Source organism: Scyliorhinus torazame, chromosome 1 (assembly GCF_047496885.1).
Source record: "Scyliorhinus torazame isolate Kashiwa2021f chromosome 1, sScyTor2.1, whole genome shotgun sequence".
NCBI classification, from domain to species: domain Eukaryota; kingdom Metazoa; phylum Chordata; class Chondrichthyes; order Carcharhiniformes; family Scyliorhinidae; genus Scyliorhinus; species Scyliorhinus torazame.
The window spans coordinates 131,056,150-131,117,097 of record NC_092707.1 but is presented as its reverse complement, the minus strand read 5'-3'; the positions used below and the strand labels follow the sequence as shown (position 1 = coordinate 131,117,097).

The window sequence follows — 60,948 nt, the reverse complement described above, 5'->3', positions numbered from 1 at the left end:
TGAACTGTACATGTTTCAATCGTGACTGGCAGGGTCATAAGCTTGATTTTTAGGCGCTGCTCTCTCAGAGGATCATAGTGAACTCCAAACACGATTTGGGCTCGGATCATGGAGTCAGCAATGTCACCAAAGTTGCAGGACAGCGCTAGCAGGCGGAGGTTAGTTAAGAAGGCATTGAAAGATTCATCTTTACCTTGAAGACCTCGTTTGAATATGTAGCGCTCGAAGATTTCATTGGTGTCCACTTCAGTGACTATCGAACTTGTCCAGGATGGTCTGAAACGTTGTCTTGTCCTGGCCTTCGGTGAAGTTAAACGAGTTGAAGAGTTCGATGGCTTGATTACCTGCTGTTGAGAGAAGTGTGCTCTTTCTTGCATCAGACTCCCCTCGAGGTCTGAGGCTGTGATGTACAGCAGAAACCTTTGCTTGAATATCCGCCAGTTGGCACTGAGATTGCCGGAGGTCCTGAGCTCGTGAGGAGCCTGAATCTTCTCCATGGTGCCGGGATACAGTTGCTGGTCGGCACGGAACGGACTGAGGTAAGCCACCTTACATTAGTTCCCTGGTATCGTGTCGTGTTAGGTACACTGGTACAACACTGGCTGTAACTGGATGCAGCTTAGATCAAAAAGATACTCCAGACCTTGAAGTTAGTTCAGTCAGGTTTATTGAACTAATAGCAGTTCTCTGTGAGTTTGACTCTCTGCTAACTTAAGTGTGGTTACTCTGTCTGACTGAACCAGACTAACTCTTAGCTACGTGGTGGAGGTGTGAGATTGTAACAACACCCTTGACTCTCTAGATGTTCATCAGTGGAAAGAGGCGGAGTGTGAGTGCCTCGGTCTTTTAGTCAGATCCCACCCGAGTGTCCTGCCTGCTTATTGGTCATGTCCTGTTCTCTGTGTCCATTAGCTGCTTGTCTGTGCTTGCCTGTATATCATTGTGTGTGTGTCTGCATATCATGACACAAGGAGGCTCATAAAATGAAGATTTTGGCATAAGGACACAGGCACATTTTTAAATCTTTTAAATATAATTTTTAATTTACTAAGAAAACATATAGTACACCAAACAACGAGCAAATTATTGTGTATTTTTTTTTTAAAAGTCACTTTCAGGTACTTAAAATCAGGTTAATCACAGGTGGTGGACTAGACACTGGTTTAAATATGCATACAGCTGAAAATAAGTTCATCACAAATGGAATGTTGCCACTCAAATATATCTAGGAATTTTTCAACCAAATTTTTACAAATGTTATAAAATGCTGCCTAATTTCACTGATTCACGGCAGATTTTATGTTTATCAATATGCAAATGATTGATTTGGGGCAAGTAAACACGTCTCAAAATTAGAACAATTTTGAATGCATTTGCACCCAGGTTGCCAATGGCAAACCAAAGCAGATACTCTATGCTGCTGCGCCTGTATAAAAAATTTTTTTTACAGTGTAAGTTGAAGTACTCTTAGGTTGCTAATAGTTCTTTCTGCCTTTTCTTCAGTTTAGTGACTTGCAAGAGACTAAATGATTGATGAGATAATGTCAGGTGGTGCTGATAAAAGCTCTGTGCAGTATAGCTGAACAGGGATTTTTGCACAGGGTTCTCACATTGGATAGGAGTTTCAAGGTTCCAACAATTTAGGCTTTTGAACAAATCAAACAAAATGTGTTTGTACAATTTAATTATGGACATTCTCAATTTACAGAAGCAGAACCAGCTTTAAAAATTATATGATATTGCACAGAAATGAGGACAGTTTCATTTGCCACAGTTTAACTATAACGAAGTACCACAGATTTCAAAATGGTATGTAAACCTTTAAAAATGCAAGCAAAGATTACGTTCTAATCAGAGTATTTTTATTAAAATTTAAAAAGGGACACTTAATGATCTCTTCAATCCTTTCAATGCTTCAATCTGCTTCAGTCTTATTCTTGCACGCTGTAGGTTTTAAGCAACACAAGCAGCTAGTATTGAAGCTAACTCACTTTTCAAATGAGGAATTTTATATGTTCTCAACTACAGGTATTGCAGTTAGAACAATTCAAATATGCAGTAATATAGAAACAGAAAATGTCCAGTCAGGATTTAAGTAGTGAACAGGAATTATTAAAACCTTGTAGCTATCCCATGCCTCAAAATGCAATGGTAAACACATAAAAGTCAAAAATATGATATTGAACATAGAATCATAGAATTTGCAGTGCAGAAGGAGGCCATTCAGCCCATCGAGTCTGCACCGGCTCCTGGAAAGAGCACCCTACCCAAGGTCAACACCTCCACCCTATCCCCATAACCCAGCAACCCCACCCAACACTAAGGGCATATAAAGTTTAGATATATTGTCCTTTCAAATGGAAATTAAAGAAATCAACTGTTTTTTTAAAGAAAGCTCTTAATGATTTGACTAAATTAATTTTGAGGGAAGGATTCCTGTTGTTTTTTTAGCTATGGCAAAATCAAAGATGTATAAACAGGTTTATGATTCCATTAGAAATTGTGCAAAGCATTTTTCTCCCTCTTCCACCAACCCCAATTATACATGAAAATAAATTACTCTGAAGCAATATTTAAACAAGTCGTCTAGAAGATGGCCCAATTTTAACTTGCTGATCTTTTGCTTGCAACAGAGTAAATATTTGGCAGCCAAAGTCTGGTTCAAAGATATGATGAGCTTTTACACTGCCAGTAAAGTATTATAATATAGTATTGCGTACAGTTCTGGTCACCGCATTATAGGAAGGACGTGGAGGCTTTGGAGCGGGTGCAGAGGAGATTTACCAGGATGTTGCCTGGTATGGAGGGAAAATCTTATGAGGAAAGGCTGATGGACTTGAGGTTGTTTTCGTTGGAGAGAAGAAGGTTAAGAGGAGACTTAATAGAGGCATACAAAATGATCAGGGGGTTGGATAGGGTGGACAGTGAGAGCCTTCTCCCGCGGATGGAAATGGCTGGCACAAGGGGACATAACTTTAAACTGAGGGGTAATAGATATAGGACAGAGGTCAGAGGTAGGTTCTTTACGCAAAGAGTAGTGAGGCCGTGGAATGCCCTACCTGCTACAGTAGTGGACTCGCCAACATTGAGGGCATTTAAAAGTTTATTGGATAAACATATGGATGATAATGGCATAATGTAGGTTAGATGGCTTTTGTTTCGGTGCAACATCGTGGGCCGAAGGGCCTGTACTGTGCTGTATTGTTCTATGTTAATACGTTAAGTGTGGCGTACATTCAGCAAATAAATTAGAATTGGTTTGATATGAACTACAAATCATAAGAGTGTCACTCGACAACCTGATAAATTGGTTCTGACCAATTGCATCTCCACTGGAATACCAATTGCTCGTTTCCGACCAGACAGAAATTCACGGAAGCTTGAATCTTCTATAGTCACACCCCAATAAATCACCCTCTGCTGATATATGCAACCATGTTGTGAGGAAGTCGAATCAACCTACACAATCTTTGACTGAAGGGTGACTGTATTGGAGATGAAAGCAGTGTGCGCCATTATATTAGAAAAGCTGTGATTTGTTGGTTAGGCCATGAAAAAACATTGTTAAAAGCCTCAAGGAATCTTGAATTAATTTGTAATGACATAGCATGTGCAATATCCAAGCAATTAGTAAGCAGTTTCAGAGTTAAGTATCATCTGATGACTGTCAAAAGTATTCTTTAATGTCAATAAAGCTCTTAAAATACAACTATCAGGTTAAGTAAAACATGATGGGAGATGACTTTTTAAGCTTGTAAATGCATTTATGAGGCACTGTAGTTTTGTGAAACAAAAGATTGTTATTTTCTGTTCAAAAATCTCAACTGAAAGTGTGTAGCTATCATCTATCTAAAATTCATTCCTTAAGACCAGTTGACGGGTTTTCAAAGGAGTTACTCTCATCAATCTAAAAATGTTGGGGTGGATTCGATAGTCAATGAACGGAAAATCTAATTATGCTGTACCTGAGTATTTCCAATATTTACGGTTTCTATTTCAGAAAATCTAGCCCATTATCTAATAGTTCAACGCAATACCCATCAACTTTACTAGAAAGTACCTGCAAATTATTAATTCCAATGCACAAGCATTGTCATCAATAGCTATCAGAACCAATATTAGATATTTAACATTTACTACAGATAATACCCATTTGAACCGGAAATACCCTCACTTTTGCAGGCACCGACTATATGATTTCCATTTTACACAAGCAACAGAAAAACTCCTCAAAAATCACAAGAGTAACAATTATATTTTTTAATATAAATTTAGAGTACCCAATTAATTTTTTTTCCAATTAAGGGGCAATTTAAAGTGACCAATCCACCTACCCTGCACATCTTTGAGTTGTGGGGGCGAAACCCACGCAAACACGGGGAGAATGTGCAAACTCCACACGGACAGTGACCCAGAGCCAGGAACGAACCTGGGACCTCGGCGCCGTGAGGTAGCAGTGCTAACCACTGCTCCACCATGCTGCCCACAAGAGTAACAACTATAAAATTAATTCATAGGACTGGCAAAAAAGTACAAGTAGAAGAATTCTTCTAAAACTCAGCAGGTTGTTTAATACAATACTGTATTCTAACATTTTGATAGATAGTGAACATAGACATGTTCACATTTGGTCACTGTAAATTATATTGGTATGTAGGATGGTGGAGACTCCTTGTGTGGCAATTCTTCTGGTGCCTTCTTTACAACTTCCTCATATAATGGTAGCTTCATAATGTCTTCATACGTTGGTGGCTTGATCTAGATGCAACATGAAGTGCTTCATTACACAATGATATCAATGAATACAGATCAAGTAAATCAAGAAGTGTTTCAATTTAGCTAAAGTGCATAAGGTGGTGAAAATTTGAAAACTGTTGTTAAAACAGTTCTCCAGCTCAAAGAAGAACAATCAGAAGGAATAATCGTTGAATCATATTCATGATACGGTTTGGTTTTAAAAGGACCATGAAGCAAATCAATCTCAAATAACACAAATCAAAAAGGTAAAGGGTGCACTAATAATTGTAACATTCTCACAATTCTTCTATCCTGGTTCACATTCAATCACCTGAGTTTTTCTTCTGTAAATGATTTAGAAAATTTGTAACTGTCTATACTAAATTATACTCACTATTGAGTTTTCGGTTTATCTTCAGGTGGAGGTTTGTCCTATTTGAAAAACCCAAAAACAAAAAAAAAAACAATTTAAATATTCAGGCAGAAGTTGATGTCATAAACTAAGGATTGTATTGGACCAGATTTGTTTATTGTTACGTGAAAAGTATTTTTCTGCATGCAGCTCAAACAGATCATTTATTACATGACAAGAAAATACGTAATAGGGCAACACAAGGTACACAATGTAAATATATAGACACCGACATTGGGTGAAGCATACAGGAGTGTAGTATTAATCATATCAGTCCATAAGAGGGTCATTTATAAGTCTGGTAAAAGTGAGGAAAAAGCTGTTTTTGAATCTGTTCATGCGTGTTCTGAGACTTTTGTATCTCCTTCCCGATGGAAGAAGTTGGATGAGTGAGTAAGCTGGGTGGGAGGGGTCTTTGATTATGCTGCTCGCTTTCCCAAGGTAGCGAGAGGTGTAGATAGGGTCAATGGATGAGAGGCGGGTTTGTGTGATGGATTGGGCGGTGTCCAGGACTCAATGAAGTTTCTTGTGGTCTTGGGCCGAGCAGTTGCAATTCCAGGCTGTGATGCAGCCAGATAGGATGCTCTTTTAGAAAATATTTTATTAAGGCATTTAAAAGTCAGATTTCCACAAGATCAAAACAATATAACCAACACACCCTAGTAACAAACCTCAGCCAACATGACTTACACAAACAGGACCAGATAGGATGCTTTCTATGGTCCACCTATAAAAGTTGGTACGAGTCAATGTAGACATGCTGAATTTCCTTAGTTTCCTGAGGAAGTATAGGCGCTGTTGTGTTTTCTTGGTCGAGCGTTAACATGGGTTTTTGGTGATGTGCACACCTAGGAATTTGAAGCTGTCAACCATCTCCACCTCGGTCCTGTTGATGCAGACAGGGGTGTGAACAGTACTTTGCTTCCTGAAGTCAATGGCATTGAGGGAGACATTGTTGTCGTTGCACCACTCCACTAGGTTTTCTATCCCCCTCCTGTATTCTGACTCATCGTTGTTAGAGATCCGACCCACTATGGTTGTGTCGTCAACAAACTTGTAGATGGAGTTGGAGCCAAATTTTGCTACGCAGTCATGTGTGTATAGGGAGCTAAGTACGCAGCCTTGTGGGACCCCGATATTGAGGACTAGCGTGGAGGTGTTGTTGTGTTTATTCTTACTGATTGTGGTCTATGGGTCAGAAAGTCAAGGATCCAGTTGCAGAGTGAGAAGCAAAGTCCTAGGTTTTGAAGCTTTGATATGAGCTTGACTGGGATTATGGCGTAGAAGGCAGAGCAGTCGTCAGTAAATAGGAGTCTGATGTAAGAGTCCTTGTTGTCGAGATGCTCCAGGGATGAGTGTAGGGCCAGGGAGATGGCGTCTGCTGTGGATCGGATGCGGCGGTATGCGAATTGCAGTGGATCTAGGCATTCTGGGAGTATAGAGTTGATGTGCCTCATGACCAACCTCTTGAAGTACTTCATTCCGATCAATGTCAGGGCCACGAGTTGGTAGTCATTGAGGCACGTTGCCTGGTTCTTCTTTGGCACCAGTATGATGGTGGTCTTCTTGAAGCAGGTGGGGACCTCGGAACAGAGTCGGGAGAGGTTGAAGATGTCCGGGAACATATTTGTCAGCTGGTCCATGCAGGATCTGAGTGCACGACCAGGGACCCCTTCCGGACCCGTTGCCTTCCGAGGGTTCACTTTCAGGAAGACCGATCGGACTTTGGAAGCTGTGACGGTGGGTATAGGGGTGCCCGGGGCTGCTGGGGCAGTTGACTGCGGTTTGATGGTTTCCTTCTCAAACTGAGCATAGAATGCATTGAGTTCATTGGGGAGGGGTGCGCTGCTGCTGGAGATTCTGCTCGGCTTTGCTTTGTAACCAGTTATGTTGTTTAGGCCTTGCCATAACCGACGAGAGTCTGCAACGCTAGTCTGTGACACTAGTTTGGTCTGATATTGTCTCTTGGCATCTCGGATGACTTTGCGGAGGTCATAAGGGGATTCGACTCTCATGTCCAGCTTTCACAAGCTATTCCTGGACCAAGTACACATTTTGACACCTCTATTTGTTCCCATCCAAATTCTTCGCCCTCATCTCAAGCTTCCTTTCTTTAGCTAATGAAATCAATACTATGAAGCAGACATGTTGATACATTAGTATTACTACAATTGCATGCTTGATGAATGCATTATCAAGTATTTTATCAAGCCATATAATCAGAAATGATACAGATTGATTGGCTAGTTGTGCTGAGCTGAATAAATGTAGCTAGGGCAACAGAAGGTAAAACTGCTAGGGGTACTGGGCGTTAAAAAGGAACGGTGGAGGATGTACAGCCATGACTTGCCGATCACTATGTTGCAATTCGTACTTCAAATTGAAAGTGTATTAGATCCGATTAAATGATCCTGATATTTAAATATCCTGCATATAATTTGCCATGACACATGGTCAGTTGGGCAAGTTACCAAGAAAGAACAGGTGTCAGTGAGGGGTGGCTGGGGGGGGGGGGGGGAGAGAAGAGATGACAGGTAGTCTTCTCCAGTGCCTGTAATAATCCACAAGAACATACCAATTTCTTAAATATGTCACATTAGCCTCCCCTATAAAATAATGTGTAATCTAGAGGCAGTCAATACTTGTGTTAAAAAGAATAATCTGCCTGTTATGCCAATCAAGTGTAGAATGCAGTTTTGATTATACAGGCTTTACTAGTCACATTACATTTAGCAGCTCACCCTTCTCCTAGTTTGTCTTTTGTACATGTGAAATCCTGATATTTTAGAAAATATAAACTGCACTGCTGAGACACAGAGCAAGATGTCAAGTAAAATGAGAAATGTTGAAGATTGGCACTGTAAACCTATAATAACCAACATGGTACTTTACCAATACATCAATTAGCACAAATGTACAATGAGCTTTAATTTTAAAATAATTACAGACAATCATAAAATATCCAGGCAATGCACTATCCCTGATCACAATTGTCCTAAAACATAAATGATTAATGATAGAAGTTAGTTAACAAGTCTGGGTGAAACCTCATTTGTGGTTTTGAGATATTCAAAACCATGCAACCAATGTTCAGTGTCAGTGTTACGGACATGGGTCCACAATCAACCGCCTAGGTGTTCAGCTCCCAATGGCAGAATTATTAGAAGTGTTTTAGGATGTACATCTACTGATCACACCCAAATGAAGGAAGACAACATTTTGAATGTTCAGGTCATGATAACCTTAACAGGGGCTTTTCACAGTAACTTCGTTGCAGTGTTATGTAAGCCGACTTGTGACAATAAAAGATTATTATAGCTCTTACCCGAGAACGAAGATTAAGAAGAGTGTCGACTAAGCTGCTTTCCTGTTCCAATTCTTTAATAAACTTGTAGCAATTCCATGTAGAGTAGATGAAAAAACACTGCAGACAAAAATCAGAAGATGACTTGGATCAAGGTACAAAATATTTTTAAAATGCTTTTCATAGTAGTCCAAGGTATCAAGTCAGGATTTCCACTATGATATGAAAAATGACTATTTTAATGGGATGAATGCCAAACTGTAAATAAAGGTTACACAAAGTTGGTAAGCTGCAATGTACTAAATCTTATTAAAGTTGTTGCTAGTTAGTTTACACTGATATTTACTCAGGCTGACAAGCAAAGAGTGGAACCTGTTGGTGTCTGTGATTGCTGTGTTTATTTTGATTTTTAATTCCCCATCGTTCTATTCTTTGACCAGGGTACAGCAGATAAACATCATTTTTGAGTTCTAAAGTAGCAATAATACTTGAAATAAATAGCTTGTGTTTTCACATGTTGCTGACTTGTTAAGTGTATCAGCAATTGGTGTGGAACATTCTAGTTATTTACTAAATAAATTTGGATACTTAGTTAAAGGAAGGATTTTATAGTGAAATTAGTAATGTTTATGTGCATTCTAACTCAGAATCATAATATGTTGGTTAATGATTTAAGCTCCCCAATATAAGAAAAACAGGTATTTTGGGTACAATAGTCACATTTATCATCAAGGGTAATGAAATTTCATCCTTTGCCTCGGTTAGAACCAGCATGTGGACTAGAGAAATTCAGACTTTTATTTCTGAATTAAGCATGCTACAAACATAAAATATCACCCAAGTCTCCACTTTAAAATGAATAGACTCAGCATTCTAAGTTTACAAAACTGCAGTTTTTAAGATTGGACTATACAACATTAAGTCAAGCAGTATCTCTAAAGAAAGGAACAGAGAAGAAAAGGTATCCTGAGCAATATTAGTATTCTAGTGCGCATGGAGTTCAGTTTGAAGCCCTTAATAAAATTATCAAAGATTTGAGAAGTAACAGCTTTGAAACACTCCATTTAACCCAACCGGTCTATGCCAGTGTTTATACACCACTCAGGCCACCTATCCCAAATAATCTTTCCCCATCAAATCTCCAGAACTTCTATTCATTTTACATACGTGTAAACTTTGCATTAACTATGTCAGTTACCTGCTTCAACTACTTCAGCAAACCATAATTTGAAAAGAAATACCTTCCAAATTATTTGGTCGATTGGCTTTGCTCGGATTGAAACAATTTCTCCATATCTACCCTATCAAACCCCTTCATAAAATTAAAATCACCATCAGGTTTCATCTCAAGTCTCTTTTTCCCCAGATAAAATAATCACACTGCTCAATCTTTCCTGATAATTGCATCCTCTCAATTTAGGCAAAATCCTTGTAAATATTTTTTACATTTTCTCCTTTGCTTTCACATCCTTTCTGTTGAGTGGAGAACAGAATTGCAAGCAGTACTTAAGTGTGATCTCACCCAAATGACCTAGACAAATTTAACATTACTTCTCTTTTGTATTCTATTTCTTTTAAAAACAACTTTAGTACTTTGTGTTTTTACATTCTCAGATCTCTTTATTCTTCTACCCTATTTCGTGCATCTTCAAAGGAATAAGTGACGGTCTTACTCCTCCTGACAATAAGTTGCCTCGCATTCCACTGCACTGAATTTTATTTAGTATTTAATGCCCCCTCCCCAAGCACATTAGGTGTCCCCTGTATTTTGGTGCAGTCCCCCATGTTACTAATTATAGACCCCAATTTAAGATCGTCTGAAAATGTTTAACTCCATACCTCCAATTCCGGAGTCCAAATCATTTATGTACATGATAAAGAATGGCTCACTGCAGATTCTTGCAACAAACCATTTACCATTTTCTGACAGTCTAAAAACTTAAATTAATGGATTAAATTATTCCTACAAAGCAGAAAACCTAGGATGCAAGTTAAAGTTTTTAGACTCAGGAAAGTAAATAAAATAATGCCTTGTATGCAGTGGTTGGGCAATAATTTACTAATCAATTAAAACTAGATAAATTTTGTTCAGCTTAACTGTACAACAGTTTAGACTGACAATATGTCTGCTTGGAGAAGTACATTATCAAATCCCTTCACCTTTTTCTTTTCAAGAAAAGAGAGCCCCAGACAGTTCAGCTTTTCCTGCCAAGTATCATTCTTGTAAATCTATTTTTCACCTTCACCAATGCGCCTGTTTTATAACATGGATAGCAGAACTGTAGTATTCCAAGAGAAATAGGAGGGGCTAAAGCTGGATTCTGGGTGGACTCCAACGGTAATGGTGCTCAAGTTGGAAGAGAAACTATTCAGATTTTCGGCGGGAGCAGTGGCCAGGGGTCTGTCGGGAAGGTAAGTTTAACCTTTAAAAACCTACCTTCAGAGCTGCAGAAAGTTGGCCGTGGGGATTTCTGGGAAGATTTGTTAGTACCTGTATATAAGCTGGGCGGTTGCTAAACCCGAGACACTACACTTGTAGTGTCCCCCACCGTTCCACCTCCTCTAACCTAAGGGGTTGAGTGAATATCAGGTATGCTCTTCCTTTCTTTTTATTGTTTTATCTAGAGGGGATGGCAGGGAAGGCAGTGCAATGTTTCTCCTGCAGAATGTTTGAGGTGAGGGATGCCGTCAGTGTCCCTGCTGATTTCACCTGTGGGAAGTGCACCCATCTCCAGCTCCTCAGAAACCGTGTTAGGGAACTGGAGCAACTTCGGATCATTCGGGAGGCAGAGGTGGTCATAGATAGAAGCTTCAGGGATGTAGTTACTCCGAAGAATAAAGATAGATGGGTGACGGTGAGAGGGGCTGGGAGGAAGCAGTCAGTACAGGGAGCCCCTGTGGTCGTTCCCCTTAGTAACAAGTATACCGCTTTGGATACTGTTGGGGGGGGGGGGCTTATGAGGGGTAAGCCATGGGGTACAGGTCTCTGTTGCTCAGAATGGAAGGGGGGAGAGGAATAGAGCTCATTGGAGATTCCATAATTAGGGGGATAGATAGGAGATTTTGTGGGAACGAGAGAGACTCGCGGTTGGTGTGTTGCCTCCCAGGTGCCAGGGTCTGCGATGTCTCGGATCGTGTTTTCGGGATCCTTAAGGGGGAGAGGGAGCAGCCCCAAGTTGTGGTCCACATAGGCACCAACGACATAGGTAGGAAAAGGGATAGGGATGTAAGGCAGGAATTCAGGGAGCTAGGGTGGAAACTTAGATCTAGAACAAACAGATTTATTATCTTTGGGTTGTTACCCATGCCAAGTGCTGGCGAGACGAGGAATAGGGAGAGAGAGCAGTTGAACACGTGGCTACAGGGATGGTGCAGGAGGGAGGGTTTCAGATGCCTGGGTAATTGGGGCTCATTCTGGGGTAGGTGGGACCTCTACAAACGGGATGGTCTACACCTGGACCAGAGGGGTACCAATATCCTGGGAGGGAAATTTGCTAATGCTCTTCGGGAGGGTTAAACTAGTTCAGCAGGGGGTTGGGAACCTGAATTGTAGCTCCAGTATACAGGAGGTTGAGAGTAGGGAGGTCATGAGTAAGGTTTCAAAGTTGCAGGAGTGTACCGGCAGGCAGGAAGGTGGTTTAAAGTGTGTCTACTTCAATGCCAGGAGCATCCGGAATAAGGTGGGTGAACTTGCGGCATGGGTTGGTACCTGGGACTTCGATGTTGTGGCCATTTCGGAGACATGGATAGAGCAGGGACAGGAATGGTTGTTGCAGGTTCCGGGGTTTAGATATTTCAGTAAGCTCAGGTAAGGTGGTAAAAGAGGGAGAGGGATGGCATTGTTAGTCAGGGACAGTATTACGGTGGCAGAAAGGACGTTTGATGAGGACTCGTCGACTGAAGTAGTATGGGCTGAGGTGAGAAACAGGAAAGGAGAGGTCACCCTGTTAGGGGTTTTCTATAGGCTTCCAAAAAGTTCCAGAGATGTAGAGGAAAGGATTGCAGAGATGATTCTGGATAGGAGCGAAAGTAACAGGGTAGTTGTTATGGGGGACTTTAACTTTCCAAATATTGACTCGAAACGCTATAGTTCGAGTACTTTAGATGGGTCCGTTTTTGTCCAATGTGTTCAGGAGGGTTTCCTGACACAGTATGTAGATAGGCCAACGAGAGGCGAGGCCATATTGGATTTGGTACTGGGTAATGAACCAGGACAGGTGTTAGATTTGGAGGTAGGTGAGCACTTTGGTGATAGTGACCACAATTCAATTGCATTTACTTTAGTGATGGAAAGGGATAGGTATATACCGTAGGGCAAGAGTTATATCTGGGGGAAAGGCAATTATGATGCAATGAGGCAAGACTTAGGATGCATCGGGAAACTGCAGGGGATGGGCACAATTGAAATGTGGAGCTTGTTCAAGGAACAGCTACTGCGTGTCCTTGATAAGTATGTACCTGTCAGACAGGGAGGAAGTGGTCGAGCGAGGGAACCATGGTTTACTAAAGTAGTTGAATCACTTGTCAAGAGGAAGAAGGAGGCTTATGTAAAGATGAGACGTGAAGGTTCAGTTAGGGCGCTCGAGAGTTACAAGTTAACTAGGAAGGACCTAAAGAGAGAACAAAGAAGAGCCATGAGGGGACATGAGAAGTCTTTGGCAGGTAGGATCAAGAATAACCCTGAAGATTTTTATAGATATGTCAGGAATAAAAGAATGACTAGGGTAAGAGTAGGGCCAGTCAAGGACAGTAGTGGGAAGTTGTGATTGCAGTCCGAGGAGATAGGAGAGGTGCTAAATGAGTATTTTTCGTCAGTATTCACACAGGACGAAGACAATGTTGTCGAGGAGGATACTGAGATACAGGCTACTAGACTAGAAGGGCTTGAGGTTCATAAGGTGTTGTTAGCAACTCTGGAAAGTGTGAAAATAGATAAGTCCCCTGAGCCGGATGGGATTTATTTTAGGATTCTCTGGGAATCTAGGGAGGAGATTGCTGAGCCTTTGGCTTTGATCTTTATGTCATCATTGTCTACAGGAATAGTGCCAGAAGACTGGAGGATAGCAAATGTTGTCCCCCTGTTCATGAAGGGGAGTAGGGATAAGAAATAGGATGTATAATCATCTGGAAATGAATAATTTGATTAGAGATAGTCAACACGGTTTTGTGAAGGGTAGGTCGTGCCTCACAAACCTTATTGAGTTCTTTGAGAAGGTGACCAAACAGGTGGACGAGGGTAAAGCAGTTGATGTGGTGTATATGGATTTCAGTAAAGCGTTTGATAAGGTTCCCCACGATAGGCTATTGCAGAAAATACGGAGGCATGGGATTCAGGGTGATTTAGCAGTTTGGATCAGAAATTGGCTAGCTGGAAGAAGACAAAGGGTGGTGGTTAATGGGAAATGTTCAGCCTGGAGTCCAGTTACTAGTGGTGTACCACAAGGATCTGTTTTGGGGCCACTGCTGTTTGTCATTTTTATAAATGACCTGGAGGAGGGCGTAGAAGGATGGGTGAGTAAATTTGCAGATGACACTAAAGTCGGTGGAGTTGTGGACAGTGCGGAAGGATGTTACAAGTTACAGAGGGACATAGATAAGCTGCAGAGCTGGGCTGAGAGGTGGCAAATGGAGTTTAATGCAGAAAAGTGTGAGGTGATTCATTTTGGAAGGAATAACAGGAAGAGAGTACTGGGCTAATGGTAAGATTCTTGGTAGTGTGGATGAGCAGAGAGATCTCGGTGTCCATGTACATAGATCTCTGACAGTTGCCACACAGGTTGAGAGGGTTGTTAAGAAGGCATACGGTGTGTTAGCTTTTATTGGTAGAGGGATTGAGTTTTGGAGCCATGAGGTCATGTTGCAGCTGTACAAAACTCTGGTGCGGCCGCATCTGGAGTATTGCGTACAATTCTGGTCGCCGCATTATAGGAAGGATGTGGAAGCATTGGAAAGGGTGCAGAGGAGATTTACCAGAATGTTGCCTGGTATGGAGGGAAGATCTTATGAGGAAAGGCTGAGGGACTTGAGGCTGTTTTCGTTAGAGAGAAGAAGGTTAAGAGGTGACTTAATTGAAGCATACAAGATGATCAGAGGATTAGATAGGGTGGACAGTGAGAGTCTTTTTCCTCGGATGGTGATGTCTAGCACGAGGGGACATAGCTTTAAATTGAGGTGAGATAGATATAGGACAGATGTCAGAGGTAGGTTCTTTATTCCGAGAGTAGTAAGGGCGTGGAATGCCCTGCCTGCAACAGTAGTGGACTCACCAACATTAAGGGCATTTAAATTAAGGGGCAGCACGGTAGCATTGTGGATAGCACAATTGCTTCACAGCTCCAGGGTCCCAGGTTCGATTCCGGCTTGGGTCACTGTCTGTGCGGAGTCTGCACATCCTCCCCGTGTGTGCGTGGGTTTCCTCCGGGTGCTCCGGTTTCCTCCCACAGTCCAAAGATGTGCAGGTTAGGTGGATTGGCCATGATAAATTGCCCTTAGTGTCCAAAATTGCCCTTAGTGTTGGGTGGGGTTACTGGGTTATGGGGATAGGGTGGAGCTGTTAACCTTGGGTAGGATGCTCTTTCCAAGAGCCAGTGCAGACTCGATGGGCCGAATGGCCTCCTTCTGCACTGTAAATTCTATGATAAATGGTCATTGGATAAACATATGGATGATAAGGGAATAGTGTAGATGGGTTTTAGAGTGGTTTCACAGGTCGGCGCAGCATCAAGGGCCGAAGGGCCTGTACTGTGCTGTAATGTTCTATGCTCTATATTACAGCTGATTGTCATGCTACAGTTTGATAGAAAAGAATGGATTCCACCCAGCTCGTTAACAGAAGAGCAGTGTTGAAGGGGTACGGTGTGGTCAAGGTTGCAGATAGGTCAAGAAACAAGGTGAAGGGATAGCTTACCATGGTCACAGTTACTTAGGATGACATTTGTCAAGTAGTGTAGATCATCACTAGTCAGCCCAAGAGATTCCAGGCCAGTATTATATCCTATCATACATACATTTTTTTAGGCAATATTTTCAACAATTTTTGTTTTTATTTAAAATTTACAGCATTCATAGTATTTTGCTTTTGTATTAGCAAAACATCTTCACTTTATGGCAAATCAGAATAAGTATGCATGTATTTAGGATTATCACTAGAACAAAAAGGGAAACTTGGGATAGCATTTAGGGTTGTTTGGATAAATATTTAGATCTGTAGAATATGAAATACAGGGAAAAGTAGATAAATAGATTATAGTACCTATTCTGGGGCAGCACGGTGGCACAGTGGTTAGCCCTGCTGTCTCACTGTGCCAGGGACCCAGGTTCAATTCTGCTCTTGGGTGACTGTCTGTGTGAAGTTTGCACATTCTCCCAGTGTCTGCGTGTGTTTCCTCCAGATGCTCTGGTTTGCTCCCACAGTCCAAAGATGTGCTGGTTAGATGGGGCAGCGGGGATAGGGCAGGGGAGTAGGCCTAGGTAGAGTGTCCTTTCAGAGGGTTGGTGCAGGCTCGATGGGCCAAACGGCCTCCTCTGCATTGTAGGAATTCTATGGTTCTATGATGCAAGATCAACTATTAATACAGAGCTAAATAACCTTTCTGTGCTGTCAGTGTAATGAATCTACAAAAAGTCACGCTAATATTGGCAATATCCAGTGGGTTCAGTGTGGACTCCAGATATTTCTGATTAAGTATTGGCTTTTAAACTAAGTATTAGGCCTTTAGTTATCATAATAGCCTACCAACAGGATACAGTTTATGTTGCTTATTTTAAGACACCAACATAAATTTAGCATTCAACAATATTTGAATTTCTTACCTTGAAAGCCAGAACACACAGAAACAGAACGGTGTACATTATAATGGTTTTAGTGGAGCCTGTCTCAATCACAACTTCTCTTTCTGGGAAAAAAAACTTGGCAGGAAAATGATCATTTACTTAGAAATATAAACCATGTAACATTAACTGAAAAACTGTAATAAAAAGAACAATCTAAACATCCATGACTCTTCGCATCAATAAGGGTGTTCCAGTACAGCAGCCTATTTTTCCTTTTAGATATGTTAAAAGAGGACTGGATGGTACATTAATTAATGATTAACATCTCAAAGCAGAGTTGAAATCAAGCCTAGACTGATGGGATGAAGATCCCACCTGTATGCTGGCTGCAACACAGGAAGAAGCAGTGGTGTAGTGGTATTGTCACTGGACTAGTAATCCAGAGACCGAGAGTAATGCTCTGGGGACCAGAGTTCGACTACCACACGACAGATGGTGAAAGTTGAATTTGATTTAAAAAAATCTGGAACCATCGTTGATTTTTGTGAAAACCTGTCTGGTTCACTTTAGCGAAGGAAATCTGCAATCCTTACCTGGGGTGGCATACATGTGACTCTAGACGCACAGCAATGTGGTTGACACTTATATGCCCTCTGAAATAACCTACCTCAATATCTGGATGACAAAACCCTACTGTTTTAGGCAAATAAGCAAGCTTTTACAATTAAGAGATAAAATTGACAATTACATCAAAGAATGACACCATATGGCTTGAGATCAGAATCCTTGCATTGTGTTGCAATGATGGACTCCAACTCAATTGATCAATTCTCTACTTTTGTTTAATCAAAAAAGCAAGTGATATTACACATCTTCAATCAAGTCTGAACAATTTATATTTATATACTGCCTTCAATGTAGAAAAATATTCCATTATCAAGCAAACGTTGACAGAGTTAAGGAAATATTAACAGGGCTGATTAAAAGGTTGAGTTTTGAAGAGATTATTAAGGGAGGAGAGGAGACAAGTTTAGGCAATTTTCAGGGCTTGGAACCTTGACAGTTAAAAGGCATAGCCAATGGTGGGAAAAGAAAGTGCAGAATGCACAGGAAGTCAGAGATGGAGCATAGAGATGGAGCATAGTAGGGCTGGAAGATAGTACAGCTGGAGGAAATTACAGAAATGGAAAGGTCAGAAGCTGTGGAGTGATTTGATCATGTGGTTGAGAGCTTTAAATTCAAGGGGCTGATACACCAGGAGCAGATCTAGGTCAGAAAGTAAAAGGATAATTACGGTATGGATTGCAACAGTTTGGATAAATGCAGGTTTATATGAGGTAGTAAAATCATGGAGGCACTGGGATAGTGGCATTGTCACTGGAGACACAGGGTCATGCTCTTGGGACCTGGGTTCGAATCCTGCCATGGCAGATGGCGAAATTTGAATTAAATAAAAATCTGGAATTAAAGTCTAATGATGACCATGAAACCATTGGCGATTCTCGTAAAAACCCACTTGGTTTACGTTCTTTAGGGAAGGAAACCTTTTGTCCTTATCTGGTCTGGCCTATATGTGATTCCAGATCCACGGCAATGTGGTTGGCTCTTAAATGCTCCCAGGGATAGGCAATAAAATAAATGCTGGCCCAGTCAGCAACACCCACATCCAATGAACAGATAAAAAAAGCAGGGCAATTGAGTTAGGGATGGAGGTGGGTGATAAAACATAAAAGTTGCCATAGTCCCAGATGACCATAGGCTGCTTTCCCCTTTGATTTAACCTGAGGATCACACCTCAGTTGAGGAGCAAGGTTGAGAAGTTGGGGCCTTCATGAATAATGGGTGGAATCCACCAAGATGGCGCCGGAGCGAGGCGACTCTGCGAGCTCTCCCAAACAGATCCACTTTTTACTTAACTTATACTTGTTCTAATCTTTTAAAAATTAATTCTAAAACTAACATTACTAACCTCTCTCTCTTATCTTCTCTTGCAGGCTTGAACATCCTCCGAGGCCCTTGGAGACCTTTTGACCCGACCTGACCTGATCTCCGTGACCTGGAAGAAGATCGGGCCCAAACCGGAAGTGAAACGCCGACCCGGACCGCAGAGCTCCCAACCCGGCCTAACTACCGACGCCAGCCCCCGGATCGCCCTGCCCAGTCCCCGGAGCTCCGGACCCGGCCCGACGCGACCCCAGAGAACCGCCCAGCGACCCGACCCGGATAGGCCCGCCCAACAACCCGACCTACCTGGTGATGGAAGAAAGAAAAAGCCACGTGGAGGCCCGACCGGGCCTACTTCAAGATCCGACCCCAGGAGCGCCCAGGAAGGGAACAGACCACGGGACCCAGCCCAACCTGCCTCAGGAAGCCCCTGCCCACAGCCCAGGACCCCCGAAACAGCGGAGACCCCGCGCGAGGACCCAAACGCGCTGCAAGGTATTCCCGTGCCCGCAGAACGGCGGGACCCATCCGGATCGCAAACAGGCCCCCCTAGCAACCCCTCTACCTCAACCAACTCCCAGGACCCTGCCAGACGCGACCCCAGATACGTAAACAGCGCCCTGGTCCCCGCCAGCGCCCTGGACCCCGCCAGACGCAACCACCTACCTTCCACAAGGGCTGACATCTGCCATCGGATCCCAGGATCATCCAGCAGCAGCCGCCGACCGAGGAAGTGAGGGAAACACGGCAGTCTGCAGGTTAGACTGAAGCAACACGGTTTCAAGACTCCTCTCCCCAGCATACTCCTGGCAAACGTCCAAGCGATCGAAAACAAGCTAGATGAACTTAACGCCAGACTTGCCTCTCAGAGGGAAGAAAGAGACTGCTGTGTGCTCTGTTTCACAGAGACATGGCTCACCCCCGCCTCACCGGACTGTGCCATACAACCTGAAGGCTTCTCAATTCACCGGGTGGACCGCAAGGCCAGGCAAAGCGAAGGGTGGATGGGTGTGTCTCCCCATCAACTCCTCCTGGTGCTTGGATGTGGCGACTCTGGCGACCTACTGCTCCCAGACCTGGAATACCTGACCGTGAAGTGCCGCCCATATTATCTTCCACATGAGTTCACTTCAGCCATTATCACAGCGGTCTACATCCCACCCCAGGCAGAAGTGAGGAAGGCGCTGGACAAACTATACACAGTAATAAACAACTACGAAACAAAACACCCGGAGGCCTTGTTCATCGTGGCCGGAGACCTCAACAAGGCCAACCTCAGAGTGTACTGCCAAAATTCCACCAGCACTTCTGTCCCACCAGGGGCGACAACACTCTTGACCACTGCTACTCAAAAATCAAGGACGCCTACCGTTCCATCCCCCGACCGCACTTTGGGAAATCAGACCATAAGGCGGTGCTCCTGCACCCGGCATACAAGCAGAAACTCAAGCGGGAAAATCCAGCTAAGAAGGTTGTGCAGTGCTGATCCGAGGAGACAGAAGAGCTCTTACGTGACTGCTTAGAGACAGTGGACTGGTCCATATTTAAGAACTCAGCGACCAACTTAAATGAGTATGCCACCACCGTCACAGACTTCATCAGCAAATGTGTGAACGACTGCATGCCAATGAAAGATCTGAGGCGTTCAAGGCAGACGACCCTGACCTATACAAGAAATCCAGGTACGACCTCCGCAAAGCCATCCGGAATACCAAGAGAGAATATCAAACCAAGCTAGAGTCACAGATAGACTCTCGGCGGTTGTGGCAAGGACTAAACAACATAACGGGCTACAAAGCGAAGCCGAACAGTATCTCTGTCAGCAGCACACCCCTCCCCGATGAACTCAATGCGTTCTATGCTCGGTTCGAGCAGGTAACCAACAATCCGCTGTCGAGTGCCCCAGCAGCCCATAATTCACCCATACCCACCATCACAGCTTCCGAAGTCAGATTGGCCTTCCTGAAAGTGAACCCTCGGCAGGCGACGGGCCCGGACGGGATCCCTGGTCGTGCACTCAGAGCCTGCGCGGACCAGCTGGCAGAGGTTTTCGCGGACATCTTTAACCTGTCCCTACTCCACTCCAAGAAGACCACCATCATACCGATACCAAAGAAGAACCAGGCAACGTGCCTCAATGACTACCGACCAGTGGCCCTGACTTCAGTCGTAATGAAGTGCTTCGAGAGATTGATCATGAAGCGCATCACCTCCATACTCCCAGAATGCCTTGATCCACTGCAATTCGCATACCACTGCAACCGGTCCACATCAGACACCATTTCCCTGGCCCTACACTCATCCCTAGAGCATCTCGAAAACAAAGACTCCTACATTAGACTCCAATTTATTGACTACAGCTCTGCCTTCAACATCATAATCCCAGCCAAGCTCATATCAAAGCTCCAAAACCTAGGACTTGGCTCCCCACTCTGCAACTGGATCCTCGATTTTTGACCAACAGACCACAATCAGTAAGAATGAACAACACCTCCGCCACAATACTCCTCAACACCGGTGCCCCGCAAGGCTGCGTACTTAGCCCCCTACTCTACTCCCTGTACACACACACACGACTGCGTGGCAAAACTTAGTTCCAACTCCATCTACAGGTTTGCTGACGATACGACCATAGTGGGCCAGATCTCGAATAACGACGAGTCCGAATACAGGAGGAAGATAGAGAACCTGGTGGAGTGGTGTAGCGACAACAATCTCTCCCTCAACGACAGCAAAACTAAAGAGCTGGTAATTGACTTCAGGAAGCAAAGTACTGTACACCCCCCTGTCAGCATCAACAGGGCCGAGGTGGAGATGGTTAGCAGTTTCAAATTCCTAGGGGTGCACATCTCCAAAATCTGTCCTGGTCCACCCACGTCGATGCTACCACCAAGAAAGCACAACAGCACCTATACTCCCTCAGGAAACTAAGGAAATTCGGCATGTCCACATTAACCCTTACCAACTTTTACAGATGTACCATAGAAAGCATCCTATCGGGCTGCATCACAGCCTGGTATGGCAACTGCTCGGCCCAGGATCGAAAGAAACTTCAGAGAGTCGTGAACACCACCCAGTCCATCACACAAACCTGCCTCCCATCCATTGACTCCATCTACACCTCCCGCTGCCTGGGGAAAGCGGGCAGCATAATCAAAGATCCCTCCCACCCGGCTTACTCACTCTTCCAACTTCTTCCATCGGGCAGGAGATACAGAAGTCTGAGAACAGACACGACAGACTCAAAAACAGCTTCTTCCCCACTGTCACCAGACTCCTAAATGACCCTCTTATGGACTGATTTCATTAACACTACACCCTGTATGCTTCATCCGATGCCGGTGCTTATGTAGTTACATTGTATATGTTGTGTTGCCCTATTATGTATTTTCTTTTATTCCCTTTTCTTCTCATGTACTTAATGATCTGTTGAGCTGCTCGCAGAAAAATACTTTTCACTGTACCTCGGTACACGTGACAATAAACAAATCCAATCCAATCCAATCATGCTGGTGAAAGGAGTCACCTTTATGATGGGAGAGCATATGGAATCAGAGGCTCAGCTCATGGTCAAACAGGAAGCAAAAGTTTCAAATAGTCTGGTTTAGCCCACAACAGTCGGTCAGAATCAGTGGCAAGGAAGTGGAGTTTGTGACACAGCCAAAGTCAATGGTTTCAATCTTTCAGTGCTCATTTGGTGTTACTTATACAGATCTAGGCATAAAGTCTGACAATGCAGAAGTAGATCAGAGACGGCTTGTAGAATCAGATATCAATGATGCTGCTGTGGGGCATGGCAAATGTGAAATGATAAGTGACCAAGGATAGCACCTGAGGGACTCTAATGTTAACGGCATGGGCTGGGACTAAGAGTCATTACAGGATATTTGCTGTTTACAATTGGAAGTTTAAGGGGAACCAGGCAGAGGCATTCCCATTAGTTGGGCAACATAATTTTTTAATAGAGGATGGCATGGCCAACCATACTCAAGGTTGCAATGTGCACCAGGCTCACATTCACAGATGATGCCATTTGGGATTTTGACGAGGGCTGCTTCAGTATCATGATAATTGCAGAAATCTAATTGGAGGTGTTCAAAACGAGCTGTAGAAAAATGGACATGGAATTAGGGGGCAACAATACATGGGGATAAGGTGGTAGTTAGGAAAGATAGTGAGGTGATGGTGTTTTTTGGGGGAGAAATTGATAACAGATTTCCAAAAGCAGTTGGGGACAGTTCCCAAGGTAAGGGAATTACAATTATCAATCTTATCTTCAGTCAAGAGCACAAATGCAAAGAAAAATTAAGTTTAAAAAAAAAGGAACACATACTATTCCCTTCCAAATAGAAAATTCAAGACCCCGAGAGATAAAACTTACCACATTTTGAACGTAATGCTTGGCATGCACATATTGTGGAAGTTCAACATAGATGCCAAGCACTTCTATGCAATAGATGATGATGTCACCTACCAGGTAACATACAAATGGAGTCAGAAAATGTGGAAAGTACTGGATCAAAAAAAAAAAAAGGGAAAAAGTCGTTAGAAGCACATGTTTCTCCATGTAGGTTTCTTGGATAACAGACTGAAAAGCTGAAATAATTACTTATTGAAAATGTCTTAATTTAATGTCATGGGAGCACATTTCCCCTGGGTACTGCTGGTATTTGTCTTTCCTCATACACATGATTACAAAGTTTCCTTCCCTTACTGACAGCTGCAAACCTTTCCTATCGGTCCTTGGCTGCCACATCCTACCACAGATTCCCCCCACCACGTGCCAGCCAATTAATAAATCTGGACAGGTGTCAGTCAGGACTCCGTAAACATTTATTTAAATGAGGTTCTGATGATGCCCCGAAAATATTAGGATTTGCTGTCCACTACTCGGCGTCCTTGCACCCTTACATCCCCGCGTAAAAATCAAGACCTGAGAATGAGCAAAAGATAGTAAATAAGTTGAATAAATACTTTCTCCAAGCATTCACATATGAAGTTATGGGCAAACACGTCTTTCCCAAGAAAATTCAAAAAATGCTATAAATGGGATAGAAATTTTAATCAGGTTCGAAACAAATAAATCCCTAAGGATAGGTGCTGTTTATCCAACATTGCTGGGAGAGATTAGAGAAGAGATCTGTGAAACGACTATTATTGAGGGGTTTGTTCGATACTGGGGAGTTATCAGAAGATTGCTCAATCAATCAATCAATATGGTGTCCATAATTAAATGGATGACATAACAGGTACAGGAAACTACAGACCCATTAACTTGGATTCTATTCCACAACTTAATTACCTTCATTTCAGAATGTAAATGCAAATTCACACCTGGACTCATCCTTTGAACCTCCTAACACCTTATTCAAACCCTTTATGTTCTATTCCCCATTATTACCAGCTGTTTGCAGTTGCTAGGCTCATCAACATATCAAAAGCACGAGTTCCATTAACACAACCAAATGGTCCCTGCCTTTAAGCAGCTTCCACTTTGCAATAGTTAAGAATATATAACCAGAGACATTCCAATTTATTTGATTTCCCTAATATTGTCATGTCATCACTATTTTTCCCTGACAAAACTAACCAATTCGCCCCGACCCCTGCACTTTCCCCATAGTGTATTTTTTTCTTCTTTCAAGTATTTGCCTAATTCTCTTTTGAACGTACGCTACTGAATGTTTCCATCAGGCAGTGCTTTCCAGAACATAACAATTGGCGGTGGAAAAAAAAAATCATGTTGCTGATGGTACTTTTACCAATCACCTTAAACTTGTGTCTTTTGGTTACTGACCCTTCTGCCACTGGAAACAGCTCCTCTTTAATAATTCTATCAAACTATTTCATAATTTTGAACACCTCACCAAATCTCCTCTTAACCTTCTCTGTTCAAAGGAGATCCACAGCTTCTCCTCCTCATAACTAAAGTTCGTCGTTCCTTATCCCAAAAGCCATTCTAGCAAATCTCTTCTGCACTTCTCTAAGGACTTGACATCCTTCCTAAATTATGATGTCCAGAATTGAACTCCATACTCCAGCTAATTAAAGCTTAACTAATTTTCTAAAGCAGAATTTCCATGTTTTTCTAGTCAGGGCAGCACGGTAGCACTATGGCTACACGGCGCCAGGGTCTCGGGTTCGATTCCCAGCTTAGGTCACTGTCTGTGCATAGGGCTGCATGTTCTCCCTGTGTATCTGCGTAGGGTACCTCCGGGTGCTCCGGTTTCCTCCCACAAGTCCCGCAAGGTGTGCTGTTAGGTTATTTGGATATTCTGAATTCTCCCTCCGTGTACCCGAACAGGTGCCGGAATGTGGTGACTAGGGTCTTTTCACAGTAACTTAATTGCAGTGTTAATGTAAGCCTACTTGTGACAATAAAGATTATATATTTCTCTATTAACAAAGCCACAGATCTCATGTGCTTTCTTAACAACCTTGTCAACTTCCATTTCTACCTTTAAAAATTTGTGTTTCTGTTTCTCATTTTTAGAAATGTACCATTTAGTTTAAAATCGCTTCTCATTCATCCTACAAAAATTTATTATTTCACACTACCTTGCATTAAAATTTAATCTGCCGTTTTATCAGCTGGTCTACGTCCTCCTAATTGTTCACTACATTTGAGTTTTGTATCATCTGCAAACATTGAATTACCCCTGGATGCCCAGGTCCATTCCATTCATAGAGTTCTAAAGGAACGGTTTTCGTAATATCAGTGCCTGAATAACACCAAGGCACACTCACTCTGGTCCAAAAAACAACTTCCACCATTACACAGATTCCTGTCCATTAGTCAATTTTGTATCCATGCTGCCATTGTCAGTTTAATTCTATGGGTTTGCATTCCACAAACGTGAAGATTATTTATATGGTAATAACCTCATATCCAGCATTTGACATGGATTCAGAAAGGGGGCAGATCAACAATTACATTTATATAGCATATTTAACAGAGTAAAGCAATCTAAGACACCTCACTGAAGCGTTACCAAACAAATGAGACATTGATACATTTGAGATAATAGGGCAGGTGGTCAAATGCTTGGTTATAGAGATAGGTTTTAATGGAGCGTCTTAAAGAAAGAGGTCGAAAGGCGGAGAGTTTAGGACATTGGCAGTTGAAAGCCTGGACAACAACGGTGGAACGATTATAAATTGTTAATGCCCAAGAGACCAGAACCGGAGGAGTGAAGGTAAGCTCAAGGGGTTGTTGAGCTGGAGGAGGTTACTGCGATAAAGAATGGCCATGGAAGGTTTTGAAAAAAAAAAATGAGCAGATAATGGCATAATGGTAATGTCATTGGACTAGTTATCCAGCAGCCCAGGATAATTTCTGGCGACACTGGTTCAAATTCCACCATGATAGCGAGTGGAGTTTAAATATAATTAATTTAAAACACCTGGAATTGAAAACTAGTATTAATAATGGTGACCATGAAATTACCAATTAATGTAAAAAGCATCTGATTCATTCATATGACCTTTTCTTTCTCCCTTTGAATCCACTTCTATTTCATTACTTCAAGTTATTCAAATTCAAATTAAACACTTTCACACCAGCTTTTCTTGTACACACCTGGAAAGGGACATAGGGCTTGGGTTTCTGGCCTCTGGCAAAATAGAATAGAGTGGGACCAGGACTTCAGCACACTTGTGCCTGGAATAGGAGGGAGGATGTATTTGGGCTACACTTTGGATTGTGGCTGTGCTCAGAGAGGAAGGAACAAAATTTTACAGGCAAACTTTTGTGGGCCTATTTGAAAAGAAAATTGGAGATAATGTTAGTCATAGTTTAATGCATCCCTGGAACTAGAGCAAAATAAACTGTGCATGCATAGGTATAATGGTTGCTGAAAGCCCAACTCTCTGCAGTCGTTATAAAAAAATACCACTGCTGTTCCATGTTAAAAGAAGCCAACCAATCCCACGTGAAAAACCACTATGACCTTTTCATTTTTGAAATTCAGAAAATAGGCTTTATACCAGATTCAGTTACAGACAAGATTCTGTGAAGCTCAATCTATTCAAGGTTGTGCCACATTGAGTGCACTCTCTATTTTGTACGAGTTTGAACTAATGCAATGTAAGTTTTACATTATCAAAGACTGGCACCTAATGTGATTTAAACAGATTTTTAATGCAAATAATAGTCTGCTAACTTTAAAAGAAAATTGGTCGATCCTTACCTTAATAACTCCATAAACTCCTAAGCCACTGATGGTAGACATTAAAATGTCAAAGATAAGAGATGTAAAAGTCTCCACTGAAACACATAAGACCATAAGACCATAAGACATAGGAGCGGAAGTAAGGCCATTCGGCCCATCGAGTCCACTCCACCATTCAATCGTGGCTGATTTCAACTCCATTTACCCGCGCTCTCTCCATAGCCCTTAATTCCTCGAGAAATCAAGAATTTACCAACTTCTGTCATTTCCAAGCATTAGTGGAAAATGGCTGTGAATAGTAGAATTAGACTGGGACAATTAATCAAGTGAGTTAGGATACTGCCTTAACAATGATGAATGTCAGAAGCACTGCATCTTTAGTGCTTTTGGGGGCCAGTTTAGCTCAGTTGGCTGGACAGCTAGTTTGTGAGGCAGAACAAAGCCAATAGTGCACGTTTAATTGTCGCATCGGCTGAGGTTATTCAAGAAGGCTCGCCTTTCTCAATCTTGCCCCTCACCTGAGGTGTTGTGATCCTCAGGTTAAACCACCATGTCATCCCTTCCCCTCAAAGGGGAAGCAGCCTATGGTCATCTGGGACTATGGCTACTTTACTTACTGATCTTTAGTTTATTCAAAATCTAAACATTCCATAACATTTTAATTAGCCTGTTTTTAATAGTAAGGTTGAGAATCAAAGTTTTATTCAATTAAGTCTTCAGGAGTATCTTTAAACAGAACATTTTGTATTTGTATTTCTTTGAGTCTAACAATAGTTTAAATTATGCTCAGCACTGTAGATTTGATCTAGATACGAGCATCAAAGCCAACATTCAGCATCAAAATGAGACCAATTTTCATTTGTCTTAAAAACAGCTGCCAAAGGTAAATAACTCACTTTCTCCCCTTCATCTACCCAAACATAGGCTCAATTTGTTTCTTAAATCAAAAACGTTACATTACCAGGCCACATTAAATTTATTTCATCAACCCCTGGTTGCATTGATATAGAGTGGAGCCATGTTAAAATCTATAGTGAATCTTTGAATTTAACATTTTAATATACAACATTGCTCGTCACAATCTAGTGCTGAAATAAATTGCCATCCTACGCGTGAAGCATTTCCACAGCATACTGCAGATTTTCTAATCTAAATCATTAAAAATTAAGGTAACAGCATCCAAAATATTCATTTACCTCCATGAAAGACACCTTGAAGATGAATACCAACCATAGAGACATCTACTTTTGAATCTGGCCTGAACAATCTCACCAGTTCAAATCCAGCCATTACTGTCCAAACAATCTGCAAGATGAAAAAAAAGAGCATTTTGCTATTTCCAAATGATTATTGTAATAGTGATTGTCCATTGGTGAGCTACACGATGCACAAGACTGGACACAAGTGACAATTCCAAGTCTTGATGTTGCTCAACTGCAGAAATTATATTGGATATGCAGCACGAAAATAAATCATTTGGCTTAACCAGTCCATTTCAGTGTTTCTGCTCCATTTCAGCTGTCTCCTAACTTTTCTCAGATAAATTTACCATCATAGCCATCCATTCTCTTCTCCTTCATGCTTGTCTGGTTTTTCCCATTAAAATGCATCTATACTTTGCACTTTAACCACTCCCTGTGGTTGCAAATTTCACATTCTCTCCACTCTTTCATCTAAATTTTCTATTGGAGTGCTTGGTCGCTCTCTTAAATCAATATATTTTAGTTTTACCATTTCCTACAACAAAAAACATTCTCTCTGTATCCACTCTATAAAAACCTTTTATAATTTTAAAGACCTCTATTAGGTCAACTAAGGAAGTCTGTCTGGTAGCGTGCGTTGACCTTGGACTTGCTTGTTCTGGTGCAGCTTTGGGCAGGTCTCTCCTCGGTGAAAGCCAGAGCCAAGAGAGCGATTCTCTCTTGGGGGATCCTTCTTATACCCAAAAGGGGCTTTGCGCACTTTTGGGTGGGCCCTGAACTTGGCCCCAATTAATTGGGCCATTTTTCAATCGTTCCCATCGATTTCCTCCAATAAAGGGGTGGGTGCCCTGATGGCTGGGCGTGTCCTAGACGGCTGTTGGCCTGCTTTGTTCTGGTCTCCTCTGGCGCCGGGGTGTCTGCCTTAGTATCATTTACTTAAATGTTTTGTCCCCGGAGATGGCCCATTAGTATGCTAATGGGTTTGCAGTTTTGGTCTTGTCTGGGAGCTGCAGCTCCAATCAACAGACAAACCCTGAACCTGCTTGTTTTCTCAGTATTGTCCATTTTCCCTGCAATCTTTGCAAAGTGTCCATTTTGTAATCGGGAAGTGGGTATCCCAGATGGCTACACTCCCTCCTTGTGATCCTCAACGCAAAGCGTGAAGGATCACATTACTGCGTTGTCTTCGTTCTCTGACCAAGCGGGGCACCCATAAGCACTTCACGGGCTCTACACTGCCCTATCCAATGAAATGCAATTTTTACCCAAAATCATTTTACTTACATACATCAGTATAAAACCCTACGGGGCGCTATGACATTCAGGCATGCATTACGAAATAAAAAACTGGAACCTCTAACTATCCTCAATAAACTATCTGCACTCAAACAATCAAAAACAATCTACAACACTTTAAACTGTACAAATAGCAGCAACACAAGTTTCTCTGGCTTGGCAATCAGAGTATCGCCAGTACTAAGAGTGATTCTACTATGTACGATAGCGAATACCAGGTTATAAACTGGTCACACCAGGTCGGGGTGTCGGTAACTGTCTCGGGGTGTAGTGTATGGTAGGGGTGGGAATCATTCACGGCTGTGGGGTCAGGGGGGCAGCGTCCGCGCGCAACTGAAGGTATCCCGCTAAGATCCAGGTGAACATGAAGGTTGTCTTCATCTTTCCGCCTTTGTCTTCTTTTTCTTCCTCTGGGATTTCTGAGGTTCCGGAGTTCTATGGACACAAGCATAATATCTGTTATCTTGCTTAAGATCTCGTATGTCTGTCTGTCTGCCCTTTGTTGCCAATTACCCATTATGATTGGTCACCATCTGTGACTCCCTCATTTAAAAAAAAAACCCGAATCTTTGGACAAGACATCCGAGAAAAATACTGACACAGTGCGAGCTGTCTCGCAGCCTGTGCGATCTACCATCCTAGTGTTTGAGGATGTAAATAGCATACGGAAGCAACCTAAGGGTTGCCAAAAACAAACAAAAGAATTTTGAACGTAACGAGCCAAAATGGGGTGCGTATGGGCCGCGGCGGGTAAGAAATGGGTGGAATCCTCGGGTAGGACGGTGATCAGTGCCATATGTGCTCTACCCGAGCGTAGCTGACCAGAGGGGGGTCCTCAGGCAGGGCGGGGACCAGTGCCGTTTCTCCACTGCCTGAGCAACCGGCAAGAACGGGTAAGAATGTGCTCGTTGTGGGGGGCTTCCTCTAGTGATCGAATCAGGAGAGTAGCTAAGAGTGGTGTCTGTCGACAAACTAGCTCTTCTGAACGGTTGGCTGTGGACAAACTTGTTCCATTAACAAGTACTCCGTTCCCTCCACTTTCAGAATCAGCGCCCTGCCCAAAACAAAAAAATCTATCCAAGAGTAGGCTCTGTGCATGTGAGAAAAAAAAAAAGAAAATTCCCTGGCCAGGGGCCTAGCAAAATTTCCACGGATCTACTCCCCCCATCTGGTCCATAAACCCCCTAACCACCTTGGCCGCAGCCGGCCTCTTCCCCGTCCTAGATCTGGAGCGATCTAATGCTGGGTCCAGCACTGTGTTGAAATCCCCCCCCATTATCAAGCTTCCTGCCTCCAGATCCGGAATCCGCCCCAACATGCGCTTCATAAATCCAGCATCATCACAGTTCGGGGCGTAGACGTTCACCAATACCACACACACCCGCTGTAGTCTACCGCTCACCATCACGTATCGACCTCCATTATCCACTCCGATATTCTTGGCCTCAAACGACACCCACTTCCCCACCAGTATTGCCACCCCTCTGTTCTTTGCATCCAGCCCCAAATTGAATACCTGTCCTATCCAGCCCTTTCGTAATCTGACCTGGTCTGCCACCTTCAAATGTGTCTCCTGAAGCATGACCATGTCTGCCTTCAGTCCCTTTAAGTGCGCGAACACTCGGGGCCCTCTTAACCGGCCCATTCAGGCCCCTCACGTTCCAAGTTATCAGCCGGATTGGGGGGTTTCCCCACCCCACCACCCCCACCCCCCCCTCCCACCCCACCACCCCCTCCCACCCCATCGGCCAATGCAGCAGCAACCCAATATATCACCCCTCCCCCGCTAGATCCATGTCATGTCTAGCTCTTTTGCTCCCCCCATAACACTCCCGTAAGTCAGCTGACTCCTGCTGACCCCGGCCTCCCCGCCATCCCAGTGACCCCCCCCCCAGTGTGGGAATCCCCCCTCCCCCTCCTCCCCAGCAGTCAGTGAGCGCTCCCACCCCCTCCGTCTTTCCCCAATGCAGGAAAAAGCCCGCGCTTTCCTAAGCCGGCCCCGCCTCCTCTGGCGCAGCTCCTTTTGCGGCCTTATCCCAATTCCCCCTTCCCCGGGCCTCCCCTCCCTCCAGCACAGACGCCCACAATCTCCCCATCAGATCTCTTCCCCCATCCCCATCCATCACCCAACCTGTGGAACATTCCCGCGCATAGTTAAAACCCTGCATACATCCGACATTACCCCCACAACCACAGACCCTCAGTTTGAGTCCAACTTTTCAGTTTGTAATGAGGTCCAAGCCTCCTCAGGCGTTTCAAAGTAGTGGTGTCAATCCCGAAACGTGACCCACAATCGCGCTGGCTGCAGCATTCCGAACCTCACCCCCTTCCGGTGGAGCACCGCCTTGGCCCGATTAAAACCAGCTCTCTTCTTTGCCACCTCCGCGCTCCAGTCCTGGTAGATTCGGATCTCCGTATTCTCCCACCTGCTGCTCCGCTCCTTCTTGCCCATCTCAAAACACACTCTCTATCCACGAGACGGTGAAACCTCACCACCACCGCCCATGGCGGCTCATTGGCCTTGGGTCTCCTCGCCAGGACCTGATGAGCCCCATCCAGCTCCAGCGGATGCGGAAAGGCCCCCGCTCCCATCAGCGAATTGAGCATCGTGCTCACATATGCTCCAGCATTGGCCCCCTCCACTCCTTCAGGGAGACCCAGAATCCGAAGATTCTTCCTCCTCGACCTGTTCTCCAGGTCCTCGAATCTTTCCGCCCACCTCCTGTGCAATGCCTCGTGCGCCACCACCTTCACCGCCAGGCCCAAGATCTCATCCTCATTCTCTGCGGTTTTCTCCCGCACCGCCTGGATCGCCGCCCCTTGGGCCTTCTGGGTCTCCACTAACCCCTCGATCGCCGTCAGCATCGGCGCCAGCACCTCTTTCTTCAGATCCTCAAAGCAGCGCTTGAGAAACTCCTGCTGCTCCTGCACCCATGCCGCTTGATCTACGCCCGCCGCCATCTTGTTTTTTCTCCCTCGCACTTTTCGCTGCTCCCAAAACGCTTTTTTGACCGCTCCACTCCTGGTCCAATCCATATACTATGGAGGGGGGACCTTGCTCACCTTCCCGCACTAGAGGTTGTCGAAAAAATTGCCGTTGGGGCTGCTCAAGAGAGCCGAAAAGTCAGTTTTAGTGGGAACCGCCGAATGTGCGGCTTAGCTCCGCATGGCCACAACCGGAGGTCCGGTGCTTGCAACTTCAATTGCATATGGGGAAAGTGGATCTGGGACCTATAATGCGGGGGCTGTGCTGAGGGCTCTTTTTAAAGCATTCACGGCATCCATGTGCTGTGAAAGCCATTCCCAAGGTGCCTGCTTCTTGAGAAGTTCGGATAGGGGCGCTGCTTTTGTGGCGAAATCATCGATATGGTTTCGGCAGTAGCGAACAAGTCCTAAAAATGACCGGAGGGCTGTTACGTTATGGGGAAGGGGCAATTTGGCGATCGAGACAATTCTCTTTTGCTCGATCTCACGTTTACCATGTGTGATTACTGTACCCAAATAAATCACTTTTTCCTGCAAAATCTGGGCCTTCTTGGGGTTGACTTTAAATCCAATTTCTTTTAGGAGTGCCAGGAGTTCGTCGAGAAGCGAAATCTGCTCTCCCTTTGTCTGTCTGTAGTAGCAAGTCATCTGCATACTGGACCAGACATTCGGGTTGGAACAATTTTGCTAGTCCATTTGCCAGCTGTCGGTGGAAAATGGAGGGGGAGTGTGTAAGCCTTGTGGAAGGCACGTCCACTTACTGTTGTCCCAGGAATGTAAAGGCAAATTTGTACTGGCACGCTTTATCCAATGGAATGGACCAAAAGCCGTTGCTAATGGCCAAAACCGAATTTTGTTTTGACTAGGGTTTGAGCATGGTCTCGGGACTCGTGGCTACGGTGGGGGCTGCTACTGAGGTTACTTTGTTCAGTTCCCGGTAATCAATGGTCAGTTGCCATGATCCATCGGGTTTCCTGACGGGCTAAATTGGTCTGTTGTTTGTGGAGGCTACTGACCGGAGTACGCCTTGATCAAGCAAACTCTCTATTACTTTGGAGATTTCTCCCTCTGCCTCTTGGGGAAAACCATACTGCTTTTGGGGTCTGGGGTCGGGACCTGTAATGTTCACCACTAGCTATCTTGCCACAGTCGTGCTTGTGCTGTGCAAATGCTGCTTTATGTTGCTGCAGGACTCCCCTAACCTGTTTGTCCTGACTAATGGCTCGAGGGTCAAACCAGAAGTCTCCTACTGAGCTCATTCTGTTTTCATAGTCTCCAACTGTGAGCGTGGCGGGGGCTCGTGCAGCCTTTGCCATTCTTCATACACATTTATTAACTGGATCAAAAGAGAGGTTGTGGGAGCTCATGAAATCGATTCCTAGGATGTGTTCAGCTGTCTGGGGTAGATTGACCAAAACTACGGGGTGTTTAGTTATAATGTTCCCTATTTGTATCGCTACAGGGGCTGTGATGTGTCCTTGTTGTAAATGACCTGTAAAGCCGCTGAGTGTGATGTTATCTGTTGTGGGCCACGTGTCTCGCTGAAACATCGTGGAGGAATTGAGTGTGGTGCGGGATCCTCCTGTGTCCCAAAGAAATTCTACGGGGTGTCCCCAGACTTTGCCTGCTACTACCGGTCTACCAGACTTGTCCCAAAGGGTGTCGCAGACTCAAGTTGGGGAGCCCGAACACCGTCAGTCGGTGCCGTTCATGGCTATGTTCTCTGAACGGGCGCTAACGCTATGGATTGGCTTTGCCCTATTCTTATTTAGGGTGCCTGTCTGTTGGTTTCTCTGCTGCTTCTGGGGGGCTTGACACTCTCGTGCCAAGTGTTCTAACTGTCCACAGTTGTAACATTCCTGGGATTTTGGCTGTGGTGGGCTGTTCCTGCCCTCATTTACCCATGCGGGGTTCTGGTGCGCTTTAACTGGATTCATGTCTGCCTGCTCTTCCTCGGGTTTTGCAAATGCGGTTTTGCCTTGGCCGGATTGTTCCTAAGCGCGGGACAGGCTCTTCAAAACCCATTTCTCGTTGTGGGCCTCGTCTGAGGAGTCGTAATTTGCGCAAGCTCTCTGTCCTGCCTCTGTCGCATGAGAGACTAGGATTCGAGTCCATTTGGCCATATTATCTGCGGACAAATGGGCGCGGGCTAATTCTCCGAAAACGGCTGTAAAATGTATCCACAAGCGTTCTGCAAATGCTGTGGGGTGCTCAGTTTTCTTTTGCCTACACTTGTTTAGGCCTTCTATGGGGTCTCCTCTGTTATAGCCGATCGCATCTAGGATCGCTGTGTGCATCTCTTGGAGTGTGCCACCTCCTACATTCCGTGGGTCGGGAAGGGCTGCCACGACTGAAGGGTCGAGACTTAAAACCGTGAGCTTCACCTGCTCCTTTTCATCCAGGCCATACATGGTAGCCTGCTGTTTCACTCTAGCGAAAAACTGGTGGGGGTCTGATGTGGGAAGGAACGGTGTAATCTTTCCACACGCGTCCCGTAATTGGGTCACGGTTAATGGGGTTGTGTAAAGGAAATCTGAGTTTCCTTCTGCTGTGGCCCTGCGGTGTGTGGTTACAGGGTTCATGGGGGTGTGTTCTGCCTATTTAGTCGGGGGTTGGGGTGCTTTTCTCTTTTGGGGTTTTTCTTGCCTACATGTCCCATGTACGTATCTGTGGGCAGTTTCATTTAACTCCTGCCAATCGGGGCCTTTTTCCTGGGTCTAATTGGGGTCCAAACGTACTTTGAAACCCATTCTGGACAGAAAGCAGAGATTGCAATTCTGCAATTTGCTTCCGGCACTTTGCGTGATCTACTGAGCTCTGCCTTTGTTCCGTCGTGGAAGTGTGGAGTGCTCGTAGGGCTGCTTTCAAATCATTGCACTGTTTCTGCAATTGCTCTACCTGCTGCTCGGTTTCTTGGCTTACCAAGACCGCACGTTGCGTGTCCTGATGGCCTCATCATATCGAGTCTGAAAACTACTCAAATGGGCGAGACAAGACTGGTGTGCCCTCTTGGCATCACCCACCTCTCTGTCCCTCGCTGCTAACTGTTCTCTCAAATCTTTATTCTCCTTCTCAAACTCACTCACATCTCCTCACTATTTCTGTCTCTCTCCTCAATCTCTCTGTGGAGCATCCTAACGACCTCCTCTGTGCTTCGCAATTGTGCCAAGCAGGACACGATTGCCATCGGCTTGCGAGCTTTCCCTAAGCTCTTCTTGTGGATCTCTGACAGGTTCTCCCACCAAGTATGTCCTATACTCCCGGGACCCGTTTCATCATTTGCGCAGAATTCGCTCCAAAGGGGCCATCCTTTCCCTTTGGAGGTACTTTCTGATTTCCTCTTCCCATACGGGACACTGTCCTACTCTACTGGCCGCTGCGACCTCAAATTCCTGGGGGTTCATAAGGCGTTCCATTGCCTTCATTGCCATTTTCTCTATCTGGGTTCCATACTGAATTTGGAACAGGGGGTGGTAAAGTGTTGATGTATACACGGGAACGGCTTACGCTAATTTCCGGCCTACAAAACACCCGACAGTTTTATGCAACAAAATCTCTCAGGTTTATCTTATATCCCTTTTAGTACGCATGCATTAACACACTTTTGAATCTCAGAGGTTTGATCAGTATTGTTCTCACACTCGTGGTTTTTCTGTTTCCAATTGGATTCTAATTCAAATTTGGGTTCTTTTGGAGTGACTAGGCCACTTCTAGGTCGAGTGCCGGCGGAGTCGCCAGTAAATGTTGCTAATTGTGTTTCTCCTTATTTGGCTTGGAATATGGCGGCCAATATGGTCGCCTTCCTCAGTTCTAATTTTGTTTTGCTCAAGAGTCTTTCGATACCGCCACAAGGTTCGAACCGAATACTGATCAAAGACTTGATACACCAGTTAGTTAGTTCAAAGTCAAATGCTTATTATTTACACACACAGTTAAATATAATCATCAACAAATACTACAGACTAAATTATCACTACTGCTAGGGCCTATGCTTAGCTTCGGGCGCCCACTCAGTCAGAGGAACAATGGCCGTTGTTCGGTTTGGAGGCTGCTGGGGTGGAACTGGTACGGGTTAACAGCCAAGGTCGTCTGTCTGGTAGCGTGCGTTGACCTTGGACTTACTTGTTCTGGTGCAGCTTTTGGGCAGATCTCTCCTCGGTGAAAGCCGGAGCCAAGAGAGCGATTCTCTCTTGGGGGATCCTTCTTATACCCAAAAGTGGCTTCGCGCGCTTTTGGGTGGGCCTTGAACTTGGCCGCAATTAATTGGGCCGTTTCTCAATCGTTCCTATCGATTTCCTCCAATAAAGGGGTGGGTGCCCTGATGGCTGGGCGTGTCCTAGGTGGCCATTAGCCTGCTTTGTTCTGGTCTCCTCTGGCGCCGGGGTGTCTGCCTTAGTATCGTTTACTTAAATGTTACTCTTTTGTCCCCGGAGATAGCCCATTAGTATGCTAATGGGTTTGCAGTTTTGGTCTTGTCTGGGAGCTGCGGCTCCAATCAACAGACAAACCCTGAACCTGCTTGTTTTCTCAGTATAGTCCATTTTCCCTGCAATCTTTGCAAAGTGTCCATTTTGTAATCGGGAAGTGGCCATCCCTGATGGCTACAGGGACTAAGAAAATTACTGCAATAACTGGGTGATTTTAATCTACATATATGTTCAAACAAATTGGATTGGCAAAGGTAGTCTGGAAGATGAGTTCATCTTGTGTTTTCATGACAATTTATTAGATTAGCATGTTCCAGAGCTAACCAGAGGATAGGCTATTCGAATCCTGGTACAATGTGCAATGAGACAGGATTCATTAACAAATCCATTGTAAAGGAGCCTCTAGGTAGCAGTAATCATACATGATTGAATTTCACACTCAGTATGAGATGGTGGTGAGCTGTTTTCTTCAACTGCTGCAGTCCATGTGGTGTAAGTACACCCACTGTGCTATTAGAGAGCGAGTTCCAGAATTATGACCCAGCGACAGTGAAGGAACAGCGATATAATTCCAAGTCAGGATGGTGAGCGACTTGGAGCGGAGCTTCCATGTGATTGTGTTTCCATGTATCTGCTGTACTTGTCTTTCTGGATGGCATTGGTCATGGGTTGTCTTTCCACACAGCTACAGTAATCTATGTATAACAATTAATGAATTCCCCCTTAACTGTTCCAATTCAAAATCAAAATCCCATAAACCAAAGGCCGCTTTTTAAGGGCGTGGCCCAGCACTCTGCATTCTCACTTGAATCAGACAGGTTTTTCTCAAGATTCTGACCCCGTCTCCGTCTGTGCGGAGTCTGCACGTTCTCCCAGTGTCTGTGTGGGTTTCCTCCGGGTGATCCAGTTTCCTCCCACAGTTCAAAGATGTGCAGGTTAGGTGGATTGGCCATGATAAACTGCCTTTGAGTGACAAAAAAAGGTTAAGAGTTATTGGGTTACGGGGATAGACTGGAAGTGAGGGCTTAAGTGGGTTGGTGCAGACTTGATGGCCTCCTTCTGCACTTTATGTTCTATGTTCTATGTCTTGTCATGCAAGAGTGCCTTTAAGAAATGGATGTGTAAGCAATGTACCTTTAAGAAAACAGTGATGTCAGAGAGTGGGTGGAGCTCAGCTCAGGTCAGCCATTTTGCAGTTTAGGTTTTAGTTTCAGTTTTGAAAAGTGCCTGGCTGGTTTTGCTGAGAGCAGTTTAAAAGTGCCTGGCTGTTTTGCTGTGAGCTGATTAAAAGGAGAAAGCCAGTTTGAGACAGCAGCTTGGGTGTGTGTGTGTGTGTGTGTGTGTGTCCAGAGAGCTGCAGGAAGAAAGCAAAGTGCTGGAGCTGAAGTCAACCAAGCTAATATGTCTCTGCCATTCTACAGAAAATATATATATCCTTTAACCTGATGTGATACTGTTTAAAGTTGTTAAGTCTCTTGGAAGTTTGAAGGAACATTTTAAGGAAGTATTTACTGTTGTAATATTTTCTGAGTTAGCTTTGAAATAAGGGGTGTTAAGAGATCCAATGTTTATTTAAGATGTTAAGTTGAGTTCATGGAATAAACAGTGTTTTGTGTTTAAAAACCCACGTGTCCATAATTGTAATCCCACACCTAGGGAAAAAGCCGTGTGCTCGGAAAAACAACAAATCCATTAAAGGGCGAGGTTGGTTGAACTCCATTATACATTTTGGGGTTCTGAAAACGCCTTGCCCATAACAGTCTCATCAGCAACTTGAAACCCTTTCAAAAAGCAAACTATATCTTTTAAGTTACCAAAACAGCAGGTGGTTATAATCAATATTTTTTTCTTGGAACTCTTTAAAATGAAAATTGAGACAGAGGCCAAAACACTTCTGTTCTCTGTCTGAGTCCACAGCAGCCAAATGTGAAAGCGAAACCAAAAACAGCTCACACAGCCACAGCCCAGCTCCACCCACACAATGACATCACTGAAGCCACGAGATAAAACAAAAACCTTTCTTAAAGGGTCACTCACGTGACAATGACTATATCAAGCTTTTGTTTAAGTAGTCTGTGAGACAGCTCTCCCAATTTTGGCACAAACCCCCAGGTGTTAGTAAGGAAGACGTTACAGAGTCGAGAAGGCTGGGTCTGCCATTGTTGTTTCCAGTTCATAGGTAGATACCGGGTAGTCAGTCCCGTTTCTTTCTTTTTCATTAACTTTGTAGCCGTTTGACACAACTGAGTAGCTTGTTCAGAGGGTATTAAAAGTCAACTACATTGCTCAGGATTTGGAGTCACATGTAGACCAGACCAGGTGAAGGTCAGTGAACCAGCTGTTTTTTTTACGACAATTGACAATGGTTTAATGGTGATCATTAGACTATTAATTCCAGATATTTATTGGATTCAATTTCCACCATCTGCCTTGGTGGGATTGGAACACACATCCTCAGAGTATTACCCTGGGTCTCTGGCTCATCAGTCCCGTGAAAATACCACTACACCACTGCCTCCCATTTACAATCTCGATCAATGACTTGGATGAAGGGACGGATTGTGTGGCTACTAAAGTTTAGATGGCGGGGAGGCAGTGGCATAGTGGTATTGTCAATGAACCCTCTGGTTCACTAATGTCCTTCAGGGAAGAAAATCTGCCATCCTTACCTGGTCTGGCCTACATGTGACTCCAGCCCACAGCAATGTGGTTGACTCTGAGCTTCCCCCTCAAAAGGGCAATTAGGGAAGGGCAATAAATGCTGGCCCAGTGACGCCCACGTCCCATGAATGTACAGAAGAATTTGGGTGCCCTGGTACATGAATCACAAAAAGTTTGTATACAGGTACAAGTGATTATGATGGCAAATGAGACGTTGTTCGTTGCACGGGGAAATGGCATATAAAAGTAGGGAGCTCTTGCTGAAGTTTTACAGAGCTTTGTCGAGATCACATCTCAGCTAAATTGTGGAAAGAACCGCATCTCAAATTCTGTGTCAATTTTGCTTGTGAAAGGATACGCATTAGAAACAGTTCAAAGAAGGTTCCTTCGACTGATTCCAGGGATGAGGGCTTATTTTATGATGAAGGTGGCTGAGGAGGAAGGGCTGGTGCAAGGTGGAAAGCCCCAGCTGGAGCAGTTGATGGCTTTCATTAAGGAGGAATTCTGCCAGCAGAGGAAGGAAATGCGGGAGAATTGTTTGAAGGCCATCGAAGGAGCTGTGGCACCCTTGAAGAGTTCGATGGAACGGGTGGAGAAGGTGCAGGTTTGGAAGTGCAGGGATCGCAGATTCGTAGATCGAAGGAGTGATCTCGGACCACAGCGCTCGTGTGGTGGCTCTGGAGGTGGGGCTCCTAGGAGACCTTTGTAAAACATGGAGGGCAAAAGTGGAGGAGCTGGGGAATATCTCGAGAAGGGAGAACCTGCGAATAGTGGGCCTGCCTGAAGGAGTGGAAGGTGTGAGTGCCACGAGGTACGTCTCGAAGATGCTGGCGGGGCTAGTGGTGGAAGGGCTGCTCGATAAGGCCCCTGAAGTGGACCAGGTGCATCGGTCCCTGAGGCAGAAGCCTAGAGCTGGGGAGCCGACGCAGGCGGTGATTGTGAGACTCCACAAATTTGTTGCGACGTGGCAGGGGTTGAGAGATGACATGGTCAGGGGTGGAGAAGCGGGCCATCTGGGATGGGCTAGGTATAGGGTGGAATTAGGGGGACAGGAGTTAAGTGGGGAAGATGACAGACGGTAGAAAGAATTAGAGGCGTCAGTCTCCGGTAAGGCTGGTAACATGGAACATCCGGGGATTGAATGGGCCGGTTAAAGGTCCCGGGTTGAAAGCGAGATTGATATTTCTGCAGGAGACGCACCTCCATGTGAAGAACCAGGTTAGGTTAAGGACGCGGGTTCTTCGGGCAGATTTTCCACTTGGGGTCTGATTCGAAATCGAGGGGAGTGACGCTTTGAATGAGCAAAAAAAAAAAAGCGATTTATGAGTGCGAAGGAGTGAGGGATCCGGGTGGGAGATGTGTGATTGTGAGTGGGGTATTGGAAGGGGCGCTGGTGGTGTTGGTAAATGTGTATGCCCCAAATTGGGATGATGTGGGTTTTATGAATGGGTTGCTAGCAGCGATCCTTGATTTGGTCACACATCAGTTGATCATGGGAGATTTTAACTGTGTTCTAGAGCCAGACTTCCAGTGGCGGCGATGTGCTGAGCGGACACACATCAGGTGGCTCTCCTTCCAGTTGGACCCAACACTGAATTTAATTGAATGTTTGGCCATAAAAGCCACCTAAACCCCCCCCCCCCAAATACAAAGCGCATCAATTGTGCGAGAAGGAAAGAAGATGCCCATGAACAGCAGCTTGAGGGGACGACGAGAAGGCAGAGGCAGAAACGGAGGAAAGGGGCAGGAGCAACATGCGGATGGACCAGCCATGAGGTGAAGCGGAGGCCCAGGAGGGGAAAGATAGGCGACCCGTTTTCGACGGCCCCTAACAAAGGGAAACCCTAGAGTGCAGGGGCGCATCCACCAGGTAAGTGTGGTTGATCCCGCAGGACTGGGGGGGGGGGTCAGAAATCCCCCACCAGGATTTAACGGCCCGGTGAAAAGATCCAGAGTCTTCACCCACCTAAGAAGCCTGAAGCGTGACATAGTCTCCTACGTTAGCACAGGCCACAATCTCACTGATACCGAAAAAAGATAAAGTCCAGACAGAATGTGGATCATATAGACCCATTTCGCTGCTGAATGTAGACGCGAAAATACTCGCAAACGTCTTGGCCATAAGGCTGGAAAGCTGCGTACCAGAGGCGGTCGCAGAGGGCCAAACAGGCTTTGTCAAGGGTATGCAACTCACTGTGAACATCAGGCAGCTGCTGAATGTAATAATGACCCCCCTCCCACCCCCGGGAGAGAACACCAGGCAGTAATCATGCTAATCCCGAAAAAGGGGAAAGACCTGGTGGAATGCGGGTCGTATAGGCCCATATCACTATTGAACACGTTTGTGAAAGTATTGGCTAAGTTGTTGGCGGGGAGGATGGAGGATTGTGTCCCGGGGGTAGTTGCAGAAGATCAAACCGGCTTCGTGAAGGGCAGGCAGCTCGCGAGTAATATAAGACGGCTGTTGAATGTAGTGATGAATCCGTTGGGGGCTCTGGTACTGGAGGTGGTGTACATGGACGCGGAGAAGGCATCTGATCGGGTGAAGTGGCGGTACTTGTTTGAGGTTTTGGGTTTGTGGCGAGGTTTGTGGCAAGGGTGCGGTTGCTGTATACTGTATATGGCACCAAGAGCAAGTGTGAGAACGAATAATGTGAGTTCACAAAGCTTTGACTTACACAGGGTTACGAGGCAGGGGTGCCTGCTGTTGGCGTTGCTGTTTGCGCTGGCCATAGAGCTGTTGGCGATGGCTCTTAAGGAGTCAGCAGAGTGGCAGGGGATTATGAGGGGACAGAGGGAACATTGGGTGTTGCTCTATGCTGATGACCTGTTGCTGTATGTTTCGGATCCACAGGAGAGTATGGGAAGGATTATGGCCAGCTGGGGAAGTTTGGAGGGTTCGCGGGGTACAAACTGAATGTAGGGAAAAGCGAGATATTCCCAGTGAATGAGCTGGGACAGCGGGCTAATTTAGGGGGGATGCCATTTATCATAGCGAGGGATAGGTTTAGTTATTTGGGGATTCAGGTAGCGAGGGAATGAATGGGGCTCCATCAGTGGAACTTAATGGAGCTGGTGGAGGAAGCCAGAGAGGATCTTAAGAGGTGGGATACACTGCAGTTGACATTGGCGTGGAGGGTCCAAGTGGCGATAATGAATATTCTGCCGAAGCTCTTGTTTATTTTTCAGGCTCTCCCGATCGTTATACCAAAGGCCTTTTTCGGACATTTGGACACGATCATTTTGGACTTTATATGGGCGGGAAAGGTGCTGAGGGTTGGGAGGCAGAGGCAGCAGGGGTTGGCTTTGCCGAACCTGCTTCATTTTTATTGGGTGGCGAATGTGGTTAAAGTGCGGCGGTGGTGGGAAGAAGGGGTAGAGTGGGTTAGGATGGAGGAGGAATCTTGTAAGGGGTCTAGTTTGAGGGTTATGTTGGTGGCAGCGTTGCCAATAGCTCCGACTAGGTATTCAGGGAGCCTGGTGGTGCAGTCCACAGTGAAGATACGGAATCAGTTGAGGCGGCATTTTAGGGTGGAAGGGACGGTGTTAATGCCGCTGTGCGAGAATCATGGATTTGTGCTGGCGGGTATGGATAGTGTATACAGGAGATGGAGGGATCTATATTTGGAGGAAGGGTTCGCCAGTCTGGAGGAGCTAAGGGAAAGGGTAGAGCTGCCGAGGGGGAGTGAGTTCAGGTATCTGCAGGTTAGGGATTTTGCGCAAAAGGTCTGGAGGAGGTTCCCTAGGTTGCCGGGATACACCCTGCTGGAGCAACTTCTGCTTCCAGATGTGGAAGGGGAGGGAAGAATTGGGGATATACACAAGTGTCTGGGGGAGCAGGGAGGCGAGCGGCTGGTGAAGATCAAACAGAAATGGGAAGGGAAGTTGGGAGGGGAGATCAATTGGGGAGTATGGAGTGAGGAACTGCGTAGGGTAAACGGGACCTCCTCCTGTGCAAGGATGAGCCTGATACAGTTTAAGATGGTGCACAGGGTGTATATGACTTGAGTGAGAATGAGTGGGTTCTTTCAGGGGGTAGCAGATGAATGAGAGGGGTGCGGGTGGGGAGGAGCGAATCGCGTGCACATGTTTTGGAGTTGCAAAAAATTGGGAAGATTCTGGGCAGGAGTGTTGCAGTCTTAGCCAGGATAGTGGAGAAGGAGGTGGACCCAGGCCCTTTTGGTGGTGATATTTGGGGTCTCAGAGAAGCTAGATCTCATGGAGAGGAGGAAGGCCGATGTCGTGGCTTTGCCTGATTGCACGGCAGCAAATCTTACTGGAGTGGTGGTCGGCATTGCCACCGGGGGTAGCTGTTTAGTTGGGTGACATGTACGACTTCATGTGGTTGGAGAAGATAAAGTATAAGCTGAGGGGCTCTTCAGAGGGGTTTGACAAAAAGTGGGGGATGTTTGTGACCGTGTTTGAGGAGTTGTCTGTCGCGGGGCGGGTGGGGAAGGGGAAATAAATTTGTACCGACTGTATCGTTGATTGCCGGGAAGTATGTTTCCTGGGGTGTTTATTTGGTGATACATGTTTGTAATAAAATACATTTTTTTTTTTAAAAGAAAAAAAAACTTGGCATAGTGCGTTGAGAAAAAGAAATCAAGCAACATTGAGACCAATTAAACTCTCAAACTCCAATCTTTATTTTTGATGAAGGATCCTGCTGGCTTTAGGTCAGTGGCTTTGTCACCTGTTTGGAACAGTAGGTTAAAATTGAAGTGGCAGGATCTATACAGGATGTCAGAGGGCAAGTCATTCAGCCAATTTTAACTGTCCACCTAGCACCAGCCAGATGGGCTAAAACCAGTTATAACTGGTTTCACTGAATAACCAGTTTTGATGTTGTAACTTTTAGATATATTTAATGAAATGCTCTTCTCATTCCTATGCCTTTTAATCTCTACCCTTATTTTCTCATAGTTAACTACAGGAGTGCACATCTTGCATAAATGCTAAAAATTCTCGTTACCATATTTTGTGTCTAAAATTAGTTCTACAAATTTGTTTTGAAAGGAAAGATAACGTACAATCAGGAAAAATGCTCATCTCAAAAAGACTTTCATTCTCCTCTTGATACATGTTTGGCAGCTTTCAATGTACACTGAATAATAAATGACCCGATGTTCTGATGGAAGGTCACTGACCTGCGTTTCTCTGTAAACAGATGCTGCCTGACCAGAGTTTTATAGCATTTTCTGTTTTGATTACATACAACTGATCTGTTCTGTTGATTTGTGTGTTTTATTTGAGTGTGGCGACTAGAGGATATTCGCAGTTACTTCATTGCAGTGTTAATGCAAGCTTACTTGTGACACTAAAAATATTATTATATTATTATTCCTCATTGGAAAAGTAAAGCAGTCCCAGTCAATGCAATGGTGACACCCTATATGCCAAAAGTTCTACATTTCTGAAAGCCTGCTGTGTGGAGGCTTCTGGCAAATGTTCCTTGATAAAGGCTCAGCACAGTGAAAAGTGGCAGGACAGTCATCAGATCACTTGAGTTAGTTTATTTTTGAAAATAGATTAGAATAAACTCAAGGACCTATTAAAAGATGACGGTTGATGGATTTTAAGTCTGGTTTGTTTTGTGCAAAAATCTAGTTAACCAGTGAAGCACTTAGAATAAAACATAAATCTGGTTTCTAAATGAATTGAACCACATAACTGATCTGAAGCAAGTTACAAAGACCACACCTTTTTTGTGCAGTGGGTAGGAAGGATTCACATTCGAGATGACTTCAAGGTTTACAGAGAAGGTAGAGGCAATTACATAAACATAAGTTTTAAAGGAGGAAGTGTAGTGACATTATTCCTACATTTTTTGCTGACACTAACTAAAAAATACAAGAATTGCATTGCTGGAAACAATTAAAATAGTATAAGCTTTCTCAAAACAAGTGGAATTACACAAAGCACATTTTTGTTAGAAAAAGTATTTCATTCAAAAGGGTTAAAAATAAAAATGTGTCACTCATATTAAAGCGTTATTATATAGACCATCGCTAAGTTTGCCGACTTTCACCTTTTTACACCACTCAACTCCCTGCCTCAGCTCATCTTCTGCTGAAACCTTCAGCCATGTCTGTTACCTAACACATGGCTGGTTTCCCACGTTCTGCCTTTGTAAAATTGAGGTCACCCAAAAACTCCGCTGCTCATGACTTTGCATCACCCTTGCTCCTGCTGGCTGACATTGGCTCCTGGTTAAGCAGTATGTCAAGATTGTTTTCAAATCTCACCATGGCTGCACCTCTCCCTATTTCTGTAACCTTGTCCAGCTTCCAGAGATATCTGCACTTCTCCAATTCTGACACCTTGTACATCTTTGATTTAAAAAAATAAATTTAGAGTACCCAATAATTTTTTTTCCAATTAAGGGGCCAATCCACCTAGCCTGCACATCTTTTGATTGTGTGGTGAGACCCGCGCAGACATGAGGAGAATGTGTAAACTCCACACGGAGAGTGACCCGGACTCAGTGCCCTGAGGAAGCAGTGCTAACTACTATGCCACCGTGCAGCCCTTCATCCCTGATTTCCATTGCTCCACCATTGGTGGCTAGAGCCTTCAGGTGCCCAGGCACTTGGCTCTGGAATTATCTCTCTAAACCCTTTTAATTCATATTTCTTCCTTTAAGAGGCAAATTAAATCTAAACTCTTTGACCAAGCTTTTGGACAGCTGCCCTAATTTCTCTTATGTGATTTGGTGTCAGAGTTTTGTTTCATAACATGCCTGTGAAGTGCCTTCTTGAACCACTGCAGCATTTATTGAAAGGAGAATGGAATATAAAAGTACGAAAGCTTTGTTACAGCTACAGCCTTGGTCAGACCACATCTGGTGTAGTGTATACAGTTCAGGTCTCCTTATTTGAAAAAGGATATTATCGTGTTGGAAGCAGCTAAGAAAAAGTTCACTTGACTGGGATGAAGGGTGCATCTTATGAAGAAAGGTTGAACTGGTTGGGCTATTATCCATCAGAGTTTAGAAGAATGAGAGGTGATCTTATTGAAACATACTCAATCCTCAGCAGACTTCACATGGGTGGCTAGAGGGAGCCTGTTTCCTCTTGTGGAAGAGCTCAGACTAGGGGACACAGCTTAAATGAGGTGACCCTTTTAGGAAGGAGATGAGGAGAAACGTTTTCTCTCAAGATGGTCATTAGCATGTGGGATTCTCCGCAGAAAGCAGCAGTGGTGGCTGGGTCATCGAATATGGTCAAGGCTGAGTCAGGGAGACTTTTGAGAGACAAGAGAGTCGAGGGTTATTAGGCAGGAAAATGGAGTTGGGACTACCATTAGATCAGTCATGATCTTCTGGAATGACGAAGCAGGAGTGAAGGGCCAAATGGAGTACGTCTATGTCCCTCTATGAGTTGCTAATTTGGGACATTTAAAGCACCTTTAAAAATGCAAGTCTTGCATGTCTCTCTCGTCACCCCCCGCCCCCCCACACCATTTCTTTTTTAAAACCCACGAACTATTTTAAAGTGTTTATAATGATCAAAACATAATCCATTTCATTTGGGAGGGGGGGACACAAGTAAAACAAAAATGTATTTGAATTTCAAACGGAAAATCCGTTGGTAACGGCTGCTCCTCGCGCCCGCCCGCGCCTGGAGGCGGTTGGGGCGGCAAGTGGAGGGGAGAGGGAGGAAGGAGAACAAACTCGCTTCTTCAAATTCCGCAGCCCCCCAAATGTCCATCTCACAGTAAACTGGCTCCTTTTTTCGCTCTCATGTTTCTTTAAAAAGGCCTCGGGATAAAGACAAAACTGTCTCTTTCTCCCTCGGCTACCCTAATTTTAATCTTCTCTCTCTCCGCCGCCCGCGGTGAGGAGGGAATCGACCCCTCTCCCACTTCACACAAAACTTACTTCTGATTTATTAATAATGACTTAGTCCATTTATCTCACTCACCGTGTAAGAAGCGGTCAGGATGATGGTTCCAGTTCGGACATGGCAGAAAAGGCACCTGTGACTTCCATGGTACATATTAGAGACAAATCTGACCATGTTGTTATGGGGTCGTAATTTTTTTCTTCAAAAAAGGACAGTATCATATGAAGGGGAGCGTAAGGGGGAAGAGAGGAGGGGGGCAGGCTGTTTGGGTTTAATATCACCTGGTCGGTCTCAGGACCCGTTAAACGGCCCGGGTTGGAATGGATGAACTTCGCCACTTCCTGTTTCTATCTCCCACATCACATGACAACAACAACTTAGAAAAAGCTTAACAACTTTTTTTTCTTGGTGGGGGAATGCATCTGTTTTTCCTTTCCATCTCTCAACGTGCCCCACATCTGATAAAACCAGCAGTGTTAAGAGTTATAAAAAAACGAAACAAAAATGTTGTTACCAAAGAGGAAGTGCTGGAAAATCTCAGCAGGCCTGGCAGCATCTGTGGGAAGAGAGAAGAGCTAACGTTTCAAGTCCAGATGACCCTTTGTCAAAGCTAAAAGACAGAGAAAGTGGGAAATATTTACACTGTGGAGTGAGAATGAAAGATGAGTCATAGCCGCAGTTGTTACATTTAATAGACAATTCTAACTTTATTTTGCACATGGCATCATCTGTCAGTGACACTTTGGAATTGCCCACCGTCAGTCCATATATTAATTTATCATTCATTATTTTGTTGTTGTTGCCCAATTATACCTAATTTCCAACCAGGGCAAACTGGTGTTCTCGGAAGACTGATCTCAAGTGGTAATCAATGTGTTGGCTGGTCCTTGCCAAAAATGCATTAAAACAAATCGAAATGAAACGGGCTTTGTCACTTGGTAGACAGGGAACAGGGTAGCACGGTAGCATAGTGTTATGAACCAGGGTTAAGATAACCCCAAAGTGTATCATGGAGTTCACCTCACCCACAACTTTTAATAGATTGTGATGTGCGGAGCACATGGCCCACTCTACAGGTGTGGTACAGCAGAAATGGAAAAGTAATTTTAAAAGCAAAACAATGTTTATTCTATGAACCCAAGTTAACCTTTTTGAAACATACAGTGAACATCTCAGCAACCATCAATTCAAATACAACCCCCAAAGAATACAACACTAAGTAATCCTTAATAACTCCCCAAACAACATCCAGAAGATAAAAGAAACACCTTTTAACAGAAGCACATCAGGTTTACATTCACTACTGAAAACATTTATAATTCTGAATTCACCAAATGATCAAGAGATAGTCTTTTCATGACAGAGAGATCAACAGTACACCTGCTCTGTCTGGCTTCAGCTCCAACACTGGAAACAAAACTAAAACACACCGTGCAGCAAACAGCCTAAAATGAAAGTAAAACTCTGACAGACAGCCCAGCTCCACCCACACTCTGACATCACTGATAAACACCCATTTCCTAAAGGTACATTTCTTAAAGATACTCTCACATGACACCTCCCCCAAGGAAAAAAAACATCAACTTCAAGATGGTTTCATTTTTCACCTTTTCACCATCCTTTAAGAAATGGACACAGTAAATATACTTTTTCGTTTCAAAAAACAACACACGCAAACAGGTATAATAATATAGTCCATTTTTTTCCCCGTTCCTCTTCTTCCAACTGAAATCCGTCTCGATTAACAGTCTCTTTGAATAAGAAGGTCTCTGCACTATCCATCCATTTCTCTACACCTCGGCATGTCTCTTTAAAGTCAGATACTTTTGTTAAATCTGATCACAGAGTCCCGTGTATTTCTCCAACACATGAGCATTGACTATCACAGCTTTCAGGCAGTCAAATGCCTGTTGAAACTCCGCTGTCCATTGAAATTTTCGACGTTTCTTCAGCAAGTCCATCAGTGGAGCAATCACGCTACAAAACCTTTGCACAAATGTTCGATCAAATCCACTCATGCCAAGAAATCGCATTATTTCCCTTTGTCTTGAGGGTATCGGAAACTCCTCAAGGAAAGTGACTTGGGCTTTTCCAAATTCACTTTTGGCTAGGTTTATCACCAAACCCGCCTCCTAAAGTCGATCGAATAACTTCATCAGATGTTTCAAATGTTCTGTCCATGTCTGGCTGAAAATTACCAGATCGTCGATGTATACCGCACAATTGGGTAATCCTGAAACAACTTTGTTAGTTAACCGTTGAAATGTGGCTTGTGTGTTTTTCATGCCAAATGGCATAACTTTGAATTGGTATATACCATCTGGAGTCACAAAAGCTGAAATCTCCTTCGCCCTTTCGGATAAAGGTACCGGCCAGTAACCTTTAAATAAATCCAGTTTGGAAATAAGAGCTGATTGTCCCACTTTTTCAATACAATCCTGCAAACGTGGGATAGGATAGGAGTCCATTCTTGTAACTGCATTAACCTTCCTATAGTCCACACACAACCATTGGGTACCGTCTAGTTTAGGTACCATCACTATGGGCGAGCTCCATTGGCTGCAACCCACTTCAATTGTGCCATTTTTAAGCATACTCTCAATCTCTTTGTTAACCTGTGCCAATTTTAAAGGGTTAAGTCTATATGGATGTTGTTTGATTGGAACAGCATTTCCCACATCTACATCATGTATAGCCATTTTAGTATTTCCAAATTTATCTCTACAAACCTGCCCATGTGATATCAATAACTCTTTCAGGTCAGTCCGTTTTTCCTCTGGAAGGTAACTCAACAATTTATCCCAATTGTTAAGAACATCTTCGTTTTCCAATTTAATTTGAGGTATGTCAAATTCAAAGTCATCTGGATTTTGTTCGTCACTTTGAGTTAGAATCATTAAAACCTCACTTTTCTCTCCTTCCCTTTCAAAGTACCTTTTAAGCATATTCACACGGCACACTTGGTGAGTTTTCATTCTATCTGGTGTTTTTACCACATAATTCATCTCACTTAATTTCCTTTTAATCTGATAAGGTCCACAAAACCTTGCTTTTAAAGGTTCACCTACCACTGGTAACAATACTAAAACTTTATGTCCACTGGCAAAACTACGAACTTTGGATTTCTTGTCTGCTACCCGTTTCATCACATTTTGTGCAACTTTTAAATGTTGTCTAGCCAATTCACCTGCTCTATTTAATCGTTCCCTAAAATTTGACACGTAATCCAATAATGTAATTTCCGATTTCTCACTCATCCATTTTTCCTTAATCAATTTAAGTAGTCCTCTTACCTCATGCCCAAAAGTTAGTTCAAAAGGACTAAATTTGGTTGACTCATTAGGTGCATCCCTAATTGCAAACCGTATGAATGGAATTCCGTTATCCCAATCCTCTGGATAATCGTGACAATAAGCCCTCAACATTGTCTTTAATGTCTGATGCCACCTTTCTAACGCTCCCTGCGATTCTGGATGGTACGCAGTTGATTTAAATTGTTTTATTCCTAAGCTATCCATAACTTCTTTGAATAACCTTGAGGTAAAATTTGATCCTTGATCCGCTTGTATTTCTGTGGGTAGTCCATATCTAGTAAAGAATTTAAGTAACTCCTCCACAATCATTTTAGCTGTAATATTACGTACAGGAATGGCCTTTGGAAACCTAGTAGACACATCCAGTATCATCAAAAGATATTGATTCCCACTTTTCGTTTTAGGAAGCGATCCTTCGCAATCAATTAAGACCCTTGGAAAAGGTTCCTCAAATGCTGGAATGGGTATTAAGGGCGCTGGTTTTCTCACCGCTTGAGGTTTCCCCATCACTTGACATGTGTGACATGATTGACAAAATTTAACTACATCTTTATGTAGTCTAGGCCAATAAAAATGTTTCTGGATTTTAGCATGAGTTTTCCTTATTCCCAAATGACCTCCCACTGGTACCTCATGTGCAACTAGCAACACCTGCTTTCTATCCCCTACCGACAATACCACTTGATGAACTTCTGCCCACTTTTCATCCGCTGCATATGTAAAGTTCTCCATTTTCTCATCAAGACATCACTTTTACGGGAATAACACTCTGGTATACACTCAGATTCCTCTTCCGTGTATGCTTTCTGAGACATCCATTTTCTTTCTATATCTTTTTGTTGTAACTCTGCCAATTTTCCTGAACTAAAAATATCCGCCTCATCCTCCACCTGTTCTTGTTCTTTTTCAACCATCTGATCAAAAATCGTTTCTGACAATTGCACTTCAACTTCATCTTCACTGTTTGATTTCTCCTCTTGTCTTAACCTGTGACTTTGAGACCTTGTTACTACACAATCCGGAAAAATCCCAGGATATTCGTCCTTCAACACTTCAGTTGTCTGATTTTCCACTGGCTTATCAACCACAGTAGGCATCACTCCCACCTGCGATCCAGCTATATCATTGCCCAAGATAAACTGTATTCCTGGACAAGATAGTTTCTCTATTACTCCTACTACAACTTCACCACTCTTCACTGGACTTTCCAACCTTACCTTATATAATGGAACACTACTCTTCTCACCCTGAATTCCACATATTACCACCTTTTCTGGCAACATTCTTCCCAAACTACATAACTCCTGACCTCTTACCATTAAAGATTGACTAGCTCCCATATCTCTTAAAATTGTAACTTCTTTACCTGCTCCTCCTGATACACACGAGTACACTTTACCCACACAAGTAAATTCTTTAATGAGATCTGGCATCTTCCTATCAATCACCTCTTGATCAGGTTGTACAATCTTTTGCACCTCCTTCCCTTCACTTGGGCTTTCCTTGACCACTTTAACAAACCCCACTGTCTTATCCTGTTTTACCACATCAGCCTTCCCAGTGCTTTTCCTCAACCACCAACACTGTGACTTTACATGGCCTAGTGTATTACAGTGAAAACATTTGAAATTTCTCATTTCCTTTCCACCCTCCTGGATTTCTTTTTTAATCTGAGGTACACTCTCCTTATTGTCTCCCACCAGATCACCTTTACCTTTACCACTTGAGTATTTCTCATGTCCCCAGTTTCTATCCCTCACGGGCTGAAACTGATGACAGACACCAAGCTTTGATTTATGAACTAATTCATAATCATCTGCCATTTCTGCTGCTAATCTTGCAGTTTTAACCCTCTGCTCTTCCACATGAGTTCTCACTACATCAGGAATTGAATTTTTAAACTCCTCTAAAAGCATAATTTCTCTGAGAGTTTCATACGTTTGGTCTATTTTTCAAAGCCCTTATCCACCTATCAAAATTACTTTGTTTGAGCCTTTCAAACTCCATGTATGTTTGACCAAATTCTTTCCTTAAATTTCTAAACCATTGTCTGTAGGCTTCAGGCACTAGTTCATATGCACCTAAGATGGATTTTTTCACCTCCTCATACGTCCCAGATACCTCCTCCGGTAGAGATGCAAACACTTCACTAGCCCTGCCTCCCAACTTTGTTTGAATCAGAAATACCCACATGTCCTGTGGCCATTTCATTTCATTAGCTACCTTCTCAAATGAAGTGAAAAAAGCTTCTACCTCCTTCTCATCAAACATTGGCAATGCTTGGACATATTTAAATAGATTCCCACCAAGCCTTCGCCTATGACGCTCTTTCTCACTATCCTCATCACTATCATCCAACTGTACGTTGCCCTTTACCTCTGCCAATTTTAACTGACTGTCATGTTTCTTGGCCATTTTCTGAAGTTCAAATTCTCTCTCTTTATCTTTTTCCCTGATCTGTATCTCCCTTTCTCTTACTTTTTGTTCTGCTTGGGCTATTCTTTCTTTTCTCTTTTCTTCTCTCTCCTTTTCTTTTTCCTCTCTCTCTCTTTCGTATTCAAGCTGCTTTAATTCTTTCTCATGTTCCATTTGTTTAAGTTGTAACTGGATTTTTGCCATTTCCAATGAGTCAAACTGTATCTCAGGCAACTTTAAATGCTTAGCCACCACCATAATTACCTCATCTTTTCACATTTTGTCAGGTAATGTTAACTGCAATGTTTTTGCCAAATCTAACAGTCTGCTTTTAGTCTCTGTCCGTAAGGTACTGCGTGTGACCGTCTCCACCCCCAATATCTTCAGAACCTCTGAAAGAGCCATTGTCCACAACACACTCCCCACTTAAACTAGAATACCACACCTGAAAAGCAACCACAATATGCTCACCTGCTTTGTCTGGCTTCAGCTCCAACACTGAAAACAAAACTAAAACACACACTGCAGCAAACAGCCTAAAACAAAAGTAAAAAAGCTGACAGACAGCCCAGCTCCACCCACACTCTGACATCACTGATAAACACCCATTTCTTAAGGGTACATTTCTTAAACACCCATTTCTTAAAGGTACTCATAGCTCCAGGGTCCCAGGTTCAATTCCCTGCTGGGTCACTGTCTGTGCGGAGTCTGCACATTCTCCCCATGTCTGCGTGGATTTCATCCGGGTGCTCCGATTTCCTCCCACAGACCAAAGATGTGCAGGATAGGTGGGTTGGCCATGCTAAATTGCCCTTAATATCCAAAAGTGTTCCTGTGGTTACTGGGTTACGGGGATAGGGTGGAGGCTTGGGCTTGAGTGGGGTGCTCTTTCGAAGGGCTGCCACAGACACGATGGGCCAAATGGCCTCCTTCTGCATTGTAAATTCTATGATTCTATGCCTGTGCCATCTTCCTCTGGGATTTGAGCCACCTCCCTCTGCCTCTGTGCCACATCAGCCAGCATGCTACTGACATTGCCAGCCATCACCTGCTGTGACTGGGCCATGCTCACGAGTGGCGGCAATGTCCAAGTGGCTCTGGCACATGGCTGCCTGTGAAAAGACAGCCCTGTCCTGGGCCTTGGCCACTGCCTGCACGGATTTCCCCAGTCCTTGGACATGCTGATCCTTAGCCAAATCTGTCACCCCCAAGGCCTCCATCGCGGATGCCACCTCCTGCTCGGCATGCAGTTGGACTCCTCCACCTGTGCCTGCAGGCGCTGGATATTCGCCGACAACCCCTCATGTTGACCTTGGCTCTGCGACTGCATCTCCACGATCGATGGGACTGTCCGTTCCAGAAGCCCGGAACCCGTCTGGACGGAGCTAGTTCCTGGGGTCGGCCCGCCTTCCAACTGTCCGCTCCCTCGGGAGTTTCTACCTCCACCTGCTGTACCAGAGCATTTGTGTGGTGCGCACCAGATAGTGTCCCAGGAGCCTCTTCACTAAGTGCCCAATCGAGGTGAGTGTCTCTGGGATGGTGGAAGTTGTTGGAGGCAGCTGAGATGGGAAGTCAGTGTCATCCCCGGACTCGAGCTTGGGTGGCCTGGGTCTCAGGTTGATGGCTCCCGTCCGTGTTAGTATCATCCTTGCCACTGCTTGACACCCAGGGCTCTGGTTTGGGCTGTGGCTAGGGGTGGGAGACATCTAAATGACCCGCCCCATCACCAGGTCCTGCAAGACACAAGATAGGATGCACGATTCGACCACAAAACAGGGGCGGGGGGATGGGTGTGTGGAGCGGGGTGAGGAGGTGATGTGGGGATGGTATGAGGTTGGTGTGAGGGTGAGGGAGGGGGGGGGGGGGGGTGACACATGCATCAAGAGGAACTGCCACTCAGCAGGGTCTCACGTCTTCGGCCGACATCGATCACCACCCCGGTGACTGCCCTTTCCTCGGGCTCACCAACCACATCCAGAGCTCGCTGCTTTGATGTGGTGAGGGGCCACAGGTACAGTGGTCCCCCACATCTCCTACTCCCACTGGTTATGGGCGGCCTTCTTCTGGGGGGAAACAGAAAGTCCATAGTGTTAGACAGTCTGACGGATGCAGCCCAGGGGTTGGGTAGCTGGGGCTTCAGTGGCCAGGGCACCCGACCATGGCGGCCGGTATATGTGCCAGCATTTGGTGCAGGGTGAGGGTTCGGATGCCATACGGGTGGGGGTTAGTGCCAGGGGCACAATGCTTCCTACTCACCCTGGCTGCCCTGAGGAGTTTGTGCAGTTTTTTTCCTGCATTGCTAGCTGATCTGGATGGTGTTGCTAATGGCGCTTACGGCCTCTGCCACCTGCGCATAGGCATGGCGAATGACAGCAGCCTCCTCCCCGGGCCGGGGTACAGGATCTCCCCCATGGTGCCCAGCAGCGTCTCAAGCTCGGCAACCGTGGACCTTGGTGACGCTCTCCACGCTGTCATCTTGTTGGGTGCGATGGTGTGTGTGGGGAGTGAAATGTGTACATGTGGTTGCAGCTTGTCAGCCTCCTGAGTGTCAATCATGAATCTGGAGAATCCTACACTGTTTCATATCAGAATCGAATGTACGCCACGTTGCACCTGTGCTAGCCCCTCAACAGTCGCTGAATCGGTCCAGATGCGGCGCCAGTTTTGCTGTCTTAGAACTCCGCAAACCCTGCCCCCGCGGGAATTCTGCCGCTCATCATGGGCAGCATGGTAGCCTAGTGATTAGCACAGTTGCTTCACAGCTCCAGGGTCCCAGGTTCGATTCCCCGCTGGGTCACTGTCTGTGCAGAGTCTGCACGTTCTCCCATGTTGGGTGGGGTTACTGGGGTAGAGTGATGGCGTGGGCTTGGGTAGGATGCACTTTCCAAGGGCCGGTGCAGACTCGATGGGCCGGATAGCCTCCTTCTGCACTGTAAATTCTATGATTTCTATGATCTATTTTTTTCCCTACTCACATTACACATTGAAAATTAAATGGGAGGCTTCTATGAGTTTCAGAAATGAAAAGTACAAGACTGTTTGGCTTGGGGAAATGTGCAGAGGACATGCCCTCATGCAGCTTACTATTACAGTTCAAATGATAGACACTGATAGACGGCGGCACGATGGCACAGTGGTTAGCACTATTGTCTCACAGGACCAGGAATCCAGGTTCAATTCCGACCTCGAGTGACCGTCTGTGTGGAATTTGGACATTCTCCCTGTGTTAGCGTGGGTTTCCTCTTGGTGATCGAGTTTCCTCTCACAGTCCAAAGATGTGCAGATTAGGTGGATTGGTCATGCTAAATTGCCCCTTAGGGTAGGTTGCAGGAATAGATGGGAGATTGAGCCTAGGTAGGTTGGTCTTTCAGAGGGTTGGTGCAGACTCGATGGCCTCCTCCTGCACTGTAGGGATTCTATGACATAATGATGTTTGATGTATACAGCTTACTTTGTAAACTTTCTAGTTTCCTTTGTTTCAAATTGATCAGCCACTGTTTTTAACCTTGATATCCTTTGGATACAGTGGGCTGGATACTCAGGTCTTCCATCTGCGTGTTTCCCGGTGATGCACTGTTCGCTTCCATGGGATTCTATCTTCCCATCGCTTGTCAATGGGATTTCCCATTGAAGCCACCCCATGCCACTGAGAAACCCATGGGTGGGACTGTGCTGCCAGTGGGGAAAGCAAATCCCAACGATCTGTGGGTATTTGCAGCTCTTTCAAAATGGTCAACATGGCTGTTACTAATCAATAATCAAATTGATACTGGAGAGTTCCCTCCAGGGGCTGGTTTAGCACAGGGCTAAATCGCTGGCTTTGAAAGCAGACCAAGGCAGGCCAGCAGCATGGTTCAATTCCCGTACCAGCCTTCCCGAACATTTTCCGTCAACTCTAATTCACTGCTGAGGGAATCTTGGGTGATGCTTAGTAGGGTGAAATTTTGATGGTATTGTATATTCAAAGTATTCAAATGCAAGGCAAAATACATAATCTTCCCAAGCCAATACTTCTAAGGTCCATTCTTTAACTGTGGTGAGTTCCTTGTGGGTTTGAGGTAAACCACAGCAGTCCATACAGCTCTTTTCTTTGTGGTTAGGTTTTTTTTGGCCCATTTGCAGGCATCCCTAAATCTGCTTCCACATTCATTCTTTCTGGCTTTAACACTTGTCTTTGTTTTGGTCTGGTGGGTATCGTGGATCGTGTGGGTCTTTTGAGCACTATATCGTCTCAGATTTTTTTTTCCTGACCACAGAGCTGAGCGCTGTGTTTGAATAGATCTTCTAACACTTGCTCAATATTGAGGACTTCTGATCCATAAATTGTTTTCCACACAGCATATTAAAATAAGGTTGATATGCTGCCCCTTGCATGCAGCAATGAACATTTGGTTCAAAATTACAATTGAAGATCACAGGGACAAATACATTTGCCAAACTCAGAACAGGGAGAAAATGTGAAACTGAAAATACAAATATGAAGTGGGTAGCATTTGTCGCAAAAATAGAAGTTATGAAACTAGAAATATCACTGGCATCTAGTAAAGAATTTAGTAAATAATTATTTAGCACACTTGTATGACATGGCACTGTCTGGTATTAGAACACGTATATTAATTCTTAATTAATTGATTTAATGGGTTAAATGTCTATTAAAGTAATGGGCAGAGGAATGTTTTAAGCATTCAAAAGTTGTTAAAATTGGCATTGTATATTTATCTGTTTTTTCTATCTAACTGTTGAGCCTGAGCTGTGAATTTTCACTTTTTAACAATAATCACAAGAATGTCTTCCTTTCTCTAAATTAACAAAGGCCAATAAAACACAGGAGAATTCAGTTTTAAAGTGTATGGTTTCTGAGAATACAATTTTGCATGCAGACCATTAATTTTGGATAAAAATGGGAATTCTCCAACTTTGTCAAAAGAGGGATTTTATTCTCACCTTGCTCTGTAAGATATCTATCTAGCTGTTTATTTTCTACTTGGTGCTCCAACTATTGAAAGAAAAAAGTATATTATAATAATTATTTATAACACTGTTATGAATATTAATACAATGACATACGATTCATTCTCAGATAATATTTCAAATAGATTTAATACTTACTAACCTTCGGATCCGTAATTACATTAAAAAGTGGCCCAAATATATTGAACACCACAGATACATTTAATCTCAGTTAAAAACTTGGTGATAAAAATGGAAATGTACCATAGCAAAGTTTGTTGAAATCTTTCCAAATGTCTGAAGCAAGAATCTAGTGAGTAGTTTATAAGTTACAGTTTTACAAAAAACAGAATCGTGTTTCCTCTGGCCAGGGCTGCTTCCTACCACACTACAGCTTCTGTAATAGTACCTCTATTTGCCTATTAGGCTTTTGCAGAACGTTGGAATGTGAGGTAGTCAAAGGGCACTCAGTAACATTCTGTCCCTGAGAACTGTTTGAAACTAGCAATCAAAATAGTGAATACCTTCCACACAGTTTCAGTGATTTGCAATTTATAAAGAACATGGCCACAATTTCTATTTGTTTTTACACATTTCAAACCAATTTCGGCCATATAACAGTCAAGTAGTCCTTAAGACAGAAGACTTCTGTCTGTGCAGTACACTAAGAATATCAACAAGAGATGTTGAACAGAAAATCAGGGTAGAATTATGAAGCACCTTTTATTTTATCAGGAAATACCATATCTTCCTGTGACTCCATTTATATGTGTTCTGTCTCCTAAAAATCCAGAAACTGAACTTCAATGACAAGACTAAGAAAAGGTTTTACATATCAGCTCATTTACTTTTGCAGCTGAAGTGACAAACCATAAAAATGAGCTTTTTTACTTATAATGAATCTTTTATATTTTAGGCCACTGTAAGTATAAGGGAGAAATGCAGTTTTACAAAAAACAGAATCGTGTTTCCTCTGGCCAGGGCACTCCAATATTACATGTTTTCTCTTTGACGGTATAAGCTAACTAATGTAACAATTAGGTGAAAATTTATTGCCTATGTTACCTCCAGATTTAACTATTCCAATATTCTTCTGTCAGTCCTCTCAACTTGAATCCTTCGTAAATTTGAGCTCATCCAAAATTATGCTACCTGCATTTTAATCCTCACCAAGTCTTCCTTCATTCATCACTTCTGTGCTAGCTCTCTCCTAGCTCAGAGTCCAGCATTGCGTTTATTTTCAAATTTTCATCCTTGTTTTCAAATCGCTATGGGGCCATGTCCCTCTCTATCTCTGTAACCTCCTTCATTCAGCTTGATAACTCTCCAGGATCTCTTGACTCTCCAATTCTAGCTTCCTGTACATCTGCAATTTTCATTGCTGCAACATTGGAATCTTGATGTTATCCTCTTCATAAAATTATGCCAATGAAGACTACTAATTAGACAGTGGTTTTCACCTCGAGAGCCCTGGTTTGAATCTAACCCTGATAGATGAAATCTTCCTTTGTCTTAAATTGTAATTGTTCTATGTGTAAAGAGCATGGATTGGGTGGTCTGAATTCAGTTCATAGTGGCCATGAACACAAAATGCCAAATGTCACTTTATTTAAAATTCCAAACTGGTAATCCTACTCAGGAAGGTCAGCAGACAGTAGTTCTTGGAAGTCAAATCTGTCATATTAATACAGTAGGCATCTTCCACTGCAACTGGTGTGAGTAGATGAGACTTTACACTTCTATACTTGACTTGAGAGTGCTTAACAATTATACAGATGCCTGAAAAGGGGAGGTATGTCCATCATATTGCTGAGCCCCAAATTCAGCACTAAAACCCATCTGATTAGGAATTAATTTAAATAGGTGTTTGTTGGTACGGAACTTGAGTATTGTTGAAAATAAAGACATGGGGTGGGATTATCCGATACCGCGTCGGGTCGGAGAATCGCTGGGGGAGGGGGGGGAGGCGATTCACGTGACACCGCTCCGACGCCGGTCCGCCGATTCTCCGGTGATTGGAGAATCGGCTCCATTGGTTCCAGCCCGGCCGGCGCGGCGCCGGTCTGGGGCCATTGAAAGCGCCCCCCCGGCGATTCTCCCCGCGCGATGGGCCGAGTGCCCGCCAAGTTCGGCCGAGTCTCGCCGGCGTCGTTCTTGTGTGGTCCAACCTGGCAGGACCTCGGCATTCATGTTGCAGGAGGAGGCCTGGTGGGGGGGGATCCAACCCCGGGGGGGGGCCTCCACAGTGGCCTGGCCCGCAATCGGGGTCTACTGATCGGCGGGCGGGTTTATCCTGGTGGGGGCCTATGTTCCTCCGCGCCAGGCCCCTGTAGCTCTCCGCCTTGTTGTCATGGGGAATGAACCAAGGAATTACTGTCCTCTAAGCTTTATTTAGTTGAAAAAGGTGCAATGTAGGGACATGCTCCTTCTGTCCGCAAAGGACAGCGCCCCGTGTGTGAATATATTTAGCTTCTAGCAAGCGTGAGTGAGACATACTGTGAGGCTAACTGATAACCTTGAATTAGCTGTCAGTATAATTCTAAGCACATCAGGATTGTTCAACAAATGCTGCCCAATCACAAAATCACATTGAAAGTTAGAAGCTATGAGATTTGCAAGTACAGGTTGGTTGAGTACAGCCAGTACTTTACCTGATGCAAACAGCCCTGTTTAGCACAGGGCTAAATCGCTGGCTTTGAAAGCAGACCAAGACAGGCCAGCAGCACGGTTCAATTCCCGTAACAGCCTCCCCGAACAGGTGCCGGAATGTGGCGACTAGGGGCTTTTCACAGTAATTTCATTGAAGCCTACTTGTGACAATAAGCGATTTTCATTCATTTCATTTCACTTCATTTCAAGGGACATGCTGTTTGATATGATCCGCTAGTCATTGGGGAGATATGGCCTCCATGCCTGGTGTTGCTAACTTTTGGTTGGTTCAGTTGGCTCTGTTTTATAACCTTTGCTCTCGAGTCGCGAGGTATCTTTATGATACCGCCAAGAGGTTTAAGTTCAAGTAATGATCAATAACTCAACACACCAATTAGTAAGATTCAAATCAATACACATTTATTATACACAGTAAATCGTTACTCATGCATAAATTCTACTTCTAAGCTATTTCTACAATGAACAGGCCTACACTTAGCTTCGGACTGGCCCACCAGGTCAAGGGAACAAATGGCCTTTTGTTCGGGTTCTGAGTCTGCGGGATTCAAAAGTTGGTATGTACTGGTAGCTAGGAGCGCCTATCTCGTAGCGAGCGTTGATTTAAGACTTACTTCATTGGAGCGGCAGCTGGACAGGTCACACTCAAGGGTTGCTTCGCGTTGCTGAGTGACCCTGTCAAGAAGGACGATTTGAACTTGGGGGCTTAACTTTATAGTCCCCAGGGGCTTCCCGCCTTTCGGGGCGGACCCTGTACCTGGTTCCAAGTGATTGGACTTCGTTCCAATCACTTGGTTCGATTTCTCCAATACTGGAGCGCTTCCCTGTTCGATGGGCGGTCTTGAG

The 60,948-nt window shown here is 44.3% G+C and overlaps 1 protein-coding gene across 1 annotated transcript; it reads right to left on the bottom strand.

Annotated features, from left to right (window-relative positions):
* Nucleotides 1–1,014: 1,014 nt before the first annotated feature.
* On the bottom strand, nucleotides 1,015–47,081 carry LOC140412468 (lysosomal-associated transmembrane protein 4A-like). The gene is made up of 8 exons (XM_072500825.1): nucleotides 46,835–47,081; nucleotides 27,538–27,646; nucleotides 26,360–26,436; nucleotides 22,552–22,683; nucleotides 16,266–16,361; nucleotides 8,475–8,573; nucleotides 5,132–5,169; nucleotides 1,015–4,758 (listed from the first exon to the last, which is right to left on the bottom strand). Coding segments are annotated over exons 1-8 (648 nt in total). The 5' UTR covers nucleotides 46,931–47,081; the 3' UTR covers nucleotides 1,015–4,757.
* Nucleotides 47,082–60,948: the final 13,867 nt, after the last annotated feature.

Bases quoted from the DNA above. Each gene is read 5' to 3' on its own strand.
- LOC140412468 (XM_072500825.1), bottom strand. From the start codon at position 46,930: ATGGTCAGATTTGTCTCTAATATGTACCATGGAAGTCACAGGTGCCTT. The intron at 26,437-27,537 runs GTAAATGAATAT...TATGTGTTTCAG, and splicing joins TCAAGGTGTCTTTCATGGAG to TGGAGACTTTTACATCTCTT. The intron at 8,574-16,265 runs GTAAGAAATTCA...TTTTGTCTGCAG, and splicing joins TGTGTGTTCTGGCTTTCAAG to TGTTTTTTCATCTACTCTAC.